The sequence below is a fragment of the Glandiceps talaboti genome, chromosome 1 (genome assembly GCF_964340395.1).
Source record: "Glandiceps talaboti chromosome 1, keGlaTala1.1, whole genome shotgun sequence".
NCBI classification, from domain to species: Eukaryota; Metazoa; Hemichordata; class Enteropneusta; family Spengelidae; genus Glandiceps; species Glandiceps talaboti.
The window spans coordinates 11,540,400-11,607,341 of record NC_135549.1 but is presented as its reverse complement, the minus strand read 5'-3'; the positions used below and the strand labels follow the sequence as shown (position 1 = coordinate 11,607,341).

Here is a 66,942-nt window from a genome sequence, read left to right as displayed (position 1 = left end):
GTGTTACACTACATGCCCATTATATATTGTTAATTAATTGCACTTTGACTTTGTGATTTTCTGGTCCAATTCACAAGTACAAAACAAATGAATGACGGGACGACTCAAACAGAATACGAACAGTTATCACAACACATATTGAGGTCAAATGGGTAGACAGATTAGGTTTCCTGTATAAAAACGATATTTGAATAATTTTCAATCGTGATTCCAAATAACATTTTTGACCAAATTACTGTGCCATCCTCTGTCATCATGTGCTCTCCGGTGATCAAGAATGTTTTCATTGCTTAATCATTACTTAGTGATGATAAATCGCTCCATCGATACATAACTGTTACATTTGTTCAATATTCAGTTTCAGACAGACACGGTGGACGTAAAGTATATGCTAACTTTAATCGAGAGGGAAATTCGAACCAACCGTGCTGGCGGTTGACATCAGTGATGATGCCAACTGACGAACATTCTCGTGAATATTACCAACGTTGGAATACCCAACACAAGTGTCAAAGTATTACGTTGCTGATCCCTGATTTAACGGAATCCAGATTGTCAGCAGGACTACTTGGTAAGATAGCATATCCTAGTACCACTTTGCCCTTTACAGATATACACTTTGAATAATTGTCAATCGTTATACTTTACTTTCACCAAAGAGGAAATGTCCTGTCTGCAGTCTATAGGGAATGACGTAATAGAAAATGACGAGCACTTTCTACTACGTTGTATTGTATATGGAAATGAAAACTAAATGATAAACTCTAATGGAAATAAGCAACTTTATACATAATGGATTCGAAATGAGAGAAAACAACTTGAACAAAGCATACCAGCTGCCCTTGATACAAAATTGAATATATAAATGTCATGCTGTAATAACAGGCCCTTTAATTGATACACCACCTTTATCCTATCTGATAATGTCAATAGCAATGAATAGTATAAAGTCAAGAGTAAGAATTTTGGGGCTTAAATGTATTTAAACATTTCTAATTAGTTTTTTCCATATTGTCAACAGCACGAGTATTGGATATCGTACATGGCATTGACCTGGAGGAGCGCAAGGATGACGTCGTAGAAAATACTGACGGCAAGTTCCTTTACAACACCATAACAGAAGAGATGTTTTCTGAGGCAACGCTGAAACGATGGAACATCATTGCGTAATTGGAGGGCTTCAAGTTCGCTTACAATACCCCTTGACACGGGCTTCAAGTCTCATCTGAACACTTTGCATGGAAAAGATATAACACAGATATACATAATCTTAAAGGCCCATGATTCATTCACAGATTCTCTCATGAATAATATCCTAACAGATGAACCATAATATAAGGATTTCGTATTTGGATCATTCTTTTGTTATGGACCAATTTTTGCTATTGCTCTGTCAGACAACGTATTTCACGTGTCGTTATCCAAACTGGGTCTTTAACTTGAAGTAATCGATCTGTGTCCTGTTTTGCGAAATGTGTTTGGCATGCTTATTATTATATAATCACATAGCTATATTACAGACCGCTATATATCCTGGTCACGTGTTAGCCTAAGATCTAGCTATGATTACAATGTTCTGAAAATGCATGTTTGAAATTCCATTCTACATGACATCTTCTGTAAAATAGTTCGATATAGATTACGGACTAACGTCATGTATGTATGTATGTATGTATGTATGTATGCATGTGAAACAGTCCAGTCTTTGATTAAACTTGTACTTCATCAAAGATGATTTCATAGTCTTTTTTGTTATCAATATAAGGGCCTTCAGTGGGGGGGGGGGGCGGAGCAAATCACACATGGTCTGTTAACAAAGTAATGACCCGCCCTTCATTCTCAATTTGTAAAAAGTGACCCTCCCCTTTGTCCCATTTTGTAAAACATGATCCTCCCCATGACAATTTCATATACTGAACGTTAATCAGTATTCCCATTATATGTATACATACAAATTAAATGATTTTGACTCTATTAAAAAGCAATATTTGTACATATAAAGTGACAAACAGTAAAAAAACCTGGCTAGTTACCTTTCCCTTACAATCATAAACAATCTAGTCAGTATCTAAAACGTGCTTGTCATGTTGTGCATACTCTGTCTGATCTGGTCACTTGTAAAAGTTCCCTGATATCATCATCATCACCTTCACCTTCGGTATTGCCATTATCAGTGTCACTCTAATCTGACTCACTGTTACTACTTGAATCAATACATGTATCACTGTCCGTGTTCTCTAAGACATTCAAAATTAAATCATCATCATCATCATCGTCGTCGTCGTCGTCGTCATCATCATCATCATCATCATCATAATTAACAACAACATTCACGGACAATGTGAGTGATAAAGTGAGATGGTACACTCAACAAAATGCATCGTTTTATTAAACAATTTTCTTACAATATATGTATTTTTATTTTTGTATTTTGGCATGTAAAGTAGTCGTAAAAATAGATGTTGAGTGCTCATCTCACTTTTACATATCAAAACACATAAAACAAATTTCCAATAATTGAATCTTCAATTTGCTCACAAAACTACGGATTGTAAAATGTGACCCTCCCCCAAATATTGTAATGCAAAATATGACCCTCCCCTAAGAACAGGTTTGTTAAATGTGACCTTCCCCCCACCTCTAGTATTCCTCCACCCTCCCTTGTCAGTACTGAAGGCTCCCTAAAGGTATACATTTCTTTTGGTGCAGGTGCTACAAAAAATGAACCCATTGAATACTTGACTACTGATTAATACATCATTGTATGGAGAAGCCAACTTTGTTTCAGTTACATTTGCCAGTTACATGTTGAAAGATACGGCGTGTCTGTATCTTGCTTTATCAATGCGTCAAATGAAGTTTGTGGTCAAAATCAAATATACTGCAGCTTGTAACACGTGGTATCATAACAGACAGTAATGTTGTCATTATAATAGTGTAACTGTCGCTCATGGACGGTCTCGTAACATTGACAGATTATATCACCCTGATCATGGCAATAGAACTGTCTATTATGATATCGCACATTACTCCTTCGAATGATAACACATTACTAAAGAGATGTTTGGCTTACTTATAATTACCTACCAAATTAATGTTCAGCTATTCACCACCTCCCACTTATCCTGAGCGATATTTAAAGAATAAGTATTGGTTTCTCATCAGTGGCATTACTAGTGCGCGTGCACAAGTGATAATAGTACTCATTCAATAGCATCAACGCCCTCTCTGGAGGTACTGAGTATGTCTTTTGTTTTATCCCAGCCGATTCCGAAAAATGACATGACTTGTTGTATAATATAATGCAATCTACATGTATGTGTACACATATACGTTTTTATTGTATTAAATGTATAGTATTTTAATGTACAATTGTGAACTTCGATAGAATTAGAAACGAACCAATTTCTAAGTTGAAAATGATGCCCAATATTTCACATTAAATGGTAAACAATTGCGTAGCTCACGTGCTGTATTGTGATGCTGTACAGTTTAATGTGATTTGATCTGATGTTTCACTCACTGAAGACGATATTTTTTATAATAAAGATGTATACATTTTTTTAAACTCAGGACTAATAATAACAAAAATACGACAGACACGATTGTGTAATCAATCATATTTGTCTTACAATGCAAACCAGAAATGATTACACATGGACATGGTGATTTTAATGTCTTCGATTGTGTAAATTACTTTACTGTTGATAGTTCACACCATCACTTGTTTGCTTCTACATCCCAATGTACAATAGGGTTGCATTATATTATACAACAAGCCATGTCATTTTTCGAATTGAACAACATTTGATCCGAAAAGAATCGGCTGGGATAAAACAAAAGACATACTCAGTACCTCCAGCTTACGTTCGAAGTTGTTTACAACAATATTCGACCAATTGTATCTCTTAGCCTGTCTCAAGCTGTGCTAAAACTGCCTACTAGCAACAAGTTTCTCTATTGATCACAATTACTGTATAATCGTTCACTCTCTGATGTTTAATTAGTGTACATTTCACCAGTGGAGTTTTAAGTAGAGTCTGCAGGATAGCCATACTGTGGGATATCTAATCTGGTATTAAAACAACAATGTTGTATTGTGTTCTAGTTGCTAATTTAACACCAAATGTTGGAGTTGTTTGTTTACCATCTGAGTGAAGTGAGTGAATGCATGTGTGTCATTATCTGTGGAGTGACTAGCCAGCCTTGGTCTTATCAACAGTTTATTTACAATTAAACATCAGGGAGTGAAAGATTACACTGTGATCAATAGAGAAATGTGCTGCTAGTAGGTAACGGTTTAGCATAGCTTGAGATTGGTTCGGTCAAAGATCGCTGTATGTGTAAAAATATTTACGATTTATGAGTGAAACGCCGAAAAGCAACCCCATTTTTGCTGTAAAATGGCATCGTCATAATAACTTAGAAGATATGCCTATTATAAACGAGAGAGAGAAAGATCTGAGACAAGAGTCTGCTACCAGTTGACCTTAGATCCATGCACTACATGCATTATAATAGGCACCGACGACAAAATAGCCTGAGCAGCAATGATGTCGTAGCGTGATTTGCACATGTTTGTCGTTGCCTATCCAGCCCTGTTACCATTACCATATATGCCATCATTTGGCTTTTGCTATGGGCATTGTCTTTTTGCTAGGCATATTTGCATTCACCTATTGGATATTTATCCACTTGCCTAACCATCCCCGCTGTTATCCTGGCGATACACACCATCATTTGGATGTTGCTTTAGGCGTGGTCTTGTTGTTAGGCATATTTGCATATATTTCTTAAATCTTTAATCACTTACACATACCCATCCCTCTTGTAATCTTTGTAACATCGTTTCACTGTTGCTAAGAGCGTGTTCATTATTGTGAGGGCCAGTTTTGTCAATGTGTTATGAACAGTAACTACAGAATAACACCTTCAGAAACATCCCCACCAAGTTCCAGCCATATGCATCATGTAGATTCCGAGATATGTTTTTAACTGAAATTGAGATTGTTTGATCTAATTTGCATATCGTCAATAGAATCACAATGTTTTGAATCCACCTTCATTTACACATCCCCAGATGCATCACCATTAAATTTCATCCCAACCTGCTCAGTAATTTAGGAATTAAAGATATTTTTACCAAAAGGACACATTTTCACTCCTAATTTGTATATCACTGATTGGATCATCACGTTATGAACATTTCTTAATGTACACACCACTGAAAATGTTACCACCAAATTTCTGCCCGCAAGTTCTGGAAATAAAGATTTTTGACCAAAAGATACATTTTTAGACCTCAATTTGCATATCACTCGTTGGGATCACCCTTTCACGAACAATTCTTAGTCTAAACACCCCTTACAACATTTCAACCAAATTTTAGATTGATTTGCCAAGTAGTTTTTGACCAAAAATAACATTTTTGACCCAAATCACACACTGGTGATAAGATCATTTTGAGTCGAACAATTTCCTATCTAGATAATAAGGTAATATACCACTAAATATGGTAATTGGTCCAGAGTTTTTGACCGTCTACACACACACACACACACACACACACACACACACACACACACATACACACACCGTGCACACACACACATACAAACATATACATACATACATACATACATACATACATACATACATACATACATACATACATACATACATACATACATACATACACAGACAGACAGACAGACAGACAGACAGACAGACAGGCAAACATTTTTTCATGCCTACTGAACCTAAGAAGTTCAGTCGTACTAAAAACAGCGAAGAATATAAATAGGGAACCCTGGCGAATGAAAAGATACATGCAGCATCTAGCCCATTATTTAATATACAGTATGAAATATGTTTTGATTTGTGCTTACAATGTATGTGATCACTGACATAGGGGCGTGCAAAATTCCATAGATTGTCGTTTTCCTGGTCTACAGACTAAATATAACAACCTTTTGACTATATATTCCTACATGTAAGGAGAAAAGAGCATTTCTACTATAGTATAGAGATTGATACATTTTTAGCAGCAGGATTCGTACGATATTTTCCTACGAAAACGGCAAACGCAGACAGACATTTACCACCAAACATTGCTAGTTTACCCACACGACCCCATACCCTTGTTCGTATTTTACATTGAAATGATACGCTATCTTATTACATGCATCCCTAAGTTGGGAGATGCTCATTAAACTGAGGGAGGAACAACACAGACCGCTAAAGGGTACCCATGCACATACATGGACACATGATGACGGATGGAATCATGGCTACCATCACAGACAAGTACGTTTTAGTCTGTGCTACACATGTTTGGAGATACCGTAGTGTAAAATCGGAACACGGTCGTCGGTCAGGAACTCGACTATAGTGCTACCATGTACGTCGATTGAAGGGCGGTTTGCATGAAATTAGCATGCGTAATGTGTAGAACGTAAGTTGTTGACAGAGAATACACAGTGTGTCGTACAGTGCACTTTGAGAGTCAGTCAACGTCCTCACACACTTCCATCGATTGTACACTACACTGCACTGCACTGCACGGCGTTGAACTTCCGAGTAGGAGCTTGTTCGGGTTTCTATTGCATTCTCTGTCAAACTCTGTTCGAACTGTTTTCTTGGCACTGTCACTGTTCGTGCTCGTGAAACTTGAACCTGGAGTTCCCATCCGTTCCAAAGTTTGGAACTAGGTCATGCATGCTCGAGTTACTAATACTGTACTAGTGAGCTGAATTAGCCAACATGGAGTGGGTGATTCACACAACGGTTTTGGTCTTCTGGTTTACCATTTTTTCATGTCATGAAATCCAAGGAAGAAATATAAATATTGTCGTTCCAGGAGATCATGGACTTGCAGCAAATATAAAGGTGAGTCTCGGCATCTTAACATGTTTGCCAAATTCGCCTTTGATACAAACATATACAATTACTGCACACATTTGTTTACAGCGTGCTTTGCTGACTGACCACATTTCAAAGGAAACAATTTCAAAAGGTTCAAAAAGATTGAAGTATAATCACAGGTACGTCGTAAATGGTTACAAACAATATCATTAGCATATCGAAGGAGAGGGCAGTAAACAGAAAAAATGGAAGGGGCACAGTTTCGAGAGGGAGCAATCAGGATAAAAACGTAAACATGTACCACGAAGGTCAATTCAGGCAAAATAACGAAGGTAAAATAGCAATGAACGATTAGCCGACACCTACATCGGATTTTATTCAGATTGAATTTCTTTGTGTTATGGCTTTGTTGTATAAAATCGCTTGGATGTTCAAAAGAGAAACGAATGTACGACGACTACTTGCTGATCAATTTTACCAATAAAACACGTCAACATTCTGTTTGTATATACAGGAGTAGGGTTAGCCAAACAAAAACTTATTTCAATGATCTTCAGTGTCAATGTTCACATATTCAATAGCGAAAAGTAATCAATTGTGAGATTGAATACGTTATACAATATATATTTTGGATCCACTTATTGCCAATAGCTAAATTTTTGTTATCAGTTCATACCCCAAATGTTTAATATCGGGATATGTTTGCTTTTTCATTTGCCTGTTGAACCCTCTCCATTTTCGTTGGCTTTCTGTCGATACACATAGGGACGCTTATACCCTTTAGCCGTCTATTGTGCACTGACTTAGATGGGTGGATACATAGAATATAACGAATATGAAAGATATTACTACTTTTTACTCCATCTTGCTTGTGTGGATGGATACAAAGAATACCATTGCCAATTACAAAATGTATGCTGCCAGTATATATTATTTCCTAGTGTCAAGCGAACATATATGTACAAAACATAGTGTATGGAGAACACGCTTATTCATATCAACGTTATTCGACAGTTCGTATCACAGCCAGTGTTGCTGTATAAATCCTCAATCTACCAAGTGTATGGAATCAATGAATTCCAACACAATTTGAAAGAATTAACCCTTTTACATGCACCTGCTGAGGTTCAAGAATTCTTTGATATATTTTGAACTTCAATTCAGCGACTTCATGACTTTATACGCCATGATGAAATGAATAGGCAACGCAGGCTACCAAGACTATAGTTTTGTATTGAAAGTCATTGACCGTTTGTACTGAGTGAAAGGTCATTTACTCTGATACTTTTCTATTTTTTGAGAAATCCGTCTTTATCATGTTACCCATATCCTGTTCTGATAATTTATTTGGGACACTGCCAATGAAACCAGTATAGTGATTTTTCCCTAGTCAAAGTTTCGCTATATTTACGGTCTCAAACTTCAGTGAATGCACATGACAACAAATCTAAATTTGAATCTAGATTTGAATGAGCTGCATTGTTCTGAAGGCGGAGTGGGTCACGTGACAGGCATCTCCCCCCCCCCCCTCCTCCTCTGAGTATAATACATGTAGTATTACTCTAGACCCATGTAGACCTTGGAGTGAGATCAGGATGATGCCCAGGGTCCAGGCTGGTACGAAGAAACAATAATAACGGCATTACGTAATGTTATTTGAATTACGATTGCATGCCATGGCCGTCCTCGATATTGTTCACTTGAGACACAGACAAGTATAGATGTCTCTGCTTGAGACCAGTGTGTTGCTGTTGACACGGTTTAGGAACTTTCTATCGACACTGTGTTGATTGAGTTGCTGTTCTTCTTTTGAGAGCATAGATGAATGTTTTCAATTTTGAACTATGGACATTCATAACAATTGATTTTTCAAATTTACACAAATTGTTACTGTACGACTTGCGAGAACCTGTGCGGGTCGGCAGATCAACCATTTGTACACATATGTTTTATATACACAGTATCCATATCAGGTTGACGATAGTGTCGACTGCGAAGTCATTTATCTCAGCATTATCTTGCCAGTGGTTTTGCGTGCAATTAAATGGCAATTTATCTGCTACATGGAAACTTGAGTAGAAGGGCACAACAAAGTTTAAGATATCTATGCACTTGTACAAACCATTTTTGAGGGGCTGCTATGGCAACGGGGAGTCTTTTTGATTAGGAAGGACTTTAGGTTGACAGTGAATATCGTACAAGTCAAAATCTTTCATAAAGGTCTGGGTTGATGTATGATGTGTATTGACAAGTACAGGGTCAAAGGAATGGCGGCGGAACTGATTTATACCCAGAAAAATGGAAACTTCTCTGAGTTGCAGCAACAATGAATGAGGCTCAGTACCGTACCAGAATGGGCAAAGTGTTGCTGAGATAAAGGATACGGTCTTTCACAGCTTTATTAGCAGATATTGTTCAAAACAGTTTGATACAACTTACATGGTCCTTGCAACCACGCTCAATGCAACAGCCAATTGATGGTGTTTATTGCAAAGAAAGCAACAGGGATTAACAACCAAAACGATAAACATGCACAAAATGTATGTAAGTATGCCTGCAACAAGACCATGCCCATAGTAACAACCACATAGGGATGTATTTTGCAAGGATAGCAACAGAGACTAATAGGCAAGTGGATAGACCTTCCAAAAATGGACATAGTAATATTTATACCCCTAGCAACAAAGCTACGCCCATACCAACTGACAAATGGTGATATTGCAAAGATAAAAATAGGGATGGTTGTGGATAAACTTCCAAAACGTAAATGCATATTTGCCTATCAACAAGACCACGTCCATGGCAACAGTGAAATGGTAATGTATATTGCAAAAACAACAACACCGATGGTTAGACAAGTGGATACATTTTCAAAAACTGGACATATTTGACCCAGCAATAAAGATACTGTCCATACCAACAGTACAGTTATGGTGTATATAAACATTATACAAAAATGAGTCAGAACTTTTGGAAACCCTTTAAGTTGAGTTTTGTTGAGACTAAATTTGTGATTTCTCAGGTCCGGCCAGGCTTCATCATTTTCGTCACATGTAGTGGTAGTTGTCTAATGATATGTAAATTGATCACACTTTATGCCTGTAGTAATACATACCGTGGGGAAAAGAATATCATGTAATGAAATATCACGTACCATAACCACGCAGCTAATAAGTCTTGTATTCAGGATTTGAATAGGATTCGCCCGAGGGCCTTTAAGTTTTCCTCGATCTTTGCTGAATAACGACTTCATTATAGGAAATACAATTATGTAAGTGTCCGGCCGAGCTAGATCGACAGTTCACTTGTAATGATGTGTCTTTGTTCTTGTGTGTGGAAATTTGACAATTTGTATGGTTACTCAATAAAGTGGCTATGCAATACCAACTAAACTAGACTTGATTCAAGAACATGACAAAGGGTATTACCGGCATTTCCACGACAACGATAGAGTTTTAATAGTAGTTTGTTCTACCGTCAATTTCACGACATTTATAAAATAGTTCGAGGGGTGGGGAGGAGTGGAATCAAATAACAATGGAGTAAACGAAACTTCAAACCATAATTATAATCCTGGTGCGAGATGAAATGAGTGAGCAAGGGTAATTTGAAAAGTTAACACACATATACACAAGCTCAGTCACGCACGGTGTGTTTCGCATGCAAGCGATATAAGACATTCGCGTATTATCGAACATCTGCTCTAACATCGCGAGACTATATTTCAAAGTTGGGTTAGTGTATATAGCCTAGTATTTTATTGTATACATGACAGTATTGTCGCAACCTTCGATCGATTAATCACTTTGAAATTGGTATTCTGTCATTTCAGCGCCATAGAAGGGAGGCCATAGACGAAGAGGTGAGAGACAAACAGACAGTATAAAGTTTTTAATGTCTATATATATTGCACATGAAGTACACATTGTATATATTAGTGACGTCCCCAGATATTGGAAAATTGTAAATGCTTCAAATTGAAAACTAGACTATGTTCCTCGTATTCTAGTGTCAGTTGCCACTAGGAAAGAACAGTGACGGGGAAACATGAACGAATTCGCAAAACAATTACATCATCACAAACCAGTAATGTCACCAAATCAGAGGAATGGGATCAGGATATGGGCAAAGTTGCTTTTCGCCCAAATGTTAAATTCTAACAAAGTGGATGGCACAGGCTGAGTTTATGATTATTTTTACTCAAGTGAAAATACTTACAAATGACCTCAATTGAACTATTGTAATGCATTATTGATATTGATGTGTGTCTTCTTAGTCGTAACAGTTGTCTTCTATTAACGTTGCTAGAACACTTGATTGCACGGTAGAGATTTCCTCGACATTGTGTAAGTTTACAGGGCTAGGGTTGAGATAGTGTTCAGTCAATATTGCAAGTGATGGTTAGGTATGCCCAGTAAGTAGAATACAGCAAGAATTACACCAGAAAGCGTTTAAACTCAGCTTGTATCCCTTTAAGAATTGTGGATGAACTTTGTCGATAATGCAAGAGCAAACTAATTAATTAATAGTTTATATAGTGCCAAATGGCCTTTATTAAATTCACTTTAGTTAGATGCACCTTGTCTTGATAATTCCGTGCACGACTAATAATTGTATAGAACATCTTTCAGATTTGAGCCATAATGGAAACTTTTACTTTGTACTCCCCGCCTAGAAAAAGCCCGAAATTTACAGCCTAAGTGTAAAGTCGGCCATTGCTTCACGATTCGCTAATACTATTGTGACAAGTAAGATTCACAATGGCGCAAGTACTGCAAGAGAGGCTGTCTTTACAGTGCAGCTGCCAGACTCTGCATTCATCGCCAACTTTTCAATGTAAGTATTGATTTAATAAATGTTCAGTGCATTGCCGGTAAATTTGCATGTATTACACTATGGTTGAAATGTCAATGTATTTATTGTTTATGTAAATACGTGTACTGTGTTTATATACCCTTTACAGTGTTGAAGCAACAAGATATACACTGTAATGTGTATATAAACACAGTACTTTGCAGCACACAATTGATCAAAAATGCATTTTCAAATATTAACCAAAAAAGGTGGAAAGAACTTAATGTTAAGTACTTCTTAATTATACTAAAGAGTTTAAGCTTTATGTGTCTGTTTGTTTGTCTGTGTCTGTGTCTGTCTGTCTGTCTGTCTGTCTGTCTGTCTGTCTGTCTGTCTGTCTGTCTGTCTGTCTGTCTCTGTCTGTCTGTTTGTATGTATGTATGTATGTATGTATGTATGTATGTATGTATGTATGTATGTATGTATGTATGGATGGATGGATGGATGGATGGATGGATGTATGTATGTATGTATGGATGGATGGATGGATGGATGTATGTATGTATGTCTATCTGCCTGTGAGTCTGTTTATGTATGTGTACACGTGTGTGCGTGCGTGTGTGTGTGTGTGTGTGTGAAAAGATGTGTTAGCAGACAAGCAAGCAAACAAACATCTATCGCATTTAAATTTGTAATGAGGTGAACTGTTACGTGGGAGTATATAGGGATTGTTAGAACATCTGAACTGGGGTCCAGTATTAATGCTTTAGGCACTGAGAAATGTATGACATGTATGTATGTATGTATGTATGTATGTATGTATGTATGTATGTATGTATGTATGTATGTATGTATGTATGCATGCATGTGTGTGTGTATGTATGTATGTATGTATGTATGTATGTATGTATGTATGTATGTATGTATGTATGCATGTGTGTGTGTGTGTGTGTATGTATGTATGTATGTATGTATGTATGTATGTATGTATGATTGTGTGTGTGTGTGTGTGTGTGTGTGCGTGCGTGCGCGCGTGTGTGAGTGAGTGCGTTCGTCACGGTTCGTTCGTTCGTGCGTAGATGTGTCAAGATTTATTGACGGAATATGACCTGGTTGAAAATATGACCTGATTGTTAATGTGCAAATAAATCCGAAAATGGGTTTCTTGCCAAAAAGCTAAAGTTAAAAAATACTACCTGGCTAATTTTGTAAAAGTTGGTGTTGATATTTCTGGGGGTATATATGAAGAGTTGTTGGCATAACGATTATACTATCTTTAATATGCGCACTATTTCTGAGTTTTGGCAAAAAAATTCAAACTTCGAACTAATTGGCGGATCTACATACAAATGGGAATTAGAATACACTATAAATTAACAACTTAGATTTCAATATCAAATGGTTAAGAAGGCCATTGGTGCTATGCTTTAACAACAAAATGCTCGCACTATTTGCATGCGAACTGAATCAAATACAATGTAATGTGAACGTGGCAAGCCATTCTGGTACATTGTATCTACTAGTTGTAGTAATTCTTAACTGCTGCTGCTCAAATCACGCCAACATGGAGTTGATGAATTCCACACAATGATCGCACTACAACGTCATTGGTGAGTACGAGATAATCTACATATCTCCCGCCAAATGATCTATCTCATCATTCTGTATTGTTCTTCAATCTATTGATAGTGCGCAGCTCGTTTCCGGAGCTTTGGTTGTTTTCGCTGTGTAGTAGACTAAATTGTTATATAATGATTCAACCCTTTATTGTATTGGAACCATTCGATCAATATACCTCCTTCAGCTAGGTTCTATGCAGTCCAGTATATACCCCAATAATGGTATCATCCATTGTTGACACGTTTGTGCTTGAAACTATTTGCACCAGTAAAGGAAATGATTAATCCCTTAACATATCAACTCTAAAACCCTGATGCTTTAGAAATATTAGTTCCGTAGCAACCAAACTATATAATGTTTTATAAATGATACCCGTTCCTTGATAGCATAAACAAACTGTTCCGTACTTAAATGACAATAGGATACACGTATTAAAGTGCTTTTTACAAGTTTCCTCGCCCATTTATTGTTCAATCGGCTTTACACACAATCATACTGTGAGAATGTCTTCTAGTGATGTACAACACAGTCACTTGACTCTCACACACACACACACACACACACATACATATACACACACATACATGCATACATACATACATACATACATACATACATACATACATACATACATACATACATATTGCATTCAGCAAGAGTGGTAAATCTAACATCGGGAAGATATTTCTCCATCTTAGTGAGAGGCATTTTCCGCATAACACCAAACTACATAAGCAAATGTTAAAGAAGTTACAGTTGTATGCCAAGCATGGCATGTATTGTGAAATCCCAAAACAAGGCAATCAGTGCAGTCCTTACGCAAGCACCTAATATATCCTGCAGCTGTAGAGATCGCAAACAGTGTCTATCAACCAACGTAATATACAGGGCACAAGTCGCATCAAATAACAACACAAAACTGTACTCTGGGCTGACAGAGAACACATCCTTAAACAGCGATTCTTAAACCACGAACTCATTAGAGGCTCCAGTACAGCACAGAGCTATCCAAACAAAGTTTGGAATTTGGAGGAAAGGAACCAACCATATAATATTTAGTGGGATATCATCGCCCAAGCGGCTGCTTACACAAATGAGACAAAACATTTGTAATCTCTGTTTAAATGAGAAACTATGTATAATCAATGCTGAAAAGAGCATGCTACTGAACAAAAAATCTGAATTAGTCTCGAAATGTTGCCATGACAGTAAAATTTAATATTCTCTCGCCAACCATAGAAGTAAATCTCTGTAAGGAATTAGTCTGACCATCTTGTTACGCAATACTAGTATATGCACAAACATTATTAGTGTATATATCGACCTTGACAATCCCAATTTTATCAGTCGCCTGATGATCGCTGAGGAAGCGTGGAACTCTGAGTAATAACATTATTCTTTTGAATTAAGTCTACATACATACATACATACATACATACATACATACATACATACACACACACACATACACACACATTCATACATACATACATACATACATACATACATACATACATACATACATACACACACATACATACATACACACACATACATACATACATACATACATACATACATACATACATACATACATACATACATACATACATACATACATACATACAAACAAACAAACAAACAAACACACACACAAACACACATACATTTGCTTGCCAATTTTCCCCGTTACTATTGACGTGTATTGAACGTTTCACCTATTGACTCCTCAAGCGCAAGCTAGGGCTGTCAACACTTATCAGTTGTAGAAATCTGAAGTTAACAAGTCCTTATTTTACTTGGGCTGAATGAACTGAATGACTCCATTGACTTTAGAGTCGCTACGATGACCTTATATGTTGGCCTCCTTATAGGCCACCCACCACCTGTCAATTACCTGACCTGCCCCGGGCCAGAGGCAAATAATTTTGTGTACTGCATGTACTGGCTTGTGGATCAGGGCGTGTCGGTCATTTGTCCCCAAACCGCAGGCCAAGTCACTACATGCCAGAAAACATAGTAAGACAATGTTTAGAACACCATAGTATCAGTGTTATGAAAAATAACGATACGTAGTATTAGGATGCAAGCAGCTTGTAGTGTTGAATTGAGTTAATTTGAATGTTACGCCAGGCATCAATATCTGTGACCTCACAGAATGTATGATACAAAAAAGTCGTAAATCAAGATGCTAGCAATTAAAACTGCAATGCGGTGAACTACATATTGAACATAAATCACTCCACATTGAAACTTTCCTACTTAAGGCTATAGCATTACACTCTCGTGTTAGTACATTTACACAACTAATAGTTCCGTTGGTATAATTTCATTTGATTTAGTGTTACAAAGCTGTGTTCTATACTTATCTTGTTTGCTTGGAAGGCACGAGACTTACAGGCACAGAATAAACACTCTAGCTCAGAGATCAAACCCGAAGAAATAAATAATGAACGATAACGTTCATAAAATTTCGAACGTTGACAAAGAACATGTGTTTAAACCGCGATTATGTGTCCTGCGGGTTTCAATCCGAGATTTAGTGATTGCTATCGTCATAAAGTGTCCTTTTGTTCTTTTTAGAGTCAGGAATTTGTGGCTTTTACCATCACTCATGAAAACATCATTGTTTAATCTAACAAATCGTACACCTGAGCAAACATACCTTTTCAACTTGGCATAGCGTGCATTGGAACTATTCAAACGCCAGCCTTGGAACCTATGATATATTTACTTGAATCTGAGGCAACCGTCAAGTTCTGTCAATCTAATGTAATCAGCAGCGGACAGTATAGTTGTGGTAAGCTGTGTCATCGGTTTGTATGTGTGAAAATATGTGCTAGTAATTCAAGCACTGAATCTACCAGTCTGCATTTTATTGGCGATACGCTATTCCGGTACAAGATCAGCGCTTTTTACATTAGGATAGCTGGATACGTCTATTTCCCTACCAGAAGACATACATTTACAACTAAAGCCTATTTAGCGGGGGGGGGGGGGGCTACTCCCCTTACATGAGTATACGTTTATGTGCCGCCCTTTGGGTGCGTTTTCTAGCCCGTTGGGGTCTGGTTTTTTTCCGAGCTGAAGCTTATTTGTTATTTTGCTTGGTCTAAAATGTGGTCCATTGTCCTTTACCAAATCATGATTGCCATTAATTGTCCCAAAATGTTGCCTCCTAAGGAAAATGTATTTTGTCTAAACTTTCATCTTTTTAAAAACCTGTAATGGTCTAAAATGGGGTGTTGATTTTTGGTCAAAGTGGGTCTAAAATGGGGCTTGGGTTTCCAGCGCACTGGTCATACACCCCTACCAGAGCTGGCCATTGGTACCGCCCCCGGGCTATTTAGTCCCCATGAGGCTAATATTGCGATTGCGGAATTATGAAGATGTTGATTAATTTACCGATTCCATATGTTTAGCTTAAACAGTTTTGGTAACCCAACCGACCTAGTTCACAACCGTCTACCCAGTAGTGCGTTTACCCAAACAGTTACTCGAAAAGCAAAGGCAACGTACGAAAACGTATTATTCACTGTCCTACGTGTCTGTGCTCTGTACGAATTGATGCCTATACAACTGTGTGGCTATTAAAGTATTTACCTTTCGCAAGGGAAGGTGATAATAATGGTGATGTGTGTGTGTGTCTGTGTGTCTCTATTTGTGTGTTTGAAGTATGTCTCTGTCTCTGTTATCATTGTAATTTCATATAAAACGGTCATCCCAATTCACACAACATTTATTACTCGCATTATTTTTGGCAATGGCTAGAACTGAGAAGACTTTGGCAAATACCATGAATATTAATGAGGTATTTGTATAACTGATGATTTGAGTAATAAGACAATATCTAAAAACGTAAGCGCATTTGTGTAATAATGATTTGGCCATTTAGTCAATATCTGAAGAAACCAAAGTTCAAATTTCGTGTCTTGTGGTACTGTAGATACGTTGATACTAACACAGTACACTAGCTGACTTAATTAGTCATCTACATAAGTAAATATTTTTATTTTCATTAGGCAATATCTTAAGAATACGTTATCAAAATTTCATGCAATTTGTGTAGACATTGACATTAATGATAACGAAACTGATATGCCCTATAAAGCCACAAAAACGCTTGTTGGTTGCTGATTGAAATGAGTCATTTTCATATTTGATGAAATTTACAGACTCGGTAAAACAAGTCTAAACTGTTGACTACTTGGATTTAAGTCACATTATTATAGTATATACCTTATAATATGGTTGGGCCTATGTCTAGATGACATTATCTATAAAACAACATGTTTGTACTTCCATATGAACATCACGCCAAATTGATCAAACATTTTTCAAGAAAATGATAAGGTGTAATTTGAAAAATACTTCTTACTCTATCAAAGATGAAAGTGGTGACGACAAGTCAAGGGAACGGGTATTCCAAAAATTAGGAAATATATGTGTAGCGACCAAAACCCCGTCCAAGCAACAGCCAAACGGTGGTGACTTTTTGGCTCTGCTGTCAGCCACAGAGGTTAGGTTGATGCTCGTCGTCGTTGCTAATGCCAAGTTTAGAAATATTTTTGTTCAAAATGATATTTTAGACTCCTCCACAGAAACCGGTGTCCAGATTGCTTTGATAGTTGGTGTGCATGTGCCTAGTCTGTAAGGTACGCCGTGACGGAGCGCCCTCACACATCGGCCAACCCCTCTCTGTGAGAGGAGGCCGCTGAGGGCGGAACGTCACCGCGTATCTTACAGTCTAGCATCAATCTGATTAAAATCCGATGTAGATGTCGGCTAATCGTTCATTGCTATTTTACCTTCGTTATTTTGCCTGAATTGACCTTCTTGGTACATGTTTACATTTTTTAGCCTGATCGTAGAGGAGGCGATCAGGCTAAAAACGTAAACATGTACTACGAAGGTCAGTTCAAGCTAAATAACGATGGTAAGATAGCAATGCACGATTAGCCGACATCTACATCGAATTTTAATCAGATTGAGTCTAGCATGTGCCTGGGTATTCAGATTTGTTCATGCCAAGTTGATATGTGTAATCTTCTGTTCTTGGCTGATTTGGTGTAATTTGTATTCGGGCACACCCCATTGGCTGGAAAAAAAAATAAATTCTACTATGACGACAAACGACACATACTCCCTGCAACAATTTTTCTACAAACCATAAAGCTAATGATCGATAATGAGAGATATGTATTTAGGGACGTTTTTTTTACTGGGTTTGTAGGTGACCTGGGAATCACAAACACTTCACCCATGGTTATTCTTAAACCTAGCATGATAGTTGCACTCTTTCTTGTCAATGCTTATTAATACAACACCAGAGACCTGGCCCATCTCCTGTACCATTCGTATAACAACAATAAAAATAAATTAGTAAGAGGAGCTATTTCGACCGCTAGGTTGCTTGCTCAGAAATAACAACTATAACAGGTAGTCAAGGAATGAGCGTTCCATAAATAAAAACAATTGTTTCTTTGTAGTATTAGACCTTATAACCCTGCTGGCAGCTTTCATTAGTCATTGAATTTAATTGCTGCCTCTACGTCAATCTCATGGCAACCGATTTGAACATTTGACATGCAAATGAGCTGCATATCATTGTTCGCAAATGTTAATTTTCTTAATATCAATCCATGTACTGTATTTTCAGGGAAATCGATGGCGAAGTTTATGTCGGGGAGGTGAAGGAAAAAGTGAAAGCCGAAAAAGAATACAAAAAGGCAAAACAGCGAGGACAGACTGCTGGTCATGTCAGTTCAAAGTAAGATTCTAAATGACTATAATTGTATAATCTGTCTCATTTCTGCTAGTGCAAGGCAAAAACGGAGTCGGGACATGAAGGAGGGGAGGGAAATACGTCGCTAGTTTGTAGTAAGTTTAGAAGTTGGAGACTTTGATCTGGAGATTAAGACCTTTAACGTATTAGTTTGAATGCAACTGATTTTCCAAAAAGCTTTTTTATTTACACGTCAATATTTAAAAGTATATTCAGAACAAAAAATAATGCAAATTAGAGAGAGAGAGAGAGAGAGAGAGAGAGAGAGAGAGAGAGAGAGAGAGAGAGAGAGAGAGAGAGAGAGAGAGAGAGAGAGAGAGAGAGAGAGAGAGAGAGAGAGAGAGAGAGAGAGAGAGAGAAAAAAAAAACCTGAAACAAAACGTTAAATTAGGAAAAAATAACATCGGCTTGAACAGATCAAATGAAGAGTTGTCAAAAAAGTATTGTGAGTGTCATTAAAAAAATGAAATGTAATCTTTAATTTTTGACATATTTTGGCCATAGACAATATAATTGTGTAAATAATGTAATTTTTCGCTTTATGTCTCTTTGTTTCTTTGTACCCCAATTGAGTACATGTGTAGGAGTGCATACATGTGTGTTAGTAACGTTTGAGTGCACTTCAACTATACATTAGCATGGCTCTAACCATATCTGATATCACCACATTTCTTTGTAGACTTGCATCTACCGTGACGACAGAATAAGAAAACATGTTACCGTTGTTGGTGATAAATTATCCCCTTTGTTGGCATAGATGGCGGTCTCCTTTAATGTGTATGATTAGAGTGTAGCTATATGTATACATATGCTACCGACAATCTGTATCACTCACAGCAGCAGATCATCGATTTTAAGCAACAAAAGCGGCAAAGATCATGTTGTAGAGAAGTGAACTATATGTTACCTTTTAACAGTCACGTGCTTTTTCAAAAAAAAAAATAGTGGATAGTCTCCCAATCAAAACTTCGTCATTTTTGACCTAAATAAAATTGGTAAACCCGAACACATACAAAAATTTTAGTCTCTACTCCCCAAAGTGTAGTCAAATTCATTCTTTCTATACTCTTTGTCATTCCATTACCGAGACAATACTACACACCACGATTTAAGAATTAAAACTTTAAACTTAGTGAAGGAAGCTGATATCCATATGACGTCACTTGGCATAGCAGTTGAGGATGTACATGCTAATTATACAACATTGTATACACAAATATCCATTCGCGAAAGGGTGTCTCTCAGTTTCATCGGCGTTGTACTTTATCAACAATTTACAATAGCAGAGTAACCTATACATACATCTGCTCCATTAATGACATGGAACTTGGAAGTTATATCCCACAAAACGAAGCGGTTTAGATAAAGCAGAGTTGGAATATCGATTATTTGAGTGACTGTGAGAATGTCAGAAGATGTGAGCTAGTTATCTCAAAGTTCATCCCATTTACACAGTCGATGTACAGTCTATGGTGATTATTTCAGTTGTAAAGATTGGCGCCTTACCTTGTTAATATGACTTGTGCACTTTCCCATGTCTGCCTTGAGTGACCCGTGCATTTCCTCTGTGTATATGGTGAGAAAAGTGCGATCATATAATTATACTTTAGGGTAGCAAAATATTTACACCGTTTGTATATTGTCATTACTTTTTCAATATAGAAAAAATGTATGGTTTGTGTACAATTAAATGTATGAAATAAAATCCTGTAGTCAACATGGAAATCAATTATCGGAGCTGTGTAAAATGACATTTCAACAGATACAACGTTATAATTGAATCACGACCTAAATATTATTGTTATTTGATTCCAGACCAAGAGCAACGAATACATTTAAAGTTGCAATCAACGTTGCTGCTGGTACGAAGCTTACATTTGAATTAACTTACCAGGAAATGTTGCAAAGGCGTCTTGGACTCTATGAACATAGGATAAGCATTAGACCTGGCCAGGTAAATATTATATCTAAATAATACTGTTTCCATCCATCCATCCATCAGTCCGTACGTACGCCCGTCCGTCCGTCCATCCATCCATCCATCCATCCATCCATCCATCAGGCCGTCCGTCCGTCCGTCCGTCCGTCCGTCCGTCCGTGAGAATGAAAATGTTATATTCGAAATGAATTTTTGCTTGAAAATATAATACCAAATTTTTATAATTGAACCGATTTTTAGCTATTTCATGTACAGCAAAATATAAATTATGACCACAGGCTTTAACTTCAGAGCCTCTGAGGAGCACCAAGCCAGACCACCCCACCCGTCTTTTGTATGGGTAAGGAATTCGGCAGAATTAATGTGTGTCTAAGTGAGATGTTAACCAATAAGTGAAACGGGGCTGTTCTCAAACTTATTAAAATGTGGTGTAGGTATAAGGGTCCGTAAATTTTAAAACTACAAGCTCAAGCGCTATTTTGCTGTATGTCACTGGATATGTAGTATTTATACAATTATTAGATGTTTATTTTCTTTCATTTGTGCTTAGGATGTGAATGCGTGCATAATTTCTATGTGTAATATAGTACAAAACAACTTATTTATATGATCACCGTACGTATTAACTATTATCAGTATCTCTAGTCGGACTGAAAAGCGACTCCTGCCTCATTGTCATTCATACCTATGCGTACTACAATCATTGTAGGAGTTAGGCGTGAATGTAATGTAGCTACAGACAAATGGTGCACCATACAAAGACAGCGCAAACTATGAATCTCGACAGTGTGCGATCACCATCACACCACAATACATTGACAAATTGGGAAAAAAAGAGGCGGTTACCTTTATGTATAGGGCTCTACCCTTTCAAATTATGTCTGGTCAGTATGATTAAATGAAATAAAGAAAAAAAATCGATATTACCGAAAACTTTACTTTCCAAATTAGAATCGTAAATCAGACAAGACTTATACTGTGTGAATCGTATTTGCACAGGTGCAATCTAATTTAAAGACATGGCCACTTTATGGACCTGTAGAGGCTTTGAATTCAGTGGGTTTTAGTTTAAGTCATTGTAACCTGTAGAGGCTTTGATTTCAGTGGGGTTTAGTTTAAGTAATTGTAAGTAATAATTAATAAATTATGTACAAAAATTAATTGTTAACTGACTTGGATCATCAAACAAAAACGTATGCATGTATGCATGACAGTACATACATACATACATACATACATACATACATACATACATACATACATACACACACACACACACACATACATACATACATACATATACATACATACATACATACATACATACATACATACATACATACATACATACATACATACATATATATATGTTCGTCTCTACAAGCCTGTTTCGTGAGTAAATTACTCGTCAGGAGTTGCTGATGTACTGAATATACCTCATATAAATCGATTTATACGAGGTATATTCAGTACATCAGCATCTCCTGACGAGTGATTTACTCACGAAACAGGCTTGTAGAGACAAAAAAAAACTACTTGATTTTCTTCTACCCTCAACATATACTCCGCTCTGCGTGCAGACGTATCGAGCACTGTGCTACGGATAAATCTTACCACTGACTTCCTACATACATACATACATACATACATACATACATGCATGCATACATACATACATACATACATACATACATACATACATACATACATACATACTTACATACGCACGTAAATACATACATGCATACATACATACATACATACATACATACATACATGCATATACATACATACATACATACATACATACATACATACATACATACATACATGCCTACATACATACATACATACATACATACATACATACATACATACATACATACATGCCTACATACATACATACATACATACATACATACATACATACATACATACATGCATACATGCATACATTTAGGGATGTATATGCATTGTAAATACTAGTACGCATTTAGTAGTTCCTCAAATACTACGAAGACATTACAAGACGTCTGTATTTGACCATCAAATAAGAGATGCATGATATTGCAAACGACGTGAAGGTCTGACTAGAGTCGTGTAACACAAAGTAAAGATGCATGTATATATATACTTTAGCTGAATTTTGTATTGCATTGAGTACCATCACAGCGGCTGTATGTATTGACATTTGTCCATTACCTTACTTGACCTGTGCGATGTAGTACCTTGTTAACGTTGGGATGGTGTTCTTCTCTGCACTGATATTACATGTATGTGGAGGTGTGTCACATAGGACGGAACCGTTCATGTTCTATTGAATGTCACGTGATAGCTATGTGGTTTTTTTTAGCTGAAAATGATTTGTTTGTAAAGCAACCATATATCTACATTTTCTTCAGTTAACATGAACTGTATCCTACATTGTACTAAAACACCCAGCATCTGTTGGACCAGTGTGTGCTCTGTTGGCTATTTCTCCCGCTTGCATGTCGTCAGTTATCAAAGCAAGTTAATTTTTGTTTGTCAACACAGATTGTGAAACGAATCAAGGTTGACGTGTACATAATCGAACCCCAGGGCCTGGAATTCATATACGTACCCCAAATCGTCACTAATGTGGTCGATTCATGGAATCTTAGCCCAACTTCAGATTCCCCAGCTACTATAACACAGGAATCAGATAGCAGAGCACACGTGTCTTACTCGCCAACGGAAGACGAACAGCGGGCTCAGTCACCAGAGGGTATAATGGGAGATTTGATCATCCGATATGATGTCAAACACGACACGAGTGCTGGCCAAATCCAGGTGATGTCATTATCTCTTTATATGTATTCAGACATACGTTTTGTATACAGTGTACCTTTTTTCGATAATGTAGTCATCAGTTTAGAGCACGAGTAATATAGATTGTACACGAGGCTATCCTCCGCGATGAGAGACGTTCGCGGTTGTATACATGTATATGATTGTCTGAGGAAAGATTTAACCAGCCACTTAACAAAGGTGACATTTATAGGGATTATCAAGAACAGAGTAATGTTAAATAATTTATCGTGCGTTTTGATTTGATTTTCCGTCACCTGTGTCTTGTGGTAGGGCAATGTTTATAACTTCATCACAGTTACATGGATTATTACATTACTTATTGCGACAGGTTTAGCCCAGTATAAATGTGGTACTTGAGTCCATTACCTAAACCAATATGAAAGATATATCCTCAGGATACAGTCTATTTTCTTTTCCTGTGGTAACTGTTGTCTACTTTGTAACATTTCCAACAGTGCCACACATTTGCAAGCCAACTTACCTGTATACACTATAATAGTAAACTATTATTCTGATTGCAACGTATTTGTTTTTCATTGTTCTAACTAAGTTCTTTCGACTTTTAATGTGTATTTTTTGTATCTTGTATTTCAGGTTCTGGATGGATATTTTGTTCACTACTTTGCACCAAGTAATCTTCCACCAGTACAAAAGAACGTGGTGTTTATAATTGATGTCAGTGGGTCCATGGATGGAACAAAGCTAAAACAGACAAAGGACGCCCTCAAGACTATTCTGGATGAAATGCGTAGTTTCGATCGCTTCAACATCCTGACATTTTCGTCTGGTGTAAGCTTTTGGCAGGAGAATACCATGGTGCTGGCTACAGCAGAGAATGTAAGGGAGGCTAAAAGTTACATCAACGGTCTGCGCGCGGATGGAGGTACGAAATGTTTAAGTGAATTAATGCCCTTAAAACATTTAAAACAATTTTCTGGCGTTGTTGCCACAACCGCTAAGTTTGACTGTGATTACCGACTTTTTAGTAAAGTATGAGACTGCATCGTTTAGTATTTGATGCAACGTCTGAGGTCCGACAACATCAAATGACGGTTAGAATGTTTCAACAATGCCACAAGTAACGTTTAATATGTAGTAAAAGTAGCCCCTTCCGCTCTCTAAATTATGTAAACACACAATCATTATGTTCCTTTAATACATAGGTTACATTTGTCGAAATAGCAATAAGAATGTTTTATTTTCACTCAGAGTGACACTGCACTGTTGACAAACTACATTAAATTTTAAAGGCACACTCCATGTATAAAAGGTGCAAACTCTCTTTGGAAGACATTGAGTGCTTCTGCTAAACTGACACTTGATATACTGTCGGTCATTACTTTTACCATACTTTCTACCATATCGATCTTGACTTGATCATTATGAATACATATGTACTAATATAAAGAATTGCGGCGTTCATCTTGCAACATAATGGACATTTGGTACTTTTTTTCTTAGAAAAACTTGCGGTCACCCACTAGAGAATAGCTATGTTGTTGAATTCGAATTCATGACAATCAATCACGGTCTGGCACGAACTCGCAACGCTGTTCACGTTATTCGTTATTATTTGTCGATTCAATAAACACATATTGAGACTCACAGAGCCAGATCAAACAATATACCCCTTTTTTCCTAAAATAATGTTTTTAAATCTGTCGCCTATTGATTTTCTGTAACTTTTTATCCACATCTGTCACAAATAGGAACGGATTTTAATAGCGGTTTAGTTCAAGGAGTTGAGATGCTTCGAGGTGTGACGGACGATGCTGAGAACACAGAACGTTCAGCCTACCTTATTATTATGCTGACAGACGGCCATCCTACATCGGGAGTCACCATTCTCAAAGACATCCAGGAAACAGCTAAGGAGGTCATCCGTGGCCAATATTCCCTCTTTTGTTTGGGTTTCGGAAATGATGTCGATTTCAACTTCCTGAAAAAGATTTCATTAGAGAATGAAGGCATTGGTCGGCGTATCTATGAAGATTCCGATGCCACTCTTCAATTGAAAGGTTTTTATGACGAAGTAGCCACACCGTTGTTATTTGATGTTGACATTCAATACCCGAGTGAGAATGTCGACCCGAACAGTGTAACCCAGAGCTCATTTAAAAACTATTTCAACGGTTCTGAGTTGGTCGTTGCTGGCAAGCTATCTGATGACACCATCAATAACCTTAAAACTCGAGTTTTGGCTAATGGGGCCGACAGCGAGTTGGAATTTCTCACAGAAGTTGATCCACAGGTGAGACAGGTTGGGAAAGTTTTGTAGTTATGTTGTCTGTCTGTCTGACTCTATCTTTCTGTCTGTTTGTCTGTCTGTCTTTGTTCGTCCGTCCGTCCGTACGTACGTACGTAATGTACGTATGTAGATTTCAATCAGATCCCAACAAAGATTAACCAATTGCCATTGGTAGAAACTATGCAATGTGTCTAATGGTAAATCTGTATAAATACGTCAAATGACCACATAACATGATCGACGGAGAGAGAAGGCACTTAGTCGAGGTGGATGGATTTTTTAAGGCATCAAGAGATCCAGTTACTACTCTTAGATTGTTCTACTCTATTATGATTGCTCGTGGAACGGACGAGATTTTGAAGATAAATGCATTACAGTTTGGTATATCCGGTAAACAACGGGAATTTTTTGTTGCATATTTTTCCATAGTCTTGCTGCTAGACGTTCAGGCTTTCTTTCGATGCTATAACTATAAACGAACGAAGTTCGCATGTGAGGGCCTGCCCGCTAGACGTTCAGGCTTTCTTTCGATGCTATAACTATAAACGAACGAAGTTCGCATGTGAGGGCCTGCCCGAACAGTCTAGCGAATGTCATTTTCAGACCAGACATTCCATTGAGATTACGATAAGCGGTGGGTTGGGCCATATATGCATATATATACTTTAATATATTCAATCTCTGCATGCAGGTGTTGACAAACACATTTATGTCTTACTATGTCTTATCAGTTTATGGTAATTGTGTTTGATGAGTGTGTAGACGTTGTCATTCACACATTTTAGGTAACGCATTGGTGGTTATTTTTACAAGCCCCTCCTTAAGATGAATATGCATGAAAATTTAGCTATTGTCCTCTGTTTGTGCTTGTCGCTAATACGGTTCTCTGATTGGCAGTTATTTATATCCTGATGACATTCGCTAGACCTCGGATGTTCCATCCTCGATAGCGTTGTTCGGCTGTGTGTCGTATTTTATCGGAAGAACATCCGAGGGCTAGCTGATAGACATATTTTTCCATAGCGTTAACGTTTGTACTGGTCAATCCTTCAAATTTCCTTGGCTATTTGATAGCTGTGATATGAGGTATAGGTGTCAGCGTGAATACCCGGCAACAGGCCCTCAGCAATCTTGTATAGAAGAAGCTAGTAGGAGACGGAGTTTCCTTCTGTGGTCATGTAGAGGTGTAGTTTTATGTTGTTGTGGTATAGCCTTGTTCTCTGGTTTTGTAATGGTTAATCATGAATCTTGATGCTTGACATTGGACGCGATATAATTTATTATAATGCAATTGTAATATTTAATAACTCCTAGTCGACAACTGAGTCACAGAACTAATTTAGTATGTTCTCCTTTTCTACATCAATAGGAAACCCCATCGTCACTACTTAGCAAGCACGTGCCAGCAGACTTTGTCCAAAGATTGTGGGCTTATCTGACGATTAAAGAAATTCTCCGAAAGCGTGTACTTACTGAGGATGTCACCGAGAAAGAAGCTCTATCACAGAGGGCGCTAGACTTGTCACTGAAATACAACTTTGTCACACCTTTGACCTCAATGCTTGTTGTCAAACCAGAAGAGCCAGAGATAAATAAAGCTGAAGGAGAAACAGAGGAAGGCGGTGGAGCCGTTGATAAAGATTCTGGTAAGCCTGGATATATTAGTTTGGACATGACATGCACATCTACGTAGATACACTAATACACTGTTATCACTGAGAGAAGGTACATGCACATCCACATTTTGCTTATTTGCATGTTTCAAACTGATAAACCCATGTCAAATGTACTAGTTGAATCTAGCGTTTAATTATTTCAGTCGGTTGATCCAATATAGGTGAATTCCGGGATGAATACAACCGATGACTGCAAACGCTAAAATGTGAACATACTACTACTACTACTACTACTACTACTACTACTACTACTACTACTACTACTATACTACTACTACTACTACTACTACTACTACTACTACTATACTACTACTACTACTACTACTACTACTACTACTACTACTACTACTACTACTACTACAAAGAAAACGCTTTTAAAACTGAGTAAATACCAATAACAATGATTGAAAAATAAAAACAGGTTGCAACTAAGATAAACAAATAAAATTAAATCTTGAAAAGTGGTTGTAAAAGTAGTTCAACTTCAACACACTTAACTTGCGTTTGAAAGTGTCAATTGATGTGTATTGTCTGATGTGAGATAGAAAATCCAAAGTTTCATTGCAGCATACTACACTTCACAATTCCACAGCTATACACAGCTAAAAAGATATAGTTTTATGCGTTTACATATGATACAATGTACTCATGAGAAAAAGATGGTTGGATGTGTGAGCAAGGGTGTTTGACTGAGTGTGTATCTGTGTGCGTGTGTGCCCCGTGTTTGTAGTACAATGTACGTGTTGTTCAAAATAATAAACGCATATAATATTCACAATAATTTATTACATAATTATTATTATATCCAGGTGGTAATACACCAACAACACCTCGACCTCAACCGAGCAGACGGAAACACAAGTCAAGGACATCCGGCAGAACATCAAGTGGAGGAGGAAGAGGATTCGGTAAGCCTGAAAAGGATGCATCCATCATCCATCCATCCATCCATCCATCCATCCACACACACACACACACACACACACACACACACACACACACACACACACACACACACACACACACACATTCACTTAGATGATGTGTGTGTGTTTGTATTTGTATATGTATTCTTTGACTTAATGTTAAAGACTTAAAGTATAGGGAGCCTTCAGTTATTGGGAAATCAAACCCAGTCTTCGTCATATAATGTGACCCTACCCTGTTCAATATTCTAAAACAAAAACATTTTTAACACTACCTCCTTGTGGCATAGAATTTGTGGCGTAGTTGTTTGAGTTCAAGATGAGCAGTCAGGAGGTCCTGAGTTCGAATCCCACCAGAAAAAGGGAATTTTTCTGTAGTAAGATCCTACCATATTGATAGTTTTTAAAGGCATTTGTTGTTTCCCCACTATTACCACCACAGTGAGTTTGTGTTTGTAAATCAATGCCCGCGTTTGGATCTAATTGGCTGAACTGAAGACCAGAACTCTCAAAGACTAGATGAACGTGATGAAAGTGACAACTTCAGGATCGAAGTCAACATCTCCACGCCACCACATTATCCCCAATATCTTGCCGCGCTGTTCCTCCTTTACTGCCGTGAAACCCACTCCTCTCGTTACACCACAACTAACAGTTATTTTACTGATATGTTATGATATTACTTTACAATGGTGGCAGTGGTGGGATATCATAGCAATAGGATTGGGAACTGGTGGCAGCGATGGGATCATGGCAATACGAAAAATAATGCAACGTTAGATAAAAAAAATTAGTCAAAATAAAACGTGACTCCCCTAATTTACATTTTCTATTTATGGCCCTCCCTGAGGCCTGATTTGTAAACATTGACCCCCCCCCCATTCCCCTCCCCTTGTAATTACTGAAGGCTCCCTTACTTGTAATTATTATATCACAGCGGAGAATGAGTATAATATCACGTAAGATTAATTATAAATGTCCAGTGAGGCTAGTAATAATTATTTCAACATTACGTGAATTACGTCAATTCTGTCTCGAAACTTGCCTATAACCCGTATCTGTTACTTTGACAATAAATGGACTCAACAGTTACCATGAACATGACAAATACAATGCCTCTCAATAGCGGAGCATTAATTTTTTATATTATCAATGTTTTTATATCTTTATGTACAGCTTATGGTGATCCCCATTTCGTAGTGGAACTGCCTGGTGACAACCACACAATATGTTTTAACATTAATGGCAAAGAAGATGACATATTTACTTTAGTAAGCGATCCCATCAATGGTAAGTATGTCATTTTAGCTCTTCGTTGCATGTGTCGAATGGTATTATATTTGATAAATAACCAAGAAAAATTGAAAATGAATACGAACGCTTGTAAGTAAACTTACGACATGGATGATAGTGCATATGGATATGAGATAAACATTGCAGTGATGCCTATCACATCACTGATAGTTCTAAGACTTGTTAATGATCTATCTCTCTTCAAATGTGATTTTGTTATGCTCTCTTTGTCTATTCTGCCAGGGATACAAGTAAACGCTAAATTGATAGCTGACACGAAAGATGAGACAAAGACGAAGCAAGGGACGTACATAGGTGAAGTCGGGATTGTTGTTAACTTCGGAAAGTCAAGTTACCACATCCGGGCAACTCCCGACTACGTGACCATCGACAAATCCCACCAGCTTCCATGGAAACCAATGAAAATACAATTCCGACATTGGACACTGCAAATAAACCACAATTCCACTCTTGTCTTTACGTATGGGGATGACATATCTATGGTGTTACACTTAGTAAAGAGACGTGCACCAATTAATGACTACTTTGGTTTCTATATCGAAGATGGTCTTGGTTTCTCTGATAAAGTCCACGGCTTGATAGGTAAGATGGTCGTGGTTTCTCTGATACATTGATAAATTCCACGGCTTGATAGGTAAGTAGACCGTGGTTGCTCTGAAAAATTCCATGGATTGATAAGTAAGTAGACCGTGGTTTCTCTGACAAAGTCCACTGCTTGATAAGGTAAGTAGACCGTGGTTTCTCTGATAAATTCCATGAATTGACACGTAAGATGGGATGGTCGTGGTTTCTCTGATACACTGATAAATTCCACTGCTTGATAGGTAAGATGGTCGTGGTTTCTCTGATAAATTCCACGGCTTGATTGGTAAGTAGACCGTGGTTTCTCTGATAAATTCCACGGCTTGATTGGTAAGTAGACCGTGGTTTCTCTGATAAATTCCACGGCTTGATTGGTAAGTAGACCGTGGTTTCTCTGATAAATTCCACGGCTTGATTGGTAAGTAGACCGTGGTTTCTCTGATAAATTCCACAGCTTGATTGGTAAGTAGACCGCGGTTTCTCTGATAAATTCCACGGCTTGATTGGTAAGTAGACCGTGGTTTCTCTGATAAATTCCACAGCTTGATTGGTAAGTAGACCGTGGTTTCTCTGATAAATTCCACAGCTTGATTGGTAAGTAGACCGTGGTTTCTCTGATAAATTCCACAGCTTGATTGGTAAGTAGACCGTGGTTTCTCTGATAAATTCCACGGCTTGATTGGTAAGTAGACCGTGGTTTCTCTGATAAATTCCACAGCTTGATTGGTAATAAGATTGGTAAAACCATTAGATACCACGAAATGAATTTGAGAATCCAATAAACAAGTGGCTAGAACAACATTGGATATTTCGGATTTTTGATTAATGAAGAGGTTATTGGGAGTATATCAGCAGTATTACAGTGTGTTATTTTTATGAATATTCACATTTCATCTTAGACCATATACTTGCATCAATTGGTACTCTTAGCGTGTAGCCCAACAGCTAGTTTTCTCTCTAAATAAATGAGACAGAAAAACACAGACCGAGAGATTGTAAAACTATGTCGTTTGTGGCGCTATACACTCATATAGCGCCACCACTAAACCAACTGTATCATTTATAGTCTATCAGTCTAGAACGCAAATCTGATTAGATAATTGACAAATTCCAATGTTTTGTATTTTAATCGATTTCAAATTATCAAAGATCAATACCATACTTATGTTTGTAATATATGGTTTACAAAGTGGAGATGTGGCATTGTTTTACCTTGGACCGTGTTTGTTGTATTCATCGATATTATACGTCCTCAAGTTCCATAACTATTTCTCTTCTTGCTGTCTTTGATTGACAGGCCAATTTCACCGTGGGATGGTTTCAATTGAAAACGAAGAGGTAGACATCTTTGATCCAATGTATTTGCAAGCAGAGGCAAGGGTTGGTCAACGACGTGTGCCGGTCTTTGAAAATTTCCGGAAGAACGAGAAGAGTAACGAGCGCGTGCGATGTTGGTTTGCTCACAATAACGCACGTGGTGTTATTGACGGCGATCGTACGAGTTACCTTGTTAAGGAATTGTTCAATAGCAGTTTCTCACCCCCATAGTTAGTATTCCTTACAATTTCAATTTCAAAACCACAGTAGCACAAACTGCTGGTCATATTGACAGTGTGGAAATCAACCATAGCTGTAACCTTGTTGAAAATACGTTCTAGATGAATACTGTACAGTTGCATCTTTCACTCTATCGACGTGTGTTGATAGCCCCCCCCCCCCCCAATAGGGGCGTGTAATATTTCATAGATTGTTGTTTTCCTGGCCTACAGACTAAATATAACAACATTTTGACTATATATTCCTATCTGTAAGGAAAAAAGAGAAGGGAGGACATCGAGTCACGATCCTGTATAAACTCCTCTGTACGTCTTGCTATTTGAATAATCAGCTTAGTGTTCAACAGCCGATTGGCTGTTCGAAACTTCGCCTATGTAAAGAAAGCCCCTGGAAACAGTCACTACTTTATGGGCCCCAGAAGTGAAATCAATTCCGGTATACATAGACTGACAGTTTGACACAATGAAAATGCAGTTGTATTCGAATTCGTACAAGTAGACTCACCAGGCAGCTGTCCAGAACTGTTTCCGATCCATGGTCCTGGGTTTAGTGATGGGATGTGCTTCTTTCTGATTTTGAAATGCAGCGGTCATCTGACGTCATCAGCCAACGCCTCTTTCTCAGCCAATCAGCAGTGAAAATTTCATGGTTGCATCTCTTGACTTGCCTCTGACAAACAGAGGAGTTTATACAGCACTCGCTAGTTGTAAAAGGTCCATCTTTCTCGTTACAAAAGCATTTTTTGCCCCAGTGATAGTGTATAACTTTACTTGGCACCTATTCTTCATGCAGGTATGTTTTTGTTAACCAATGCGCATGTTTTGTTCAAATTTGAAAGGTTAACGAAAGAAGATGTCCGCCCTTCTCTTTTTTCCTTACAGATAGGAATATATAGTCAAAAAGTTGTTATATTTATTATGTAGACCAGGAAAACAACAATCTATGAAATATTACACACCCCTATGCGCCCCCCCCCCCATTTCGTGATAATGGTGTCTATTAAAATTATTAAATATAACTTTTGTATTTACAAATGCAAATTTCAGGAATACACTATGAGTAAACTTCGACATAGGTGTGCATTGCATAGAGAGCAATCATCTCCTAACTTTTTCTGTCAACCCGAAAATGTTGTCATTTAACAAACACATTAAAAAAATTGGCTTGAAAACATACAAGTAATAGATATGGCATGACACCGTAAAATCAAGAATACCTATCCCAGCCGATATATTTGAAAGAGAATGCTCGTGGGTGTGATCACAACTATGTCATTTTTTTTTATACTCAAGCAATTGATTATTGAATAGTACTTTTAGCAAATACAGCATTTAATCGGATTTATCTTAAAGTCGTCGATTAAATATAAATAGTAAACTTATTGATATTATGGTATTAATGCACATCACTGACGAACTCAAATGTAAGTCTCAAGCAACTACTTCAGTTGTAAGGGAGTTAATCTTTGCACAGCGTAGACAGATGTCTAGTAATGTACATGTCCGTGTACTCATGCTTTATAAGATGTCTATGCATATGATAAGCAAGTTTACGAGATCCACCAAGTAAACGATTGCCTGCATTCTCACCGCTCGGAGTCATTCAGTCGAATTTCTGATTGAAAGCAATGGGGCTTGACAAGGTAAAAAAATCGATTTTTTCCTGACCATATCTTTGAGTCAAAGTTCTGTTCTGAAATATGTTGAAATTGTCACAGCGATTCACGTTCCAACTACCTCAGTGTATTTAGACAGCACATCACAATGTATGTTTCGTCTTTTGTTTAATAATATCACTATGGTGATCAGTATAGTATAGTGTTCATTATCTAGAATTCTTGGTCCTGTGGTTAATGTCTCCCCTGGCAATGTTACATGTGGGCTATAAGTTTGAGGGACAAATTAGTGGATTACCTTGTTGTAAATCTGCGCGACGTTTGGTGATAAACAAATCCTTAGATGTAAACTGATCACACCGTGCGGGAAACACCGTGTACTAACGTGATTTTTCTGCATTCCATTCTTCGGTGTCGGTAGTCAACACGTCGTTTATATGTTTGATTATTTGTTTGTGTGTGGGTTTATCTAAACTTTAAAAGCAATTAATAGAAACTGGTTTGGTGACGTAGCCATCAGTATATAGATATTGACACAATAGAAGATATAGTTTTATCATAATTATATAACAATTATATTTTTATTCAGTCTGTTGATAGAATAGACTTGAATTTCCTTCGAGGAAAACCTATGACGTAGTGATTATGTAAAATAATAAAATTTGAATATTTTTTATACCGTACTATTATACACATTGTTTCTTTATCAAAAGTGGTGGACATTTCTGTTAGGGTTTAGTATTGAAATATTCTTATCCTCTTCCGTTTTAAATTTTGTGTTGATTTGTTTTTGAATTTGAAATAAATCACATGAATCTGCTTCCTATATTGATTTTTATTCTAATGTCTTTTCCTTACACACATTTCCCCATTAAAAGAATCAGGAATTCAGAATACGCCATGTACTAAATTGTCAGCTTATCCTGTAGATATTATTTTTAGAACGAGTGAACTTAGTGCGTGTTCAGTAGTGTGTGTGTGTGTGTGTGTGTGTGTGTGTGTGTGTGTGTGTGTGTGTGCGTGCGTGCGTTCGTTCGTGTGTGTGTGCGTGTGTGTGTCTGTGTGTGTGTGTGCGAGAGAGAGAGAGAGAGAGAGAGAGAGAGAGAGAGAGAGAGAGAGAGAGAGAGAGAGAGAGAGTGAGAGAGAGAGAGAGAGAGAGAGAGAGAGAGAGAGAGAGACTTGACTTGTTTCCAATCTGGTTAACTTGATGTACATTTGTACACGTATATGCATGTCTGTTCAATTTTCTTTCGTAGTGCTGGTTATTCCCATGCAGTCAGGTTTTGGACTTCAAAATCGTTGGATATGTAGTAGACCATATTGTTAGTTTGACAAAAGAATACCTAACAGATATGAGTGTCATTGCATAAAATGTTTTGAAAGCTTTTCCACATCAACAGAAGGGAACATCTTATGACACGTGCACTGTGTGGTGTGACATGTTTGTACGATCATAGACCCTACTTGATTTCGTGTAGGCTCTATGATGGAACGATACTTGTGCAATGCTGTTACTCTCGCCATTAGCGCCAAGGACACAATGGTCATTGTTCTCTGTGTAATGATTGATACAAAAGATGCAGCAGGATTAACCTTTATTGGTAATTGTTTGATTAGCTTGATTAGGACAAATATAACAATGGCATGTACATCTGCTAATAACCAAAGATCAAGACCTATTCAAGTGACCCCGCTGACCCGTCGTGTAAATCAACAATATTGACATTTATGCTCGAATACAGTATCAAAATTTGTATTAATGTTTTAAGGCCTCAGATCCGCATTGTTTTCAATGCCATGCATATGAATAAGCACCAATTATCGTCTCATACCCGATTGGTGTAATCCACTTTGCCAAGAAAGAACCCGTTTATAGCTGTCTAGTGTTAATATTCCATCGCATCTCAGGCCAATAAAATTAAGTGGTCTAAGATCGCATGAATATGACAACCAGACAGAGGTAAAAAGAAATAAATTAGTCTATCTAAATATGTGTTATGTGAACATTTGAAATTGTACTTTGCGGGTCACCCAGAGGATAAACAATTATATTTTCTCGACAGCCAAACAGATTTCTCTCTCGCTCATACTATCAATATTCTACAAGGTACGTGATAACCAAGGTGACCTCATACAAAGCCACAGCAGTTTTCCGCTGAGACAACGAAAATAGGTACGTTTTGCTTGGACGGTGCCGTGAAGTGGCCTGTGGTTTACGATGATGAAATGGCGAGGGCACCGTATTACTGAACACACACACACACACACACACACACACACACACACACACACACACACACACACACACACACACACACACACACACACAGACAGACAGACAAACACACACACACACACACAGAGTTCCTGGCATAAAGTCAGGCGCTGCCACCAAAACAACTGTCAATAAATCATCCGAAATGTCAAAATCAGACTTTACAGTCAAAGAGATTGTAATCCCATTATTTATTTGGCAACACAATATGATAAAGGCCGAGATCAATAGTTCAATGTAGGATAAAAAAAACTATACTCTTTTACTGGGTGGGGGGGGGGGGGTGAGCCATTTTAGTTCTCATCCTACAAAATAGATTTTACTTTTAAAGGACCTGTTTGCACCCCTAAATATCAATATTTTTTTTTGAAATGTCATCAAATTGGGAAATAGATAAATTTTCGTTATGGCAAATGTATGGCACTAAAATAAAGTAAAGTGTTAACAAAAGAACGATTTTCTTTACATACTGACTTTGTATTCATAGCACTACACACTAATTTGAAATCGATTTCAAACATTTTCAATATTTGGCCAATTCAGTTAGAAAGGGGTGGGTGGGGGTCTGAGGTCTAACTAAAAGAATTTAGGGGATTTTTTTATCCTACATTGAACTATTACATGTAATCTCGTCCCTTATCATATTTTAAACTACACACATAGAATGAACTTTGAAGGATCACACATGTTTTCATTGCATTGTTCTCGAGACGAAATTCAACGCACGGCAAATAATATACCACTATATATTTATCATCATATTTATTGCTGTCACCCGGATATTGGTTTCCACTAAGTAAAACATAACAGTCTATTGTTTGGCTTTATACAATTTTACAAACAATAGAAAATACTAATTAGTAAGAATTCAGTAATTTGATATCGGCTTATCGCGGTATATATAGAAGATGCTAAACAAACATGCAGCGTTGTAAGATACAGCGTTGTAAGTTGCGAATTCAAATATCAAGGAGAAATGTGCAAACACCAAGTAACTATGGCAATGAGAAAAATGTGAAAAGGATTCAACCATGTCGCATATTCGAACGAGAAACACTTCCCTCGGAAATAACTTTAAAAAAAAATATTTATTTTCAATACCTCAGCTACAGTACTGTAATGTTGTTCTGGAATGATATCAGTCATTATTTTCAATATCAACACTTTGCCTAGAGCCTCGTTTAGAGAAGCGTCATGGTGACCCAAATATGCAAATCATTCTCAATTTTCCCGATAATAGGGCTGGTGATGAAGAAGGTCAATATACTAATTAGGTACGTAATCAGCAGCCTTTCCTCTCCAATTTATCGTTGTACGTTCATTTTAGGGAAAGGTGGTCGATGATTGTCGTTTTGCACCAAACTATTTTATGAACGGATAAAGAGAAAAATACCATTGTCTTGCGAATAATCAATACGCAGTCAAAAATGAATAAATGAAAACACAACGCAATGAAATGGTCATGTACATGGGAATGGCTTCTAGTCAACGCATTCAGTAGCTAGATTATTGATCGCTCAGCTTAATTCATACGTTGTTAAGTATTATTGAGCTTATGAAAATGGCGCGATTACGCAGAAGTACGAAATACCCCTTGTCCATCCTCTGCGGCCAAGTTTAATTGAAGCAGGGGGGCAATGGTAAGCTTACATGTCGCGTTTGTCTCGTTTAAAGACAACCCTGTCACACATGACCACGTACAATATTACTTCCAATAAATACGTACATTATTTAAATGCAAGCAGTTATAGACAAAATTGTTTCGGTAACACCTAGTTTTCCACTGCCGACCCTAAACTTTTTTTTTTGAATATTCCAGTAAAAGAATAATAAAATCGCGAAAATTGTGAAGTCTCACCAGAAATAGTGGATGCAGTAAATTAAATGACATCAACTTAAAAAGACAATATAAAACTGTTATTCCAATCTGTAATGGCTGTACATCTGATGAGAAGAAACCAATAACACAGAGACCATATGGAAAACAATTCAATGGAAAACATATGTACCTGAACTAGACACTCACATATGAAAACATATGTATAAGCAATAAAATAAAAAATTTACCTACCCTACCTATTCTAAAATTGACTGTAATCGGAACCACACAATTTTTTAGTCCCCGCCGGACGAAGTCCGGATGGGGACTTATGGATTGGGTTCCGTCTGTCCGTGCGTCCATCCGTCCGTCCGTCCGTCCGTCCTTCCGCAGCCGTTTCTTGGAGATGCCTGGACCGATTTTTTTCAAACTTGGTACAGGGGCAACATACTATGGCATACATATGCATGTCAATTTGTTTTTTGATACGATCCAATATGGCCGCCTAGCAGCCATTTTGTTTGCGAATTTTCCATGTCCAAAGCCATAACTCAGACATGCGTGAACAGATCTCATTCAAAGTTGCTATTAGGACAGTGTTATATGACATACAGGTGCATATCCATTTTCGTCATGATACAATCCGATATGGCTGCCTGGCAGCCATTATGTTTGTGAAATTTCCCATGTCCAAAGCCATAACTCAGACATGCTTGAACAGAGTAGTGATATCAAAAACAACCATGAGGCTAAACAACATTAACCAGGTTTGAAAATGACAACATAAACTGCCAGATCCTTAAGACCCAATCATAGCGGGGAATATGTCATTTTCTATGACTTGTTTTATTAGGCTTAATAATAAACGATAACGTACATGATTCAAATACGTTCCTATCATACATGATTCACATACGGCCCTATATGATACATAATACTGTACATGATTCAAATGCGGCCCTGATACACGACTACCCCGGATAATAATGTCAATCAAATGAGACCCTGTGATACAGCAACGTATTATTTTAAAACAGTCCTGCCATACATAATCATGCATATTGTTTAAAAGCAACACAGTGATATATGACCATACTGTCGTGTAAAACATTCATGTAACCATTGACTGTATAACCAGTTAACTATTCATGCAGGTCTAAAAGGTATAGGTAAACATTTACCAAATAGATTTGCCTATAATGGTAAATGCCCAGCAACTGTGAAGTATATATGCATCTAGTACTAGTAACTGCGTATAGCTATACAGTTTACTATAAATACCTACATTAATTTACGATTTTCACCTTTGATACTATATCAGATCTAGATTAAACACACATCCGCCTCCACACACCTTCATTCCGAACCCCCACCCCTCCATCCACACATATACAGATAGGTTATTTCTCCGAGAATTTCGTTTTTCTCCTAAAACGCACGGACGCTTGCGCAAACATACCACTTGAGGGCGTACATTCCGGTAACAGTACATGCTGGCCCATGATGCTGGCCTATATTTATATCAATTTGATGTCTGAACGTTTGTTGATATATACTAAGGTCAGTGATGATGATTAGGGAACACAAATATGTCGTTTCACATCATTTCAATATTTTGAATATTTATAGAAATCAGACATGAACTACTCTGTGATGTAAATGTAACTCGGGAAATATTCGTGTAGCTCGCATTTACATGCAGACAAGTTTATTGTCGTGGTAAAGTTTTATATTTCTAAACTTTACTTGTTTGTGTGTTTCTGTTCTTATATTTATTACGTAAGAATTGACAATAGAAACTATAATAAAAAGTAGAAAAGAAACAATTTATGGCTATAGCCTAACACAATTACGTCATGACGAAAGACGTTGAACGGAAAATACTATTTTATATTGTTAAATCGCATTAATGTTACATGGCTCGTCATTGGTATAACATTTGATAATTTTTTTTCCGGGGAAATTGTAGAGTTTGAGAGTCAAGTATAAAATTATATTAAATTGTAATTATTAATAAACAGTAAATCTATTTGAATTGTGAAGAACCTTGTTATAAGATCTCACTCTGTTATTGACATTTAAACGACGTAAGATGTATACTGACCCCTGAGTTAGAGTCATTCATATTTCATAGACAGATCAAAGAGGCTTAGCTAGGAATTATTCATAACGAGTGTGATATTTATGTTCCTACTGATAAATTGCACTGAAATTGTGAACAGTTTGTCGACTATATTTCGATGACATATGGTACGACCACGCCAGACCGATGTATGTTAACAGAAAGCCCGCGGCCATAATACACTATCAACAGAGGTATCAGTGACTCGTGTCGATTACAATTTGATTTTAAACATTCGAATAACTGAACGTTAAATGTATATTTTATCAATATATATTTTGTACTAAATATAATCCCTATATTGATTTCAGTAGTGTATCATGTAATATTTTGGGAAAATATGGGCCAGAAGTCTTCCAAAGTGCTTTGTGATTTTGGTTTCTGTCTTTGACATTCTGTATGGTAATAATATTCTATGCAGTGTGGTCTATAATCCACCCTTTCTGACTCGTCGGACTTAAGTATTCATTAATCGGTATTTTCAGAATCTATCCTAGGCAAGTTGACACGTGCTATTCAGACACATTGGCTCCTCAAGTTTACCGCAGGATATTCAAAAACTGCATTAACAGTATATATAAATAGTGTGTGTACAATTCATGTAGCCATTTAACTGTATTTTATTTTATATTGTCAAATTGTATTAGTATTGGTGGTAGGACGTAAGATCTATCATGCTGTCATGTCGATGTAAACAACACCTTGTACTGATTAACAATTACAGTAATTAACTATAATTATCAGCGTTTTGTTCTAAAGGTGATAAACATAGCCATCTAAATCTCAATTGCATAGAAATAAATGGAATACGGTGTACATAAATAATGGGAACATATGGGGAGATTCGACTCGTGATGGAGATATCCAATGGTGTACATTTAACATACGAAGAGATATCCAATGGTGCACACTTTAACGTCATTCATTTAATACATTCACACAGTCAACAATCGTATTATGGTCAAGTCTTCTAATTTAGTGTACAAATCTCCATTTACATTACTAGTATAAATACATATAACGATAGTCCTGGTAACAGATCCCGTAACCTAGTTACTGTGTATGTTAAATATTTCGCTAAAGGCGTAACATACAGTTTCTGTTCAAGTACGCCGCATTATCAGCCATGCATGCACTGTATGTCATTGAATTTATACTAGGATGTGTATAGTGTTCACATAACCACCTGCTTGAGCCGAGTCTACTTCCGTGCTGGATACGATTTTAACGACTAAGATCGATTTTCGTTGGCAAATACCATGTGGGGATGACTTCAAGGTAATTCTCAGTAATTCTCGTGAAATGGAACGGTCTTATTTTTTTCATGAAGGGTTGTTTCTGTTTGTGATTCCATGTTAACCCCAATGTCAGTACATGCGCGCGAAAATATTCATATACACGGAACAAAGTAACTTCGTTGTTCCGCACCCCTATCGAATAAATGGAATAACCTTGATATAGAATACAGTAATATATCTGAACACTTCTGTGTTGTATACGTTACTCTCAAGGCAGGGGTGCATAGGGCGTATTATCAATTCATAAGCAATTATCATAATTCCCCTTTCCGTTCTGCGCATCGAGTGGGAATGTAATTGCGCAGTTTCACCAGAGTGCTTCAATGTAGTTTGGAGTAGCACACGATGCATGTGCAATGATGTACGAACAGAGCTTGGCGCTCCTTAATGCTGTACGATAACTATGATGAAAATGGCGGCTATTGCGATGTAGATGGAGTTGTAAGGAAGTCCGTGTTTTCCTTCTGTAGTTGTTATACCACGCACCCGATTTTATGACAAGTAGATTCTATATGTACGACATAGCTGTCCTTTTATACGGGTTCACTTTTCTAAAATCTAATCTAAGCCTCGATATGCAGATGTCTGTATGTGGTGGCTGCTCCCGTTGGAGAAATGGGTAACGTAAATAGTGGAGAAGACTCTGCAAGTTTTGCTACCACGGATTTCGATGAATGGGATATATATTCACAGGTAACCCCTTCTAGCAGAGCAGCTTCGCCAATGGAGCCTCCAGACGCCGATCTCAGTCATTTGACGGAGGAAGAAAGAGCTCATATTAGCTCTGTCTTGGAAAGGGCGCGGCAAATACAAGATCGTGAAGAGCAGCGTGTACGGTAGGTAATTCACTAGGTTTGACATCAGTTGGGTGAATGAGTGTGTCCTTGTTTTGCCAAGAGATTTATATAGTAAATTACTATTTGTCTGGTTAATATTCTATCCTTGTACATCTTGATATTTAACGGCTTTACTCTTTGAATGAAACTGCTTCAGAACAGACTGATATTTCTAACGTATAATATTCAATTATTGTAATCGATACGCCACCAACATCAATTTAAAGCATTTAGACTGAAAAATGAAATGAATTTATTTCAAAGCAATAAATGACGAGCTGTACATACATTGATAAAATACTGTGTATTATTAATGTCTGCTTTGTAATAAACCCGTTGATTTAATCGGGTTCATAGTATATTGCATCTGGAATTTTCTTACAGAGAACTGGAGGACGAGTACTCGGCATTTGCTGCGAACATCTCGCGCAGGTCCTCTCTCACTGGTATGGAAAAGGATGTTTGTCCGATATGTTTAACTACTGAGTTAATTCTCGGCCCGATGTCGGCAGAACATCCTGATGCAGACCATGGAATACTCTGCGAGGATTGCGAACGTCGAGTTTGCCGGAAATGTGCGTCCTCCGCAATATCAATGGCAACGAAGGTACGTATAAACATTATGGCATTGTTAAATGGTCACGCGACTGTGCAATTGATTAAATTTGACGTACGCCGATGTGATTGACTGATTTTGACCAAATACCACGCAGTAAAATGACAGACAAAGGACCCCGACTTGACACATGCAGGATGACTCACTTTTGAGGCCAAAGCATCAGATTTGGCTGTGTTCTGTCTGAAGAGTCAAACGAATGTATTTGAGAAAGCATTTCCTGATATTTCGACTGATACATGTAACGGAGTATCAGTAAGACCGTCGCTGGGTCACAGCTGGGCATTTCTAGACACGGCTATATCGACATGATAAATGTAGTTGGTCTGATAAAATACATTCATTATTATGTCAATATTCACCGTGTCAATTTCATTATGTAGATTTCACCCCCATGGGTATGGTATTATATTATTATTCAATATGACGATTGGCACTGCACTAATTAATTCTTTGAAAAAACAGAGAGGCAAGTGTCAAACTGTGCGCTTTCACTAGAACGCGAAGAAATTACCATATCTAAGAAGCGGAATCGTCACGAGCAACGTCAGTAATGATAATTTATAGTACTTGTCATTTTCTTGTGTACTCATTAGTTTTGTGCCGAGTAACCGATCGCGTATTTGTATAATTGAGGTTTACACGTAGCTCTGACGATGTCCAATTACCCAATAATGACCACCATTCTACAGTCATTGTTTAGTGTGATAATGAATGCAAGTAAGAACTGTGATTCCGTATTCTTGATTGGCCACAACGAGAATTTTTTTTTGTCAACAGCTACCTTTCCCAGGAAGCTGTTTCAATTTTATGAATGACATAGAATCACCCACAGCTCCCCCTATTACATTTTTGTACTATATTAGTACGTAAGAAACCGAGTTTAAAATCAAGACAAAAGCTATAGAGTGTGTCATCTATGTATCCTTTCCTACGGTCGAAACGTAATTTCCGGTCTCTCGACGGCTCAAACCGACGTTTTAATGCAGCAGTTGTATCAGATTGTGAAACGTTGATTTATAGAACACTTGAAAGTAAAATACCCCAAACATTGGCCCCCTATACATGTCAGGTAATACAGAATATTACACATTCGTCGTATTGTATCGTAATCAGTTAGGAGGGAAAAGGGACATAGAATGTGCAACGTCAGGGGAGTTTAGCGTTATTGTGAATACATATTTATATTTTTAAATATTATAGTTTTGTTCTCTTTGAGGATTTGTTAGGTAAATTCTTTCCGTTCTCGTATGAATCATAGTCATAGCAATATTAGTGGATTTATACAATGATATGCAAAATTTAACTCTATAGATATTATACATTAACGGAAAAATGCCCGATTTTGTACGATTATTACTGGTCTATTATTTATCTGCGGCCAGAGAGGATTCATTGTGTAAAAATTACCATTCTGTACTTAAAATCAATTACCTTGGCCTCAGAGTTACCTAGAAGCCCCACACTCATTACGACCAGAAAATAAGCATCTTAATTATTCACCAGGATATAAATATATCACAATGGCCACTGCACTGACGTGTCGGAGAATGCCTAGATTCTCATCGCAACCGACATATTTGTTAATAGTGTCTTGATTCAAATTATTGGCAATGTTAAATTAGTAATAATGAGATCGCCCAACTATATTAAATGTCATTATCACATGTCGTTATTGTATCAACTGCTTTATCATATATGTTACGGAGAATTTCATATTTCTCTTATTTATTCATGGCAATGAATATAACACATGGCGATGAACTCCTCAGCTCCCCTCATGCCTCCCCGGTTGCTTGTTCAGAGAACTACTTTTAAAACACATGTCATGCGCATAGCTGTTGATAGCGTATCTAGGAATTGTTGATTAAGCCTTCTCGGAGTAAATTAAAACGGGTTCGTTTTATTTTGTTAGCGGCGATGCCTGCTACTGTGTTCACGACTGGTAGGGGATTTACTAGGAAAGATATGACGACCGCTGCTTTAAAATGATGAAACGTGACAAATGTAAACTTTATGTTTGTATAACAACTCGACGTACCTTGCGGTGACGTCTTTATGGTTGTATTTCAATTCGGATTTCGTATTAAAATGCATGTATAAGGGTTCCCTCTCGCAGTGCAAACACCAGGATAGCACCGATACACTTAAACAAAATGTGCCCAAAGAAAGTATGCAATGTCAGTATACAATCTGATTTTAATAGAATAAAACGACATCACACTTCTATCCATCCATCCATCCATCCATCCATCCATCCATTCATCCATCCATTCATTCATTCGTTCCTTCGTTCGTTCGTTCGTTCGTTCGTTCGTTCGTTCATTCGTTTGTTCGTAAACATACACGTATAATATAAGGATGTCATCAAACTAAACCGATCTCTACGTACTGTCTGCGGAAAAAAACAGGGTTCAAGGCAAGTCATCGATAACACCACGTCATATTGATGTCTTAATTGAGTCAGGGCTCTCTCAATACATAGTCTATCACTACCACCAACGCTGCGATAGGGGCTGGTAAATCGCATGAATGTAATGGAGTTTTTAATTGACAATACAACTGCCAATGTCTCGCCCACAGTAATTAAGATTCAGTACTAATACATGTGTATGATTAGATGTGTATTTCAAACACCAAATGACGTATGTGGTGAAATAGACCCCAAAGACGATACCTAACAAAGATATATTATAATTTATAGTGATAAATGTGACAAATATTAGCTCTAGTACAGTGGGAACACAAGTCATATCTCATGTCACACGTAAATATTTCACTTAAATGGACCATCTGTCATTTTCGTCATCTTTACCTGAATATCAATCTCGTCCTCGAAATATCAATTTTTAACTGTCATATGTAATATTAATGTATATCACTTTGGGTTATGTTGATTATGTTGGCAGTTCATTCTACAACACGTCTCCTGATATTATTATTTTGATGATAGAATAAGGCGTATACTACATGTAATACTACATGCCGCCATTGACGAATACACAGGTAGAGTACGATGCAATCATGGACGAATACAGAAGTAGAGTACAATGTAATAGTTGAAGAATACAGATGTAGAGTACAGTGTAATAATTGACGAATCAGAGAGGTAGTACAATGTAATAGTTGACGAATACAGAGGTAGGCTACAATGCAGTCATGGACGAATACAGTCTGAGGTAGAGTACAATGTAATAGTTGACGAATAGAGGGGTAGTGCCGTGTAATAATTGACGAATACAGAGGTACAGTACAGTGTAATATTTGACGAATAGAGGGGTTGTACAATGTAATAGTTGAAGAATAGACTCAGGTAGAGTACAATGTAATAGTTGAAGAACACAGGTGTAGAATACAGTGTAATAGTTGACGAGTACAGAGGTAGAGTACAATGTAATAGTTGAAGAATACAGATGTAGAATACGATGTAATAATTGACGAATACAGAGGTAGAGTACAGTGTAATATTTGAAGAACACAGATGTAGAATACAGTGTAATAGTTGACGAATACAGAGGTAGGGTACAATGTAATAGTTGAAGAATACAGATGTAGAATACAATGTAATTGACGAATACACAGGTAGAGTACAGTGTAATATTTGACGAATACACAGGTAGAGTACAGTGTAATAGTTGAAAAATACAGATGTAGAGTACAATGCAATTATGTACGAATACAGAGGTAGACTACAATGCAGTCATGGACGAATACAGTCTGAGGTGGAGTACAATGTAATAGTTGATGAATAGAGGGGTAGTACAATGTAATAATTGACGAATACAGAGGTAGAGTACATTGTAATAGTAGACGAATACAGAGGTAGAGTACAATGCAATTATGGACGAGTACAGAGGTAGAGTATAATGCATTCATAGACGAATACAGAGGTAGAGTACAATGCAATTATGGACGAATACAGAGGTAGAGTATAATGCATTCATAGACGAATACAGAGGTAGAGTACAATGCAATTATGGACGAGTACAGAGGTAGAGTATAATGCATTCATAGACGAATACAGAGGTAGAGTACAATGCAATCATAATCGAATACAGAGATAGAGTACAATGCAGTCATGGACGAATACAGAGATACAGTACGATGCAATAGTAAACAAATTAGAATTTTAAAACAACTAGAATAGGAATATGAATAGATTTTTAAAAAATCTTTCTACCAGTTACAAAGGAAATATACTTCAATACGACTGTCTAATTTAAAATCAGCAGAATTACGAGATATTGAAATTGAGACTCTGAGCGTGCCAGCAATACATGCCACCATTTGTAGTTGTGTAGGTCAAATAGATGTAACGATCACTTTTATTGCTACTGGTAATCATAAATGTGTTTAATATTCATCAGCCGGTGTCGAAATCGATCAGATCGACTATACATCATTGCAGTGTGTTTATTTGAGTTAAATGTCTGTCGACACATGTTAATGACATAAAAAGAATGATTTGAGAAAATTAGGCCCCAATTTAGAGGATGTCATACATACATAATAGTTTCCGATTAACTTGTCAATTTTACCAAAAATCGTAATTATAGTTTTCAATTTTGATGTAGAAACATGACCTTGACACTTTCAATTAGTACGAGGATCTTCCATGAAAAATGACGTCACTAGCTGTAGAATCACTAACAATACTGAACTTGATATTGATATTCATTGTTTTTTCATCCTGCAAGAAATTCAATGCTAATCCAAAATGTCGATAGTGATGAACACTTCAAAGCCTTTTTTCTTGGGTTTTCAAGACGACTTATATGTAGTTATTATGTGAAGTGTGAGAATCACCCGATGTGTATCAACTTCTACATATTTCACTAAACTCAATATGTACAGTCGTTGCATTCAACTGGAAACAGTTGTCAACCATTCGAACACATTATGATTCACCCGTGTCTACTCAATACCCATCTGATAGTGCATTGGCGACGGATGTATGATATACTTTTATAGGGAGAATTAGATACCACAACGATATCGAGAAACTGGCAAACGCTAATTTTTCAAAACAAAACAAAACCAGTCCTTTGTTACTTGAATTAAAGGGTGAATCACGCACGCAATATACGGATATGGTAAATAGACTACATCTGCAGTTGTTCTGATGGAATCTGGAGACGTGTGATAATTAAACGTTAGCAGTTGAATTCGTAGACCATTGGCTTGATTCATACATCATCTTCTACACACTGAGTCTCATTGATGAACACCTGGTGGTGCGAAGGTTATTACTGTCTGCAGTCACAAACACCTGGTACTCCACCAATGGAGTCCTCACATGAGACCAATTTGAAAAACCAATCTTTCCCATAGGTATAGAGGAACACATGCTTGAAACGAAGACAAAAATGAGAGTTCTTTGTCCAGGTGAATTAAGAATCGCCCGGTTTTTTTTATCAAGTAATTAATCAAATTTGTCGCTCTCTTGAGATAAGGTGCATGCATGATTACCCAGTGACCAATCTCTCATTTTAAACGAAAAAAGTCTCGTCTGTATTTGAATACACGGAAATAGAATTCTTAGCAGTTGGAGTTATCCAGTCTGATAAATGACATGTATGCACTTTGAACATATAATCAGTATTCACCCCAACGCTTTTTGAGAATTGAATTTTCCCGCCAAACCTTGCGAGTTTGACATATTTCCGTTTCTTTGTCATTGTTCAGACAAAGCCATACTACACTTTAACATATCAATATTTGATGTCAATATACATTGACTGAGTATATACATTTTGTGAACAATAGCTTATCATTATAGTGAAATATTTATCATATTCAACTATAATATTACACTCGCCAAAATGTAATTGCGACAGGTACCGGTCAAAACCCGAACCTATGAGAGTTAAACTAGGGGGCAGGGGTAAATGTGGTATTGAGGGCATTTGCACTTAGAATACACATCATAAGACAGAGTAATAACCAGACAAGTACTTATCTTATTTTACACATGATTGGATCAAGAGATTAACAATTACTGCGTGGCCGACAAGACGTTTTCTGAATTCCAATGTACAATCCAGTGCGCTTCGATATCCATAACAATTTTGTACACGTAGCCATTTTATGCCAATTTGACTCATCCCCGCGAAATCAGTTGCCAGGAGTCGACCTAAGAGTGCCCATTTGTTAAACACTTTAAGCATCAAATTCATCCACATGCAATAGCGTCGTTGTTAACGATTAGTGAATTCAATCACAAGTGCCGAGCATTATCGCCTGAAATAGTTACATATGGTACGGCTGTAATGTATGTAAGCTTAATATGAAGTTTACTTAGTATTAACTCGACCTCTCGAATTCAACGATATTTATGTTAAATTTTAAGTACAAGATACTTTTAGTTCACAGAGATAAAAGTTACAATTGTAGGATGAAGTGCTCACATACATAATAATGTGACAAACGTCTGTAATAGGCTTTGTTAAGCAGTTATATATAATATATTGGAGAATGAAATAAGTGATGAACATCACGTGACATATTCATTTTTTATTACTCTGAACATGACTGGATTAAATTAAACCAAGATGCTAGGAGTACATAAATATCACATTTCGTTTGTCAAAAGTACAAAGCATGTTTTATATATCGAGGCCAATTTCTAACACAGCGCCGACTGGCGCCAGACTTATGGTAGGAGATATTTGTTATTTATCTGTATGGCAAATACTGTTATTTTAGATCAATCGTAGTTCTTTGCCGAGGGAGTACTAATATCAACTATTCCCGAGTAACTCATTTAGAAATCATACTTGTTGTAGTCCTGGAAACGAAGCGAAAACAGTATAGCTATCCGCATTGTATTATGAGAATCGGTACATCTAAAATGCACATGCATGACAGTTTCTACTATAACAGCAGGCCTACAATATATGTTATAGAATCTGCAAACACTTTTAAAGACCGGAACGGTGTGTATGTTATATGTGTCACTGTAATATAAAAAAGTGCGAAAAAATAATGTTATAAATTAATATGTAAGGTCATAATTAATCCTAATAAAGGAATAATTATAGATTGAATGCATGGTGATTTGTAGCTAATCTTCTTATATATTATCAGATTATGAATATTTAAGCATAGATTCTATTGAATGGATATAATTGTTAAAAGTTGCAATTACTTACATTATGAGATAGCAACTTTGAAACAAAGGTTTATGAGATCCTAAATACGATACTTATTTAGATTTACTTAAATTTCCATCCGTGTAAAAACAAAAAACTGCACACACTGTAGATTTATATCAAACTGAACACCAACCTAGAAAGGTTATGGTGAATGCCAGGATAGAATAATCAAAAATTGCATGCTGCTTTGAGGTGCAAATACCTCGTTTATGACGCAATTGCATACACTGTAACCCAGTGGGAAATGAAGCAATCGTACCAACTCTGTCAGAAGGAATAGTATCAATTTATATTACAAGAGGGGAGACCCTGGGGAGACATACTGCCATTACAGGGTATTACTCCATGGCAACCAATAGTGGTGTATAGCTTCAAAATCGACGTATTCCCCCTTCAAGGCTATGTTATACTACTTAACGAATTGGAAATAATCATGATTCTTGCTACAATCTCATTGTGCCGAGGTGTATTTAAATGGCGACATACCTGTTCGCTGATTGTGAATTTAAAAGATAGTCACTATAGTACAGTAGTATAGGACTGTCGTTGTTATCAAAGAATTGAATACAGTTTTCATAATCTTATATATGCTAACACTTTCGATGGTCTCCCAATGGATGTAAATTCATGCGTTTATACGACCTTTAAATCTGTCTTTACACATTTCAAAAACCTGGGTCTTAAGACCCGTAGTCCCTAGATTGTCTACGTGCAGACGTGTAACGAAATACAGAGTGTGTCAAGGCAACCTTTTGAAATTATGATTATTTAGTTAGTTTGAAAATCGAACTTTTTTTTCAGATTTCCGGCCTAACTATAGGATTGTGAGCCTATTGAACAGATTCCAGGCATTGAAATACATACGGATAAAAGCTTTTCTTTCATACAAACAGGAAGTCATTTTTCAGGAAATTTCGTCTGCTTAAATTCACTAACGATATCAATGCTACACATATATATTTAACATTTATCTACGAGATCAAGTCTAGCTATTCAGCTGCTATACCCCCTTTTAGCTATGTTCATGGTGTTTTATCATGGTTGACGACCACTAACGCGACGTGCATCAAAACACTCGGGGGGGGGGGGGGGTAATACATCAAACCAAATAATATGCTTGCACTTCTAACAGCTGAGTCGTTGCTAAAATAGTTTCATTTTTGAATTTTGAAACTAAGACGAGGCAGTCGTTTTCGGAAAGAATGACGTAGAGTAGTTACACATTTTTGTCTAAGTCACTCCACTCTCAATGATTGTGAGCTGATAAATAATTGAATTAAGTTTTCCTGTGTTTGTTTTTTTACTCAAGTAGATACGTTGAAAAGAAAAGAAAATAGCTTGATCATATTATAACGTCATACCTTGAACTTATTTATTATAAATGATGTGTCATGAAACCACATGACTCATTCTTAAGTTGTCAGTATTTTGTATATGTACAAACAAAGTTTTTAAACCCTGTGCCAACCAGAGATGTATGACAACTTATAATGATCTCTGTTGTAGTATTTCGAAAATGCCGTGTTTGCAAGATTGTCATCTCAAGTTCACCAAGTCCAAGTCCAAGATTAATTTTATATATTTGCCTTGTAATGTGTTTTATGTGCATTTTGTTAATTTCGTTTGTTTTGACATATTTGTGTGTTTTGTATTCTTGTCTTTTTCTTGTGTTTTTCATTCTTAGGAGCCTGTAAATGGGACTTGCTCCGGTTGGTCTTCCATTAATTGAATAAATAGATAGATAAATAAATAAATAAATAAATAAATAAATAAATAAATAAATAAATAAATAAACTTATATGTAGATATTAATCCTCACTATTTTGCTACGTTCAGCCAAGGACATTACGAGTGACCTAAGAGGCTTTGTCACTACGAGTCGCTGACGAGTTGTGAAAAACCTTAGGTCACGAGTATTTTCAGGCTGAATGGAGGAAAAATTGAGGAATAATAGCGAGAACCAGAGCGGCGTAGCCCCGCAATCGATCGAGCTTAATGCTAAATGTGTGTGAAGTGCTCCTGCTATTCAATTTCGATGAATAGTCACGTGACTCATGGACGCCGTCATTAGAATTTGTTGTCTGTGCCATATTTCATTAGATCACGTGACCGAAATGAAACGATTCCCGCCTGATTTACACAGCATAATGATCTCTAGGATTGACAAACAAAACAAAAACTCAACAAAATAATTTTGAAACTTGATAAACGACAAACTTGCCTTTTAATACAAGGATTAATTATGTGTTCGCTACAAAGAATTTGCCAGAGAGGGCAGGCTTTATGAGATCATTGCAACATTTTCTTACAACGTGGAAGGCACGCATTCTTCTCGACTGAGTAGCGCAAAAAGCAAGGACCGTCAACCACAGTTAGCTAGTTCATATAATCAACTCTTCCTTTATGAAGTTTGAATGATTACTGGACCATAATCACGATGTTACAATATAATTATGAAATCATTTGGATTTGCAATGTGCCTACGTGTACATGTAAAATGATGGTTAGCTTTATACAGGCCTGCAGGCTGACTTAACTTTTGATGTTTTATATATAATGATGATAACAAGACCAGTAGCCTTTGGCAAGCTAAGTAATTTACTAATGAACTGTAAATCTGTGACGTGTGAACGATTTCAAACTCTCTATCTTAAAGTATTCCAGTTTAGCATGAACCGTGGCGTACGACGCGATGATACACCGTGCATGAAGACCTTACCATGCCATGCCGAGTACGAGTGGGCTGCGAACTAAGATTTCATGGGATACACTATAATAACAAGTAATGCAAAGACCAACCATACATATTATTTACACAACAATTTACAAATGTATCATGAACTCCAAAGTTGCACAATATTGACCACGCAATCAAGTTGATCATTCTATATCAAATCGAAAGAATAGTATTATTCAGTTATTGTTTACACAAATTGTAATAATATATTTAAATTTCCAATTCGAGCTTATGTGGTGACCCTAGCATGATATTATAATTACTAGGATATCAGGGACATCAAGTTATTATCAGGGGAAAAGGGCAATTTTGAACGGTTTGACTCATATTTCGAACAGAGTAGAGCCAATGACGTAGACACGCGTTGTCGTGACATAGACAACCACTGTATAAATGCCACATTTTTTGTTCAACTTGGTTTGTGCATGGTGTAAACATATACTAATGTTATTATTTTATATATATAATATATATATATTATATATAGCAGATTGATACTCACCGAGTTATATATATATATATATATATATATATATATATATATATATATATATATATATATATATAATGCAGGATTTTGATTATTTGATCTCAATTCTTTTTATTCTAATAAGCTACTAATACTCCACTTATATAACTAATTGATTTAGTTGAAAATTGTAGAAAACATATGTAGGAATTCAAATTCAAATTTATTGATTTGAATTATGGGTAATTGCCATATACTGTACATGTTCGTACATGGGACGAACTTACTAGAAGTACTAAATAACTTAAAAAGTCCCCCCTCTCTCTCTTTTCCAAAATAGCGTTATCACGATGAAGTAAGTTATTTAGAACTAAACTGAACGTGATGTTTTATCTTTCATTTACTTATTTATATCACGACGAGCATGCTACTTTAATTGCTTGGAGATGAAATCCATTTGGGTGGACAGTAGGTTTGCGTTATATCATCGTTATGACCTTCACCCCAATAATTACTTACATTTGTTAATACTTTACAAGAGACTGAGTTTTTAAGTGTTCATTAGTTGTCATTTGTCAACTCTGTTATATATCCACACGATGTTTATAATAAGAAGTGCAATTGAAGTGTGATTGATATGACTCTGCGAGTGATTTTAACACACGTTGCATTTTCAAGTTCATATAGTGTACTTTATTATGATAATCATGTCGTACAATAAAATTTAACACACCCTTGAAATATATATATATAGAATCGACAATTTGACATAGCTCTCTATCAATTTGTACAATTGCAACAGGGCGTGAATTATATACAATGCAAGACTTCGTCTTGCCATACCTCATTGAAACACCTGCAGCGCCAAGCTAAACAAATCACAGGAAGACTGTGACACATTTAGTGTAAATAATCTCAACATAATGCATCTCCTTAAGTAATTAAATAGTTGGTGAATAATTGGTAATTTCAACTGATTTTAATCTCGTTAAAGTGTCCATGACAAATGATCAACAGACATTATAAATACGCCATTACATCACAACAATTCAGATCAGCGTTATTTACAGCCACTGTCACTTGTGGAGATTTCAAAATACCATTTCGGATTTTCTAGGAACAAGTCGTAATATAAGCTGAGATGAGATGAGATGAGATTAGATATTAGATAAGATAAAATATATATTTGTTATCAAGAAAATATACGGAAATTCATTTTTGGCACCATACACAGTATTACACAACACAGTATTACATAAATTAAAGTACAATGATTACATTCCCAAACAACACTGTATTACATAAACGAAAATACAATGATTAAATTCTTTCATGATTGTTGGGGCCGAATAATATCAGATAACGTAAAATAGGAACGAAGTGCACCATTACTCTATTTATATCATTTTATACTAGTTGAACGTATGGTTTCTAGCCTCTACGTCACGTGTTGTGTGTTTTTGTACAGTTTTCGTCTCGTTTGCTTTAAATTCACCCAATGAGAAGAATATTATCGCCGACATAACGTCAGTACCGCCTAATTACACTCTTCTCACTGCTACACGAACGTCTGTTGTCTATATTACAGAGACAGACCACTTAACTGATTCACCTCTCCGCTCGTATGTCTCAAGTCGTTAATACACATTTTCTAAAGCTTGGCTATAACGCTGTTAGTGGGACCCGATAATATGTATTCAACTCGTGTATTTGCATTTATCGCCTCACTCTATTTACCTTCAAATTTGCTTGTTTTGTGGGCGACAGATTTCACGTTCAACGACAGCTTCACACTGAACCACAGCTATGAAATATGATTTACATAAATTGTGATAATTACAAGAATCCGGCATAAAGAGTAAAGGTCATGACACTTGTATTACGTAGTTAATACTTTGTATGGCAAACAGGTGTCACATATATTGTTAGTATTCAGCGAACACGCATTGATTGCATATCATTACTTCATTTTGAACTTATGTGATGTCAGGTGTTTTAGAAAAGATGGATTGTCACTATGATGATTTGATCAAAAGGTTTAAGCCTTGATACCCTGGAATATAAGAATCAAGATAAAATAATAGATAATAATCCTGCATTATGATAATATCTGTACATTTGTATATCAACTCTGCCACACAAAACATTTTTCCTTTCAGGGACAATTTTGACATTGCATTTTATTTTAGACCGATGTAATCTATTATATATAATGTTGGATAAATGTATTGCCATTGCATTATCATGTACTGTTTTCTGTACTAGTGTTCCAAGAGACACTTCGTCGTCTTCACCACCTGGAAGAACGCGACACATAAGTTACACGTAAATGAATCAAATAAGACAGGTTTGAAGTAGACATCATTCATTTAACAGAGTTAATGCATGATTATTAGATCGTCAAGTGGTCGATAATTGACTGGTCTCAGTGGTGGGATGCCCGATGGTGTTTTTACTGCTTTCATCATCAATTCAAGCCGAATCCAATATAATGAGTTCTTGATAACATCATAAATCCTATGTAGCACATTTATTGGGAATGACTCTGGCCCCACACTCTGCGCAGAATGAAAGTGAACTTCCCATAAGGCCTTTAAATTTCCGCCGAGCTTTCATCCATCTATAGTTCACCCAACACAGTAAACCCGCTGACTGTACACTTTTGAATTCAAGCATTTTGTTCAGGGGCGAGACTAACCAAGATAGGGAGACGGAGAGAGACGGAGTCAGACAGCCAGGCATGCGCAGACATACAGTTAGACAGACAGGCAGCTAGCAAGCTGACCAGAGAGACAGAGAGCTCGAGACAACGAGATAGACAGTAGACAGACAGACAGACAGACAGGGGTGAGATGATGAAATACCCCTGATTATTATTTGTGTATAAATAATTCAAATTAGCTAAAATATCACAGACACGTGAAAGAACTGTATCAACTTTAAGTGTTTTTTTTTTATAAACTAGACGACTCGTCATATATGTAAGACATCTGAGATGAGATACAGATATTGAAGTTGTTTTTAAATTAATGCTGTTTTTAAAAGGATATTCTCATATTTTATTGTCAATTTATCATGTAAATTTACTTCATCATCAGCTAAATTATCAGCTAAAACACCTAACAGTAAGGAAATTATATATTTCATTATCTTGAAGAATGAAAAATCGTTAATTTATGTGACAACACAACGTAGGTGTTGTATATGGACAGGTGACACTTAATTTAGTTTTCTGTGACTTCCACCTGTCCAATTATATCCTGCAGCTTAACCATTCTAGCCAGTAATTATTTCTTGATATTGGACTTCATGACTTGCTTCCCATTGCCCCCCTAGGGTAAGATTGCCCTGGGGGTTTTGCAGTCTCGTGGGCTTCATTGCAGTCTCGTGACTGTTATTACAGTCTCGTGGATTTTATTGCAGTCTCGTTGGTGTTGTTGTAGTATCGCGAGTTTTATTGCAGTAGCATTGGTTTCATCACAGTCTTGTGGGTTTCAGTAAACCTACCGATGACAGTGCAAGTAGTCACTGAGTTGCCAATTTAGTAGGTGTGATGCATACAAGGGGTAGGGGTTATTACATAACTGTAGGTCAAAGGTTAGTCATCGGACACCAACTATTAAGATTTCTGACTATTAAAGATAAAATAGGGTAAAGCTGATAGGTTTGAAGTTTGCACCCGAAATTATTTGCTGGCCAAATGTGTCCGTCTCCTTAAAATGTATTGACAACATGTAACACAACTTGATTAAATAAATGTGAGTATTTACTGTTATTTTAATGAAATTAGCAATTGTGAATTGAAATAATTACGTGTAATATGAAATGCAAGTGGCCTTCCTTTAAAGTCTTCCAGAGAAGTCTTTGTTTGTTTCCATAAATAAATTTGTCTTAACGTTGTGCAACATTAAAATCCTGTATTTGTAGCTTAACTAGACATGTAGTCCGTGTGCTAAATATGAGAAAATCGTCTCAGAACTGGGGTCATAGCCATCTTATTCTGTTTTTAGATCTGAATCATCAATCAATCATTACAGTATTGTCAATTCTGGAAATCCTTTTAATATACCAACATTTTGCACAATAACATTACTCTCCAATATAGAATACTTCAGGAGTCACAATGTGTACCCGAAAATAAATTTTGATTTTATCCTCATCTCGTGAGCTGAGGTCATTGTAATTTCCAGCACTTCTCTCATAGACAACCATGGGCAGGTCTGAATCATAGATCAAATTTATCATCATATGGGAGGAAAAATATGTCGTCAAGTAACCAATCAGGATGAGCGTTATAAATTGCCTCGCAGTTCACCGAAATCTGACCTGACAATTTGTCATGACAACAAGATGGAAAATACTCTCGTGTGATATTCATTTAAACATCGGCGTTCTGTCAACAAAAAAAATAAAAAACCCAACAACCTGACAAAAGCGTTGATGTGGTAAGGCTGAAGAAGATGATGAGTGCTTAGCGTTTTTAAATTCACATCTACCCTTCACGCTGTGATATTTTTGACTGAATTTATAATACCAGTACATTGCCACATGAAGATGTACTACATTGCAAAGATCTGGATTGAATAAATATGTGCATCATTTAACCACATTTCCAGTTATGTGAGATCTAAGGAAAGAGACACACTCCAGATGAAAGTACGTGTTGGCAAATTAAATGTATTTCCATTCGAATGATTTATTGTTGTTCATATAAAATGTTTGCAGGCATAGTATTCCTTTTGTTACCTTGACAAATCCATCGCATATTAACGACAGAGTTTAGTATACATCGTTTCATTCAGTTGGCTTCGCAGAATCTATTAAATTACCACACTGTCCTCGAGGTCAAAGTGCACAGCTGTACACAACTAGCTTGATATGAATTTATATAGTGATATCTGTCTAATACACTCAAATGTGATATTATCTTTTCAATAAATAAACCCAAACCCTGCGTTCTGCCACCATCTATTATAAAGGTCATACATGTAGCGCCACGACGTCTCCTCAAATACGGTATTACACTCATACTTCTTCAGTCTGTACAAAAAAAGGCTGAATAATCATGTCGTTACATTTCCAGGATAACTATTCAGTTTCACCTTATTATGTTTGTGAGGAAAATGTCAAAATTTAACCTTATTGAATCTGTGCATAAAAGTAAAGTGGCAGACAAATTTTTTCCATGTGAATATTTCATCATGGAAAATTGAGGAAGACCAGTTGTCGAAATGTGTTAGGAATACTACGTGTTTACCATACAGATATTTAGCTAATTCACAAATGATCCATTAAATCTACTCACTCCCCCCCACTATATGAACAACAATAAATCATTCGAATGGAAATACATTTAATTTGCCAACACGTACTTTCATTATAAATTTATAAACTCAATTCTTTCCAAAATGATATGCATGAAAATGCCGTTGATGATAATAAATAACTAATAATGGTAATTGTTTTATCGACCCAGATTGTAATAATGCTAGATTGTGCAAGAGAAAATACAGAGAAAACAAAAATTTAAAATTAGTTGATATCATTTTTCATCGAAGTACTTGGCACTCTATAACTACGAATTTAGTTTACTGGCCTCATTCATTTGTCAGCGTTAGTCTCTCTTAAGTCGGTGAAATAATAAATAAAATATTATCTATAATTATTATGTCTTTGTAATTTGAACTGAAATTATGCACAAATTTGAACGAGATATATAACAGGCAAACTTCACCGTCGGAGCAACATGACTCTTGGATGGTCACCTTTATTTTTAATTCAAGCAAACGAATAGTGATATTGAAAATATCCCAATCCCGTTTTTTAATTGAAAACAAACTCTACAGGGTGACGGTACTGTAAGGGACGTTTTGAAGATTTTTTTTAATGACATAGTATTATATCAACCTATCAAAACTGAAGATCAGCACGTACTGTAGTAAAACTTAAAAGGATAAACTGCATACGATGTATGTATAACTGGTACATAGACTTTATTTATCAAAGCCCTGAGTTCGGCCTCGCGGCCTCTCTCCAAAGTCAGAGCCAGGAGAGACAGATGCTCAGAGCTCCGCTGTCAAAACCCAAGTGGCTCAAACATGCGACGCTGTGGTCGTTACAATAATTAAATCACAATAAGTCATGCATAGGAGATGAGCTTCGTAAGATAACAATATGTTAGGCATAATTATGAGCGTCATAAAAATAAAACAAAGGACATTAAACTTTAACACTTGAATGACATATCCAGATATACGATATTAGTACCTATAATATTGTGCCTTGACACCCATGTGAGCTACTGCAATAAAATATATTCATTTTTAACTAGGTGTTTGGCGACATGTATAAACAGCGTCATGTCTGAACCCAAACACAGTAATTACAATCTCATGACAAACCATTTGCAATAAGGATAAATGAATCGTCAATATCCAGACACATACATTTCTTAGTTAATGCTTTCAGGCACCATACTTCATATTCCTCGGTATTCGTTTCTGTCTAAGATGTGAAGAATGACAACTGATAAGGTAAGATATATGATATGACATTTTCTATAGGGATGAAGGTGACTGTCTTGAAGCCATAGTGAAGACGAATACATAATTGTTTACTTATAAGCAGATTCAAAGAAGAAAGGTCAACACCAGTAATGAAAAATTGAAGTGAAAGGCTTCAAAAAACGGATATATATATATATATATATATATATATATATATATATATATATATATATATATATATATATATATATATATATATATATATATATCCTGCAAAGGTAGAATATAAATTCTGCAAAGGTAGAATTACAACAATAAGATGACCACCCTTAAACTCACGACTCACTTCTTCACGAAGCAGCAATTTGACATAACTTGTAGGATGTACATAATCTTTAATATGCCTCACAGATTTGTTGAAATCTCATATGACTGATCGCTACACGCATTGTTAATGGTAAACGATAGCCATTGCTTGTTTTTTGTTTTTTTTTCTCTTTGTAATGTTTTTATTGCTTGTTATAAAGGACTGAATTAACCCACATTTGCTTTTGTCAATTACTTTGTTCCTAAAATTATGATAAGTGACATTGATAATCTGTCATCAAAATGATTTAAATTTCTTTCATGCCAAATTTCCTAACACTGAAAAAGACATTAACATACTGACGTTGTTGAGGGAAAACAATCAGCGGTGGAGGGGGGTGGGTGTAAGAAGGCATTGCAGATGGAAATTTAATTCCAGTTTAATTTGTTTTAATTCCAATTTAATTTGTTCTTTTTTCGACAAGTGTGTGTGTGTGAACGGTATAACTGATTAAAATAATATCTTTATTAATATATTAGTATTGGATAATCCAATCAGCTTGGTAAACCTAGGAGTAGTCGAGGAGGTTTTGAGAGTTCAACAATGAGTATATTATTTTATAGTTAGGAACATATCTTGAGTAAACATTTTGTTCAGACACTTACGCAAGAGCAGAGCTAGATTCTTTCTTCGAGTGACATCGATAGTGGGATATGGCCAATCAGCGCATAGAACGGATGAACGACTAATATCACATACGTCAAAGCTATCAAACATAGCCAAAACAAATTAATTCCAACAATATGAAAACTTTGAGTCAAAGTTGATCACTTCATATAGCAAAATTAATCATGACGTCATCATTGATATACCAACTGATAATTAATGATATACCTGTCACTACTGATTTAAAGCATACTAATGCAATGCTAGCGATTTATTTATTGTTACAGTAAATCATATCAGTAGATCTTATCAGTAAATCGTATTTGTAAATGATTATCGACCAATTGATATCTAATTCTAACAACTTAGAGTGGCTTAAAATTATAGTCCATCCGTATATTGATGAGTTCAAAGGATCACTTCGGAAATATATACCGGTAAACCTAACTATGAACTACTACGTGTATTAAGACTGCCACTATCATTTCTGTTACCATGATTGGAGACATTTATCACAACTAAGACAGTTTGGATTACTTGTGTGCGATCCTAGGACAAAATAAAATCATCGACTGAAGATATCACGAAAGAAATACGGAAAAAACAAGATTTTTTTTCATATACGTTAACCTAGAAAAACGACAGTAATTACTGATATTGAAATCATAAATACAGACGTTGTTGTGATGATGTACATATTACGTAGTTGTCATTTGTAAGAAGCTTTTATCGAGTGAACGAAGTCCTGATCATTCACCATATTCACCGTATTCATTCATTACTTATTGGCCAATTGAAGTAAGGAATTTCAAATTTAAAGTATCGTCAGGTAGTGCATTTATTAATACGTATTGAAATATTTAGTGTGTGTGTTCAGAAATTAATAAAGTGAAGTGCTATAGCTGGTATTATTGAGATTGTAGGAGAAGTACTCCAATTGGGAGCTATCTCTCATTTTCAAAATTGACGTATGTTGTGGGAGTGAAGTCTTCATATGTGTAGAGATAACACGTTAAAGAAAATGTTCCCCAGGGCACAATGACTTTGCTTTACATGCGATAGTATATGATGACATTTGTAAATAATATATTTCGTTGTCCGAAGTGCAATCTTGTAGTCTGTACGATAAACTTTCAATTTTGTAATCTGCACATAAACTTGCAATCTTGTAGTCTATACCATAAACGTACGGTCTTGTAGTCTATACCATAAATTTACAATCTTGTAGTCTGTACCATCTTGTAGTCTGTACCATAAACTTACAAGACTGTACCGTAAGCTTGCCATTTTGTAGTCTGCAACAATAACTCGCAAATTTCGAGATATATCTATAAATTCAACTCATTTTCCTTGCTTTGGCGGCGCTTTGTTTTTAACAGGTTGACTGATTCATCGAATTATGTCGTTAATATGTCTTGTGATATAGTATGTTATCGTAACGTATAGATAAGTTTATCTTTCTGCACACTTTCAAGTGAAATACTTTTATATGTTCAACTTGATGTACTTTCGGCTTACATTTGATAATACATTGTGTACACTACATGTTAGATCATACCAGCTATTCAGTAATGTAAATAACACAAGATATTTAACAAAGGAAATGAACGGATGATACGCAATTGTTTGTTTGTGCTCATTGCCACAAAAGGATGTCATATTGAAGTTTAACAAACTTTCCTCCAACAAAACACCCACATGTTCGATCAATAAAACGTATACGATGTTGCAATCGGTCACAATGTCATATAACAGTCGCAAAAGGGCTGTCGACGTCAGTTCATACTTTGGCTATATCAATACAATTCAGTTATGCCTTTCATTATGCACTTCCCGATATTAAGTTAATGGAAGATTGGAAAAGAAATATTATACAATGAGGAAAATCAGAAAAATAACATTTTACGATAAAGTCATTTTATTCCAATCGTTTCTAAATGTATGAAGGGTACGATGAACCAAGTGATCACATAAACTTAAAGCTATGTTAGTAGCTCCCTCCCATAATTCCTTCGTGTCGTTTATAAAGAAAATGAAAACTTGAAGGCCATTTCAATGTCAATCCTCATATATTCAGTTCATCAACTAAATTCAATTGTACTGAGAATTTACCCGTACAGTATTGTTCGTACAGTATAAGAGCAGTACAACCATTATGAATACCTTGAATGTGTACGTATACCATGTACATTCTATTGATTCAAATGTAAATCTAACAGACTTACTCTGTTTAGATCACCAATTTTACTAAAATCAACTTTATGTTGGAAATAATCTAATTTGAAATGATAAACATACCTAATATGAAAAAGCTTGGGTACATTCGGCGCACGTTTGATAACCTATATATAATCTAATTTATTGTGTACGATACATAACCTATCATACCATAATTCCAGGGTCAATACAGCTAGTTTCAGACGTGTTGGCATTACATGTCATGATGTACAGGCTAATCAGCGATATCATCATACAACCAGTCTAAAATAATTAAACATAGTGAATGGTGTAACTAAGTTTGGAATCAGACGTATTGACAGGGACAATGTAGATACATGAATCAAATGTTCAACCATCATGGTAATTGATCAAATTCATAACACTGACATTTGAAGCAAGACACGCGCCCTCTTGAGATAAGGTTTAGCTACACTATAGCCATCCACGGGCGAGTTCAAGGGCGGGAAAAACCAACAATAATCACAAGGAAATTGTTATGTTTTTACGGGTGTGCTTTAAGCAAGCTGATAGTATTTCGTCTGAGTGTAGCAGGTACATTATTATTAATTTAAGTTCTTGGAAGCAAAGCGATTTCCCCGTTAAATATTTTGAAAATAAATAAGCTTACACGATACGAAGTCTGTTTTGCACGAATTTCATATTTATTTTTGAATTGAACCATACATGTATGCCTTTTTTGAAGGAATTAAAAGTCACAAATTTTGATAAGACTAATCTTCCGATATTCTATGATAGTTATGGCTTTATATTCAAACACGTCAGTCTGGTAGATGATGTGTTGATATTATTAAACCCAAGTCACGATCACGCGTGACTACGTCTTGGCATTCCTACACTTAAAGTCTGATAGTACTGGGGTCACGAGATTACATCTCGAGAGAATTCACGTCAGATTTACAGAGACCAGTATATGGTAATTGCCTGCTTCGAAATTACCAGAATAGAGCTGTGATGGAATTGCATTGCCATCGTACTCGGTTTTTATCACCAATTTGAAAAAAAGAAAAGAATGAAAGACACTCAAGCATTATTCATGATTTTTTGTCTGAAATGTTGTCACGCATCAATTTAGTCAGATCAACATTACATGAAAAGAACTAAATGCGAATTGCATGTCAGCGGCCATGTTGAATTATGTATCAGAAATTGGGACGACGTTTAGAAAATGGAGTCCTTTGAAAAGGAAAATAAACGTTCTATTCATATTTCGTGATTGGGCGCTCGTTTCAGTAATCCTATATATACGGGCGATTTATGAAAAACAAAAAACAGCCAACTAGGTTGTCAGTGCATATAGATAGCAATATTTATGAGACAGAGTCGCGAATAATGAATACTGCTTGTAAGATACAAATTCAATAACTCATTGCTATCTCTGATAAAGAGAGTACTATATCAAAGCAAAAATGCACATATATGCACTTTAGATTTCCTAAACTTACTTTCCCATTAGACGGGAAGACAAGAAAATGTTCTCAGGTCACATTATATTTATAGAAAGTACAAAAAATGATATCTAGTATTTTTCTGTAAATTGCATTTGGTTTCTTGATTTGCTTTCGGGGTAATTGTTAAGTTTGCTCACATCATGTTTGACAAATGTCTGTAGGGGTTTTTGATTGAAGAACTCATGCATTTACTCCAGACTGTATGTTTTGTTTCTTTCTATTCGTTTGCTGTTGTTTTAAAATAAGAATATTAGTCGACTAACGTTGAAGTATGAAAAAATAAGTGCAAGTTGCATAAATGGTCGTCTAGTGTGTACTGGCAACCGAGTTTTCGCAGATGGTTGTTCAGACAAATTAGCTGTATGCCATGACAATGTGTGTATGTTGTCTAACATTTTATTTGAATGCTGGCATGGTATTTAGCTGGATCAACAGTTTACATATCATCTTGTCTCACACACAATATTTAATACAGTAACTCATTTTTCCCCATTCATGCTACACGTTCATTTTGTGTACACGATACAGTATATCTAACGACACGTTGTAAATACATTGTGATAGCGGCTGCCTAGCATCAGGATTTGAATTAGTGCAAAGAAAATATTCACTAATTAAGCACCTGAGCACTGTATACATTCATTTGATAATACATGACTAGACACACGATGCATTGGCAAACCAATACAACAAAGCAAACAACGATTGATAGCATATTCACCTTACTACGATTTACTCAAAGGAGTGTAAATCTTTACTTGCCATATGGACAGTTGGACACTATGTGTCGTAAACCTAGTAAATATATTGAGTAGGTCAGAAGGAACAGAGGTGTAAATAAGGTGTAATATTACTTTTGTTATGCCAGACATGACTAAATGCTACCAACATATTATAAAAAGGGTATTGGTGTCATTTTGAGAAGTCTATGAATAGAACGAATGAAATATGTTGACATGATAAAGAGAGAGTAACTACGATGTGTAGCCTGAAAGATCTAGGCGTTCCTCCCGTTTATATAATGTACTCTTTCATAAGCATACCGACGCTGAACCGTTCAGACTACAACGATGTGTTATTCAAAATTATATGTTACGAAGAGTAATTTGAATTCAGTTGAAAGCCATGTTTTACACTTCATTCGAATTCAGTAATTTGTTTCAATCTTTAGATTGATCAACAGTGCATGTTTTACGCGGAAATGCCTTGGAGATCAAGCGAACGCCGACTACTTTAGATTGGAGACGTTTCAAAATGTAAGTACCTTGCCACGTCAGCAAGGACATATTAGATCAATGTTATAGATACACCCGGATATCCTTCAAGGCTATGGTTCCAATTTGCGAAGATCTGCGAAAATTTGTCTCTAAAACGAATAGATCAAATATGGTATGAATTGCCTTGACCCAATATTTCGTATAGCTCTCAAATATTGTCTCCGCAGACAGTAAGCTCAGTTTAGGTAGAGCTTTTACTGTTTACAATTGTAGTATCTCGCCGTTCATAGTTTTCTAAAACAACATTTAGGTGTCTAAAACCGAAAATATACTCCAAATATCAAAGTGTATACTTCGAAGCTTGGCGCCAAATTGAGTTGGGTGCCAGTGGTGGTGTAACAAAGAAAACTAATTTGCGTTACTTTGTAAAATGCATGTAATAAAGAGTACAAACTTACAGTTTTTGAAGTTATTACAAATGAACTGAATCGTTTATAGAGACACGATTCGATGTATAACAGTGTGTGATCATGGTTTGTAATTCACCTTCTAACAGTATATTTTCCCTACATTTTATCACAGTCTTCCGTGACATCTTTTCGTCGTCGCACGCATTTTGATTTCTACGATTCAGTCTTGTACATTTAGATTGTCAGATTATTCTTCCAATTCGTTCTTATCTGATAATCAGTACAACTTCGGATGATAGTCCCTTAGGTAACGTCTCGCTCATTTTAAAGCTATCGAGATGGTTTAATGAGAGTACAGGTCTTACTCAATTGACAATCCAACCACTTTACGTGTTTCCTTTCTCGATGGTTATTGCTTGCACCTTATTCAAGTTATTATTTGTATTTATTACAAGAATAAATATGCTAATTGTATATATATGTGACATCTTGTGTGGTCTAAAAATATTATACATGTGCAGCAGGGTTGAAACTGGTTTGGTTAACGCAGCATATCTACAACTCTGGCTTTTCAACGTAAACCAAGCCCATAAAACATTCGCCCATTTCACACCCCACACCCCATCTGCACCTACACAGAGCATACCTAAATCATACGCCTATTCAGGAAATCTAAACGAATACACACTCTTACACAATCCCAAGACAGACACAAAGCCAACACCCATTACTTGATGTGTTTGTGAACAATTTCAATGTATATTGTTATCAGCAGTGTAATTCATTACTGAGCATAATTCATTGAAATATTATCATGATGAAATATACATTACATATGTCGATTCACCAAATGAAGACATACATATATGATCGTGATTTTATACATGTAATATGTTATGTAGACGTTTTTACATCTTCACCTTTGCATTGTGGGAATCTTTTTCCCTACCAAAAATCGATAGTACTATTACAGGTTGTGTTATGTATGACAGAACGAATATTAAACAAACAAACAAACACACAAATACACAAACAAACAAACAAACAAACAAACAAACAAAACATTCAT

The 66,942-nt window shown here is 36.4% G+C and overlaps 2 protein-coding genes across 3 annotated transcripts in view; both read left to right on the top strand.

The window, feature by feature from the left end:
* LOC144445601 (inter-alpha-trypsin inhibitor heavy chain H4-like) overlaps positions 1 to 1,674 on the top strand; it is a 21,603-nt gene extending 19,929 nt beyond the window's left edge. For both annotated transcript variants that reach the window (XM_078135329.1, XM_078135251.1), the window contains 2 exons: positions 359 to 571; positions 1,022 to 1,674. In XM_078135329.1, coding sequence (XP_077991455.1) covers positions 359 to 571; positions 1,022 to 1,170 — 362 coding nt within the window. In that variant the 3' untranslated portion in view covers positions 1,171 to 1,674. The remainder of the gene's footprint in view (positions 1 to 358; positions 572 to 1,021) is intronic.
* Positions 1,675 to 6,524: 4,850 nt separating this feature from the next.
* LOC144452352 (inter-alpha-trypsin inhibitor heavy chain H3-like) lies at positions 6,525 to 34,513 on the top strand. Its single transcript, XM_078143477.1, has 13 exons — positions 6,525 to 6,888; positions 10,697 to 10,726; positions 11,540 to 11,700; positions 18,938 to 19,048; positions 20,879 to 21,017; positions 23,538 to 23,813; positions 24,429 to 24,717; positions 25,544 to 26,085; positions 27,452 to 27,728; positions 28,568 to 28,666; positions 29,861 to 29,974; positions 30,221 to 30,580; positions 31,878 to 34,513. Exons 1-13 carry the CDS (start codon positions 6,763 to 6,765, stop codon positions 32,126 to 32,128), a joined length of 2,775 nt encoding a protein of 924 aa, XP_077999603.1. The 5' UTR covers positions 6,525 to 6,762; the 3' UTR covers positions 32,129 to 34,513.
* The last annotated feature ends 32,429 nt before the right edge of the window (positions 34,514 to 66,942 follow it).

Excerpts from the sequence above, each read along its gene's own strand:
- LOC144452352 (XM_078143477.1), top strand. The coding sequence starts at position 6,763 with ATGGAGTGGGTGATTCACACAACGGTTTTGGTCTTCTGGTTTACCATT. Across the intron at positions 6,889-10,696 it reads GACTTGCAGCAAATATAAAG|CGCCATAGAAGGGAGGCCAT; the intron begins GTGAGTCTCGGC and ends CTGTCATTTCAG. Across the intron at positions 27,729-28,567 it reads AGCCGTTGATAAAGATTCTG|GTGGTAATACACCAACAACA; the intron begins GTAAGCCTGGAT and ends TATTATATCCAG.